General features: G+C 35.8%; 3 protein-coding genes across 10 annotated transcripts; 2 read left to right on the plus strand and 1 right to left on the minus strand.

The window, feature by feature from the left end:
* Positions 1–8,254: 8,254 nt before the first annotated feature.
* On the plus strand, positions 8,255–15,472 carry LOC131165277 (uncharacterized). The gene is made up of 4 exons (XM_058122915.1): positions 8,255–8,561; positions 13,690–13,946; positions 14,389–14,834; positions 15,121–15,472. The coding sequence occupies exons 1-4, from the start codon at positions 8,443–8,445 to the stop codon at positions 15,376–15,378; spliced, it is 1,080 nt and encodes a 359-aa protein (XP_057978898.1). The 5' UTR covers positions 8,255–8,442; the 3' UTR covers positions 15,379–15,472.
* A 4,815-nt stretch (positions 15,473–20,287) lies between these two features.
* On the plus strand, positions 20,288–44,442 carry LOC131165278 (vacuolar protein sorting-associated protein 60.1). Its single transcript, XM_058122916.1, has 7 exons — positions 20,288–20,577; positions 23,575–23,726; positions 40,997–41,090; positions 41,882–41,953; positions 42,117–42,228; positions 42,670–42,830; positions 44,057–44,442. The coding sequence occupies exons 1-7, from the start codon at positions 20,509–20,511 to the stop codon at positions 44,108–44,110; spliced, it is 714 nt and encodes a 237-aa protein (XP_057978899.1). The 5' UTR covers positions 20,288–20,508; the 3' UTR covers positions 44,111–44,442.
* A 997-nt stretch (positions 44,443–45,439) lies between these two features.
* Positions 45,440–54,308, minus strand: LOC131165279 (basic leucine zipper 2). 8 transcript variants are annotated; one of them, XM_058122917.1, is made up of 6 exons: positions 53,833–54,308; positions 52,326–53,023; positions 49,953–50,028; positions 49,076–49,202; positions 47,429–47,575; positions 45,440–45,602 (listed from the first exon to the last, which is right to left on the minus strand). In XM_058122917.1, the coding sequence occupies exons 2-6, from the start codon at positions 52,877–52,879 to the stop codon at positions 45,508–45,510; spliced, it is 999 nt and encodes a 332-aa protein (XP_057978900.1). In that variant the 5' UTR covers positions 52,880–53,023; positions 53,833–54,308; the 3' UTR covers positions 45,440–45,507. The 8 variants fall into 8 exon arrangements, with proteins under 8 accessions (XP_057978900.1, XP_057978907.1, XP_057978904.1 ...); XM_058122924.1 differs by having other exon boundaries at positions 45,492–45,595; positions 52,326–53,038; positions 53,833–54,256; XM_058122921.1 differs by lacking the exon at positions 45,440–45,602 and adding an exon at positions 45,694–45,938 and having other exon boundaries at positions 52,326–53,038; positions 53,833–54,263.
* Between the last annotated feature and the right edge of the window lie 11,977 nt (positions 54,309–66,285).

Raw genomic sequence — 66,285 nt, forward strand, 5'->3', positions numbered from 1 at the left:
AAGGTGCGAGATTTTTACAGACCACAAGAGTCTTAAGTACATTTTCACTCAGAAAGACCTGAACATGAGATAGCGTAGGTGGCTTGAATTGATAAAAGACTACGACTGTACTATTAGCTATCACCTAGGGAAGGTGAATGTGGTAGCTGATGCTCTGAGTCAGAAGTCAGTTGATGCGTCAATCTTAGCAGTGGGGCTACAACATCAGATCTATATGGACCTGGAAAGGTTGGGCTTGGAGGTAATGGAAGGAAATCATCAGACTGTTCTTACTAGCTTGGTGGTACAGCCGACCTTACAGAAGAGGATCTGAACAACTCAGAAAGAAGATCCAGAGCTAGTTGAGGTTATGGAAGGAGTCCAGAGTGGGTTAAAGCCGGATTTTAGTATCTTTGGTGATGGGATATTGAGATTTCACAACAGGGTTTGCGTACTGAATGACATCGAGATTAAACGTTTGCGTACAACAACAGTTACCAAGCTAGCATAGATATGACACCTTACGAGGCATTGTATGCTCATCGATGTTGATCTCTGTTGTACTAGGATCAGGTAGGTGAGTGGCAAATACTTGGGCAAGAACTAATTTAGCAGGCCTCTACAAAGGTCGAGTTGATTAGGGAGTGCATTAAGTCAGCTCAGAGTCGGCAGAAGAGTTATGCTGATACTCGCCGACGAGAGATAGAGTTCGAGGTAGGAAGTATGGTATTCCTGAGGATTGCTCCAATGAAAGGGGTGATGAGGTTTAGGAAAAAGGGGAAGCTAAGTCCTCAGTATATCGGGCCTTTCAAGATCCTGGAAAGGATAGGTTCAGTTGCGTATCGAATGACTTTCCCCCCAGCACTATCTAGAGTCCATGATGTGTTCCTCGTATCAGTGCTAAGGAAGTACATGTCAGATCCATCACATGTGCTGAGTTACAAACCTCTAGAGATTAGTGACGCCTTATCATATGAGGAGATACTAGTACAGGTATTCGATCAGAAAGTTCGGTATTTACGGACTAAGGAAATACCGCTAGTGAAGGTATTATGGCGTAACCATGTAGTGGAGGAAGCTTCGTGAGAACTAGAGTCAGAGATTCACCACAAGTACCTACAATTATTTTATGGTACTTAAGTATGTATAGTAGTATAGGTGGTTCAGATTAAATAGTACGGTCTTCGAGAGAGTTTTGTATGTGTATGTAATCTTCCAAAACATCATGTTGTAATCACGGTATTCCTCCGACATATGTGACGGTAGGTAATAAACTTGGGCCGGAGCTGCTACGTGGGTGGCTGCCGATTCTTCGATAAGACTGAGCCGTAAATGTAGAATATGCGTATTATTGATTAGCAAATTTTGAGGATGAAATTTTTATAAGGAGGGGAGATTGTAGAGACCTAAACTCGTAAATAAGGAAAATAAATAAGAAAAGGGTAAAAAGGGAATAACAGCAGGATTCGTCGACGAGGACAGTATGTTCGTCGACAAAGTCCCTTCAGTTCTTTGTTGCCGAAATTCAGAGAGTCTTCGACGAAGAGATACCGAGTGAACCAAAGAAAATATTCGGATGGGGTTTTCGTCGACGAATTTGACTTGGGCAAAGGCTCTATAAATATCATTTTTGGTTGCTTAAGGGTTAAGAAAACCCAAAATCTCTCTCTCTCTCTAGAACCAGCGAGTTCTCTCTCTCTCTCTCTCTCTCTACGATTCTTGGCCATTCGTCATTTGTTTCCACGATCGGAGGTTCCTGCGTGGATGAGAAGGAGAAACTCTACAATTATAGCGGATTAGATTGCTGTTTTGAAGATTTTTGGGTTTTTTCCTAAAATCGAGGTAAGGATCTGAATTCGTTTTTGTTTCAGTAGATCTGTAGTAAATTCAATAATACTGAAGTATTGTTCTTTGATCTTTAAGTTTTGAGGATTCCATGTCGTAGTTTTGGATCAACAAGCTCGTGTTTCGATTTTAACGTTAAAGGTAAGGGGATTTGTTTACATCAATATTTTTAGAAAAAGAAACCACATGATATGTAGCTTATGTTTATATGTACTTATTGACTGCTTATTTGTAAAATTTGACTAGGTAAAATGCCGATTCTTACGATTTTTACGTTTTTACGGTTTTGGCAAAAATGAGGTTTTTAGTATATGATCTCCAAATTTCTTAAACTACTTTATTTGCACTAAAACTAAAGTAGGAGAATGCTTGAAACTCTTAATAACAGCAGAACTAATATTTTACGAACCAGTTTATATGAAATGTATATATGTGATCAAATAAGTGTAACGTATGATATGAATTGAATCTATATTGATTTGAGGTGTATGTCTATGAACTATGGGGACTAAGGTTCCAAGTGATTATCAGACTTTGCAGAAAACAGGTGACGGTTAGATATCGTGCCAAGTATGAGAAAAAGGGTAAAACTGAGAGGTTACGAGCCTATTTTTACCACAGTATGAATGAAAGTATGTATGAAAAAGATTGTGAAAATATTGGAAATTGCACAGGTTATTATGTTTTAATGTAAATTTTATATATGATATTGGGACCGTAGCTTGTTTCAATAGTACATGAAGCCTTAAAAAGCTTATTTTATGTAGGCTCAGTACCGTTTCCAAAACAAAGGTACAGTACAACCACACGTAGTTATTGTTCAGTGTGGGCACCTAGTAGTAGGCTTGGTAAAAAGGGTCACTGGTCAAAAGAGATCAGGGTGGTGATGGCCAAGTTGGACTGTAGTATGTTATGAAGCCCGATGATGCCTGTACGTACAACGCTCGATCAGTGTTTTCTTATCGCACAATCCTTGCTATAGGGAGTTACTGGCATAATTATGATAGTTTCGAGCTGGACAGTGTTCTAAATATACATATACATGATTTAAACGCTTTACTGGGTAGAGTCACAGGTCTGAGTATCGGGCAGAGGAATCGTACAGTGTATGGGCCTCTACCCTACCCTAACCTTGGGAACTTTCACTTGTAATGATGTTGGGTTTTATATTATCTGGGAGTTATATATGTACTATGTATATACATTACAATATTGAGAATATGCAATCTATGTAACCATTTTTAAACAGGAATATAACTATACAGTCACACAGTGATGTAATATTTTCCTCCTTACTGAGAAGTGTCTCACCCCAATCTTACAACATTGTTTTCAGGAGTTACAGGAAATCGGTTATAGTCCTCTAGAGAGGCTGTGGAGCGTAGGGTGCTATTAGTTAGCGTAAGTTTTTGTATAAGTACTGGGTTTTTAGCCTAGTTGTTTTTGGGAATGTAATACAGTTTATGTTTTACGTACAGTTGAATATATGTAAGGAACATTTAGATACACTGGTATGTCTAATAGAATCCATATGAATGTTTATGTTTTCCGCAATATATGTGAGTACAGATCATTATGAAATACCCGTATGTCCCTATTTAGGGCGGGTAGTTATGTATGTTATTAGGATTTGTACAGGATATGTATGTATAGTAGCACTCAAGGTCATATTAAGGCCTGAGGTGTTACAACATATTTGTATGATACTCCCGTATGTCCCTATTTAGGGCGGGTAGTTTATGTATGTTATTAGATATGTGCAGACTATGTATGAATGGTAGCACTTCAGGCCCACCTATTGGGTCGGGGCGTTACAGGTATCGTGCTTAGCAGCGTTAGGGGGTGAAAGTTAGAATAGTTTTTTAGGAAGATATGTATGATCTTAGGTGTATGTAAGTAATGTTGTAAGTTAATAGATATGTATTATGGTTGTATGGACCAAACTAGTTGTCTAGTTTTGGGTTAGATTGTAATATGGATGGTTGGAAACTTATATGTATGAAAGGACTTAGAACTTTGGTAATGTATGTTTGGTGAATGTTTCATCATTTTTGCTACATCTATGTTTAATGATTATGGTATCAAGTACACAGACGTCACTAAAGTAACACCTCGGACCCACGAGAGGTTCAGGGCATTACATACCAACTCTAAACCCTAGTTTAACACTTTTATACAACTTTTGCACAACCTCTGCACATCTTTTGCTAAGTTTTGCCTACTTTCAATGTATTCACATCAAGTTTAGGCATTTGTCAATATCATCTTCAAGATCCAAGTGCTTACACTCGTATCATCTTACGAAAAACTGGTTTGATCTTGTGGTTTGGTTAAGTTTATTATTGAGCATTCAATCTTATTTTTATAAGCTCATTTATTCTCATATTCTTCCATTTAAAATACTTATTGGGAGCAAGAACTCGAATTTCACACATATATATTTGTTTGAAAAATCTTTTGTAATATTCCAAGGTATATTTTTATTCAAAAGATTTCATATTATTTCTATAAAAGGTATTTGAAACCAAGAGCTTAAATCTTTGTGATATTCAAAGCTATATTCTGATTCAAAGATTTTATATTTTATTATTCTTGCAAAAGTTATTTGAAAGCAAACCCTAGGATTTCCAAAACATATTTTTAAGATATAATTTATGGGAGATATTGAATAAAGTTAAGGTCTTTGAAACATCTCATACACATATATTTTTCATATGAAGATCATATTTTTTACATACATCATTGAAAAAAAAATATTCTCTCTCGAGCTTCATATTATACCTTGTAAGAGTGCTTTGGGTTGATTATACCCATTAGCTTATTGAGAATTGTCTAAGTGTTCAGGAATATTATTCATTATTTGTATTAACGGTTTGGTTTGTGAATCGTGAGTAGGAAGGTACGCTTTTTGTAAGCAGCGGATTAGGAGATAACTACATCTCTTGCAACCAGCGAATTGTAATGGGAAGCTCCGTTCCAAGTTAAGGAGCAATATAGTGGAATCTGCGAGGACGTAGGCTGGGTTGGCCGAACCTCGTAAAAATCGTATTTGCATCTCTCTTCCCTTAATTTATTTAATTTCTGCTTGCACTTAATTATTTGTACGTTGTGTATGTATTAAATATCTATCACACTTGTGAGTGATTGAGTGATATTGATTGATTGATAAAGTCATACTTTAAAATTGCTAGGTTGTCTAATACTGAACTACTTGTCACCTAACTTGTACGTGTGTGGTTGTAAGTTTTCAAAATTATGACTTAAAGACCAATATTTTTTAAAATACCCAATTCACCTCCCTCTTGGGATTATACATAAATTCACATATACAAAATACTTAATATAAATGCATAAATCCATGACATTAAATAAATAAATAAATAAATATATATATATATATATATATTAATTATAGATGTGTAAATGTATGCACACATACATCTTCATCTATCATCATGCATTCACATGTATGCATACACTCATGCATGTCTACATATATATGCATGCGCGCGCACCTACGTGCATCATTATGCATACACACACATCCACATACATCACCATGCATGCATGCATACATCATCACCTGCATGCATCTAACATACAAATATGCATTATGTCATTCATGCATCCATGCTCCCACACATGCATACATGCATCTCCACATCTATCCACATACATAACCACTCACATATGCATTCATGCATATGCACACATACCATCACCATGCTACATGCACATACATTTACGTATTTTTTTTCATGCATACATACATCCATGCACGCATCGAACACACACCTGCATCGATCCCTCCATGTGTACATTCATGCATGCATACAATACACACATATGCATTCATACGCATGCACACACACACACACACACACACACACACTCGTACATAGGGGTGGGGAAAACAGAGCAAAGAAAAGGAAAAAAAATGGCAAGAAAATAAAAAAAAATAAGAAGAAGATAATGAGGAAGAGGAAGAGTGAGTGAGTGTGTGTGTGTGTGTGTGAGAGAGAGAGAGAGAGAGAGCACTTGAAGAAAGGAGGAGGGCCTTGAGTCCTCCTATGTAGAGAGGGAGAAAGAAGAAGAAAAAGGAAAAGAGGAGGAAGAAGAAAGAGAAATAAGGGTGAGAGGGAGAAAGCATCCCGAGGAAGAGAGATAAGAGCTAGCCCCCCTTTAGGGTTTAAATAGAGTGGAGAGGGAGAGGAGAGAAATAAGAAGAAGAAGAAGAAGAAGAAGAAGAAAAGAGAGAGAGAGAGAGAGAGAGAGAGAGAGAGAGAGAGAGAGAGAGAAAGAGAAGAGAGAGAGAGAGAGAATGATTTTAAAAAATAAAAAAAAAGGGGAAGGGTAATGTAGCTCCGGCGTAGCCGCACTGCCATAGCATTGTGGCTAAGGGCAAAGGGAGCAGTGAGGGGACGAGAGAGCGTGAGGGAAAATGGAGAAGGAAGAAGATGGAGAAGGCTTGCAAAATGGCGCCGTTTTGGTGCAAATGGAACAACTAAAACGACTCCGTTCAATTTTTTTTAAATTTTCCTTTTAACCAAATGGCTTGTTTTCCTCTGGATAGCGCATGCTCGGCATGTGTGGGTGCGTGCCAACCCAAAAATTTCTAAAAATGTTAGAAAATTACAAATAAGTCAAAATTTTGCCTCGATTTTTATGCAAATCCAAAAATTACAAATGGATCCTTCGTACCATTTCGGACTGCACTAGATCATCCGGTGTAGTTAGATTTGACAAAAAATGAGCTTAAAAGTCCAAAATGATAGAGATTTTGTCTTGATTTTCATGTTAGAGGGTGAAATTATTGAGAAACACTATTTTATCATTTTGAACTGCTATAGATCTGCTGATGCAATTAGAATTGATGGAAAAAAGACTAACAAATTTAAAAATGACAAGATTTTACCTCGATTTGTGAATCCAAAGTTAAATTGCTGTCAGATCTTTTCTTACCATTTCAGGCTGTTCCAGATCATTTGGTGCAGTTAGATTTGGCAGAAAAAAATAAAAAAAATTTAAATAATGGAGGTTGTGCATTAATTTGCATGCCCATAGTCAAAATCAGACCTTTTTATATCACTTTAGAATATTCCGAATCACTTGGTCCAATCAAATTTGGCAAAAAAAGAAGAAGAAGAAAAGTTCGAAACAACAACGATTTTGCCTCGATTTGCTTGCTTGAAGTCAAAATCACTATTAGACTTTTTTTTTTATTTTTTTCCCATTTCAGATTGTTGAGAATCACCTATGACAATCAAATTGGGTAAAAAGAGACTAGAAAAACTCATAACGATAGATGTTTTGCCTTGATTTGTTTGTCTGAAGTTAAAATTACTATCAAACCCGTGCTTACCATTTTTGCATTACTTCAAATCATTCGGTGCAGTTAGATTTAACAGAAAGTGAGCAAAAAAGTACAAAATAATAAGGGTTTTGTCTTGGTTTATGTGCACAAATTCAGAATCTTTATCGGACTTCACCTTAAATTTTTGGACCATTCGGAATCACCCAGGACAATAAAAAACGGCAAAACACAATGAAATAGGCAAAACAAATAGTAAAAAGGAATAAATAAGCAAAAAAGCTTGCCAACCTCCATTTTGGGCATTTAGTAAAAATAACTATTGACAGTGTTTTTGCCAATATAAAAAATAATTTTTTTTTCACAAACAATTAGCGTCAAAATAGTTTATTGTTATTCATTTATTTCGTATAAATGTCATAAAAATAAAAAATTTGCTCATTTTTAAATATTTTTAAAAAACTAAAATAAAAAATATTTCTTAAAAGTTAACAAATCCTTAAATAATATTTAGAAGGATGAATTTGAAGTCTTGATTTTGATAATGTAAAAGAAATTTAATGTAATCTTATATTGTATTTCTTTTCAAAAATTTAAAATTTATGCTTCTAAATGTAAAGTAAAGTTATTTTATGAATTTAAATTAGATATTTTAAATTAAAAGTTTTGAATTATTGTGATATCTTTAGAAAAGCATGACGAATGAAAAATTGCTATCTTCGATTGCAAAACACACTAATGAACGAAATAGAAGGTTCTAGATGGGAAAGTGTATCAACCAACTTGATCAAATGGGAAAAATCTAATTCATGATTTTGTGTAAGAAAGTAAATAAAGTGAAGGTGACTTGATGTCGTCGTCTAATATATATGTAAGTATAGTATTTTTTTAAGAGAAATTGTGTTGCGTTGAAAAATTTTACCTTTTTTTAAAATATAAAATAGTAATATAATTAGTAAATATTTTTAATAATGATAAATTTATAAATGATTTGTGTCCAAATTTTGCAGACAAAGGAGTTAGGGCTACATAAGTGAATAAATAAATAAATAAATAAGTTGACTCGTGAATCGTGATGAGTCATGATCCATAAAATAAAAAATAAAAAATTATTAATTTGTTGCCGAAAGCACAAGAAAGAATGAAAAAGAAAGAATAATAGAAAACACCTTTCTCGTCTTCTATTTGTATCAGCCGATAGAGGGGCCAGGAACAATAGAGAAGGACCTTTCTTGTCTTCTACCTGTACCAGCCGATAGAAAGGCCAGGAAGGTGTGTCTTCACATTCAATCTCTATCTCGTGGGCTATGGCGGCGGAAGAGGCTGGAGTGCATAAGAAAAGGGTGGTGGTCATCGGAGGTGGAGTTGCCGGCGCCTTCATTGCCAAGTCTCTCCAGTCTCTCACTGATGTTGTCCTCATAGACCCGTAAGTTTCAATGCTCATTCCTGATTTCAATTGCTTGTGCTTCGGAATTAATTGGCACAAGAGAGACCGAAGCTGTTAATTTATATGTGGTTTCGCATTTTATGTCTGCCTTATTAATGAATTATGAAAGTTATGTTCGTCTTTTCGCGAAATAAAAAATTATAAGCTCTTGCTTACTTCCCATTTAAATTTTATTTTGAAATTTAGCAGAAAGGATTTGGGTGGGAGGGGGGGTTTAAAGATAGTTTCCGGATGATGAATTTTTTTTTTTACGGTATTTTAAAAAACTGATGGCGATGAATTTGGAAATTGGAAATGAAAAAAAGAAAAGGGAATATTTGTGTGGTTTGAAGATGAATGATCCGAACGAGTATGACACAAAGGTGTTATGGTAAAATTTCGCCAAGGAAGATACCCTGCAAGAAACTGGTTAGGATTGTGAATCGCGAACTGGGTTGAGGTCGCACCCTTTAGAACAAGGAACAAAGGCTAGATATGGGGTGAGAAAAGAATAAGAAAAAGAATAGTGCAGAGAATGAGAAAGTAAGATTGGAGAGAGAGAGAGAGAGAGAGAGAGAGAGTAGAGCAGATGAAGAAAGCTATAACTTCTTGCTAAAGCTAAGAAAAGCTAAAATGTATTATTGGTCGAGTGAATTTGGCAATAGGCCTTTAAAATCATCTCTACTAGCCTATTTGTAGATATTATAAATAGCTTGATTGTCACTAAACTACATTAGTTAATTAAGAACTCTTTGAAAATAAAGATGAACGAGAAGATGAGGATTTCAACAAGATTATTCTAAGCATCATGATTGTGAGCAAGTCTTGGGAACACCCTTGGCTGATCTTGTGGGAAGCTCTCAAGAAGTGATGACCATTGCTTTCCACTACTACATTATTGAGAAAAGTAGAGGAATGCCAGGAGGAGCAAATTGTGGATTAGTGCTGCATGTTGTTGTTCCCTATATGTCAGTTTTGACTTTGCTTATTTGGAAAGATAAGCCCTTGATTTACAAGAAAGCTAGAGGAGTCTCTTGCTTCTTTGGAGTTTGAAATGCATACTATAAGGAGTAGATAGCTGCCCTATATTGATTTGGTTTCCAATATGTTGTACAGATTCAATTTTCAGTCTTAGCTTTTGTATATATATATTAGGAGAAGACATCTTGTAATTTTCAATTCAATCAATATGAATTCATTGGTAACCAAATTGGTAGCCAACACCAAATAGTCTCTCTTTTAACGTGGTATCAGAGCAAGTGCTTTGAATCTCTCTGTTCTATTGATCCTAACATCCCACCTTCACCTCAAAATATTCTTTCGTACCAACCCTCATTATGGCCGAACCTCACCAACCTAAAGTTGAATTTTTCAATCCCTATTTCCTACATCATGGGGAGAGCCTTGAACTTGTTTTAGTCTCACAACTGTTAACCCCTCATAATTATCATGCTTGGAGTAGAGCTATGTATGTAGCTCTCTCAACCAAAAACAAATTAGGCTTCATCAATTGCACCATCACAAAGCCTACTGATATAGATGCCAAATACCCACAATGGCAGAGATGCAACCATATGATCCTATCTTGGATCACCAATAGTCTCTCACCTGAGATTGGTGGATGCATCATGTGGTCGGACTCTGCATCAGTAGTGTGGGATGAGCTCAAGAAAAGGTTTGCAATATAACGCCTCAAACCCAAAACTGGGGTCCGGAGTGTTATTTAAAATAAAGCTCTGATTCCATATAACAAAACATCAGAAGATCTCCATAACAATTACCAGAACACTAAAAATTAACCTTTATTACCAAAAAAAAATCCCAATACAACAATAAGGTTATGAGGTCATCAAAAACATAAATAAAATACTAACAATTCTAACCAAGGACCTTCTATCCTACTCACGCTTCCACTGCGCACTCTGATTACTGTCATACTCCACATGGTATCTGAAAAATGTTAGATATGGATAGGGCGAGACACCTCTCAGTAAGGATGGAATAAATTATTATCAGTGTGTGTTAACATGAATTTTAGTGTATCATATATATAACATTCAATAAGTGCTTCATATAAATAACATTCTATACTATATAATAAACCATAAAACAATCACATAAATCAATATTTCTATCTCCTCACTTCCTGAATCATGTGCACGTATCAAGTAATCTATTTATCATTCGGAGGCCACATCTGGTACATATCCAGGCACTCGCTGTGAGGCATTACGTATCGCCGTCCCCCAACCAGCAAGCCCCCAGGCTAAGTCCCGAGGATCAGGGTCCCATAATCAAGATTGCATCCCCCTCTGCCTTAATATCATCAAGCATATCCTTTAGATATGTAATTGCACAATAGAGTATGATCATCAATAAAAGTAACAAACCATTTCATGTGAGTGTGATTAAGAGAGCGTGAGGGCCCCCATAAATCACTATGAATCATAGTAAAAGGTCTGGATGGTTTGTATGTGGATTTTGGAAATGAATTACGTTAGTGTTTTGCAAGTTCACAAATCTCACACTGAATTCAGAAGACGTTTTATTTGAACAAATGGAAGGAAATAAACGTCTTAAGTATTGAAAATTTGGATGACCCATACTAGAATGCCATAACAAAATTTCACTATCCCTAAAAACAGATGCCGAATCACAAATAGTAGTTTTACATTGTTCACTCGTATTTGCCTCTTCAAAGTAGTAGAGTCCCTCACACGCCTTAGCACTGCCAATCGTCTTTCCCGATGATAGGTCCTTTAAAAAACACAGTGAGAGGAAATGAATTTTGCAGAGCAATAGGAATCTTTTGTCAACTAGCTAATGGATAACAAATTGCAAGACGCTTTAGGGACATGTAGGATAGATTTTAGAATTATAGAATCAGAGATTCGAATACTCTCTTTGCCCGCAGCAAATGAGAGTGATCCATCTGCAATTTTAACTTTCAAATTTCCAGCACATGGTGAATAGGATGAGAACAGATGATAAGAATCAGTCTTGCGATCAGAGGCACCAGAATCAATTATCCATGGTGATTTGTAATTAGATATGGTATATAAGGCTGTCAAAAAATTACCTCGGTGAGCTAAAGAACCAAAGGGAATACTTGTGGAAGATTGACCCGATGCTTGAATGGTAGAGAACATTTTATAGAGTTGCTCCGACTGCTCAAGACTAAATGCGCCACTTGGAGTGGAATTGTTATTTTTCTCACCTTGTGATTTCTCAGCTGGATTATCAATAGCAGCCTAGTAGACACGATTTTTTTGATTCTGTCTCAGCTTCCAATCTGTAGGTTTCCCATGTATTTCCCAGCAATTATCTTTTGAATGACCCGATTTAGGGCACTGCTCACACTAGGGTCTCCCTTTATGTGTCTTTTGGCCTGTACTTGCAGGAGTTCTCGAGATTAGGGCCGACATCTTAGGCCCATTATTCTCGGTCGGTGCTTTTAGCATAACCTTGTGACAACTTTCCTCACGCCTCACCTTTGCAAATACTTCCCGAGTCAAAGGTAGAGGGCGTCGGCCAAGAATCCTCCCTCGCACATCGTCTAGGTCGCAGTTGAGTCCAGCCAAGAACTCAAAGACTTGTTCATTCTCGAGTCTCTTCTTGTAGCGGGTACTATCTCCAGGGTATTCTCACTCTTCCTCAACGCTCAAGTCGAGCTTTTGCTAGAGATTTGTCAACTCCATGTAGTAGTCGGTGACGTCTCTCTCTCCTTGCCGCATCTGCCATAGTCAAGTCTTTATCTCAAAGATCTAGGAGTGGCTTTCCACATTGGAGTATATCTCGCGGACAGCATCCCAGACATCCTTAGCTGTCGGTAAGAACAGGTAGGTCTTGCCGATTGAAGGTTTCATGGAGTTTGCGAGCCATGCAGTCACCATGGAATTCTCGTACTTCCACTTCTGCAAAGTTGTAGCGTCGGTTGAGGCGGGCTTCTTCCTCTCGCCGGTAAGGCATCCTAACCTTCCTTTGCCTTCAATCACAAGTTTGATGGACTGAGCCCATTCACTTAAATTTTTTCCGTTCAATCTCTCCACTAAGAGTGGAAAGGACGAGTTGTCTAGCCCATTCGAACCCACGATGGAGGTGGCTTTAGTCTCGCCATCGAGAGCTTCAGAGTTGCTCGACCCTCTGCTGTTGACGGCGCCATATGCCATTGCTAACTAAGGTTTAGAAACCCAAGCTCTGATACCATGAAATCAGAATAGGTTTTCTGTATTTCTTGAATAATTTTTTACAAGCCAATACACAATATTTATAATACAATCGTGAATTCTAAATATGGAAACAATCTCCTAAAAGAATCTCTCTCAATAATATACAATCCTCTACATATATGCCTCCCTAAATTACTCCAAGATACTCGGGATTTCTACAAGTAGTAGTATTAATAATCATCAATCATAATCATCATTAAATCCTCTTTGTAATACATGCTTAAGTTTGTGTAACTGTGTGTGTGCGCGTCTATATATATATATATATATTATCCCAACATCTTTGGTTTGATGGTAGAACTCATGGTCTAAGTGACCTTTATCAGGTTGGCACTAGTCATCAGTACAGGTTCTGGAAAAATGCCCCATGCTACCTGTATTCCTAGCAAGTGGCTTGCCGAAAAAATAAAAAAAAAGAGGGAGGTGGGTTAAAAAAAGTCAATGATGCTAGAAGGGCTTAAAAAAAGTCAATAATGCTACCCAGTTCGATATCATTTGAAGAATTCTATTAAAGTTCTTTTAGTTTTGCATTTCGGGTTCCCCAACAACCATAAGCCTTTTTTTTTAAAAAATAGCCTGAGTTTTTAGGAATTATTTTACTTACTATGCCTTAAAACTCAATGCTGCTGGACTTTAAACAGCTGCAGGTATGTTAATTTGATCAAACTTAAAATTTTCTATAAATTCGCTTTAGAAATTAACTGTAAATTACATCGTGACTAAATATAGAAGTACGCAGTTCATATATACAGTAAGACCCTTTGCATGATTTTGGTCTGTTTAGATCAGGTTGTACTCGGTTGAATACTGTTACTGTAATTCTTGCTTCTCATTTCCATTTTTAATGTTCAAAATATAGACTTAAGATTGATTGAACTTATATGTATGAATGATTTCAGTAAGGAGTATTTTGAGATCCCATGGGCGAGTTTGAGATGTATGGTGGAACCATCTTTTGCAGAGAGAACATTGATTAATCACAGTAATTACCTCAACAAGGGCTGTATTGTTACATCTACTGCTATCAATATAACAGAGCATGAAGTCAGGACTGCAGAGGGCTCTCTTATTCCATATGATTACTTGGTTATTGCCACTGGACACATGGATTCTGTTCCCATAACTAGAAAGGAGAGGCTCAGTCAGTACCAGGAAGGTGAAAATATGTATATATATGCAGGTTTTTTTATCACTTGAAAAAAAAATAATGGCCTGTATAAATGCCACATTGCCAAATTAAACATGTTAATTCTCACATAGAAGTTATGTTTCAAACTTGGCTCACCTGTGGCTTAGATCATGATTTAAAATGTGATCTGTTAATGATCTTAGCTGTTTTAGGTATGAAAGTCCACAACATGGATTTAACACCAACTGATCTGACAAATGTTTTGAATACAGTAAATATCTTATGCATTTTTTTTAGCTATTTTTTGTTAACCAATAAGAAAGAGTAGAAGTCACCATTTTATGTTATACATCGGCTGTTTGATTTTTCCCTGCTGAATTATTTTCCATTTGAATAAACTGGCCGAGGCAGTTTTAAATTTGCATCATGTGTCAAATTTAATTTATTTTTTTTTTTCATTATTTTGCAGTGTTCCAAAAGATACAATCTGCTAGTTCAATTCTGATTGTTGGAGGGGGTCCCACAGGCGTGGAACTTGCGGGTGAAATTGCTGTTGACTTTCCTGATAAGAAGTTGACTCTAGTGCACCGTGGTTCAAGGTTGCTAGAATTTATTGGTCCTAAGGCCTCAAAAAAGACACTCAATTGGTTGACAGCAAAGAAAGTTGAAGTGATTTTAGGGCAATCTGTTGATTTAGGCTCTGCATCTGATGGTGTTTATAGAACATCTGGTGGAGAAACTATTACAGCAGATTGCCATTTTGTGTGTATAGGAAAGCCTATAGGTTCATCATGGCTTAAAGACACCTTCTTGAATGATAGTTTGGATGATAAAGGAAGGTTGATGGTTGATGAGCACTTACGGGTCAAGGGTTGCAACAATGTTTTTGCCATTGGAGATATTACTGATATTCCAGTACGTAAAATTTCTTGTTCCTTTCATTTTGTTGAAATGATATTCTTCTGTTAGCTAATATCAGCTGTGAATACGAAACCATCTGTCAGTACCAAGTAAGCGTTCACTCTGTTTTTAGCTATTGTTGTGACCCAACTGCGCTCACTAGAGGGTCAAGAGTCGGGGGTTGCGAGTTGTGACTTTATTCTATGGCTATTTTTTGTTCACTCCTCTGTTTCAGTGCTTAGGAGTTTCCATGTTGTATCAAAAAGAGAAACTTGTTTGAATGAAACTACTTGTTTTTCAGGAATTGAAACAGGGTTATTTGGCAGAAAGCCATGCTGCAGTAGCTGCTAGGAACTTGAAGTTGTTGGTGTCGGGGGGTGGAGAGAGCAAAATGGCTAATTATCGACCTGGTTCAGCAATCGCAATCGTTTCACTCGGGAGGAAGGAAGGCGTGGCACAGTTCCCCTTCATCACATTAATCGGATGCACTCCTGGCTTTATTAAATCCGGAGACTTGTTTGTGGGGAAGACAAGAAAGAAACTTGGCTTCAAACCTTGAATTCTGGGTAGTTTAGAATTGAGCCTTTATGAATAAATATAAACATATAACGTTATTTTCACCTTTATAAATAATACTACACAAAATTGAGACATCCCTTTCTAATAGTACTAATCACCAAACACCCACAATGGTTATTATTAGTTGCTTGATGGTAGTTTCATGAGTTAAATTATTAAATAAATTCATATGTGCATTTGTATGAATGTTTGTTAGTTGACTTGTTTGTGAGCTTATTTAAATGTTCATTGAAAATTGTGGGTTACAACTCGTTTAAATTGATTTTATTTAACATATTTTATTTTTAAATTTGTTTCTCTCAAATTATCACTCCCTTATTCTCTATTCAAATTTTAGATTTTTTTCATAACAAAAAAATCGCAATTTTGTTTGTAAAATGATAAAATGTAGCAAATTTACATTTATAGTTTAAATCAAGTTTTCAAGTTAATAATCAAGCAAGACTTGTTTATTTATGTAAAACAAGCTCCAATCAAGTTGAGTTCAAGTTATAGATAAATGTCAAATGAACTTAAAAAATATATTTAAAGCTTGATTTGAACTTAATTTAAGCTTAGCTTCCTTGAAAGAATTTGAGATGATCTCAAGCCAATCAAAACTTACCTCCACTTATTTTGTTTACATCCTAGTTACAACATTCACGAGTGAAGTGCATAGAGTTTTCGAGGGAAACTAGGATCCGGTCAAAAGTAGCCTAGGGAAATAGGTTTTGGCATGGTTTAAGGCTAATAGGGAGTAAATTATTGTTAAAATGTTTGAAAGATGATTTGCAAAGCCCTTCAAAATGATATGCTTGAAAGTGTAAAAAAAAATACTAAAAATAAAAAAAAATTAAAAATTAAAATTAATTAATTAAAAAATAATAAATAAATAATTATTAATTATTAATTAAATAATATAATATAATAAAATATAATATTATATATTATATATATAGATTATTTGAAGGTTACCTTCAGAAATCAAAATCACCCCCCTAATTCACGCCTCTCTCTCTCTCTCTCTCTCTCTCTCTCTCTCTCTCTCTCTCTCACGCCACTCACTTTCTCTCTCCTCGATTTTTTGGCGAAATGTGAGCCGATTGAAGAACGGAAAATATCCCTAAATTCCAAATTCAGTCACTAACATTTTAGTCAGAGTGGATTCGTTATTTGAGCGTCGTAAGCACCACTCCTGGGGTAAGATAAGGAGAATAGATTATGTCGGGTTTATATTAAAAATATTCCCGATTAAATTTGAGTACGTGAATTTAATTAGATTTGTATTATTTAAAATATGTCCGATTTAAATTGAGTATGTGAAATTAATTATATTTATGTTTATATTTTATTTTAAAAATATGCATGAATCAGATTAAACTGCAGGGATTTAATTAAATTTGATTATATGGTTTTTGGAAATATATTTGGGATTAAATTAAATTGAAAGAATTTGAACAGATTGGGTTTTGGATAATATTTTGGAATTAGATTAAACTGTGGAGATTTGATCATATTGATGTTTTTAAATATGTTAAAAATTAAATTTAAATATGGGAAGTAGATCATACCCGCGTTTTTTTAGAATTTAACTGGTTAATAGGAGCGTGTGAACCTAGGGATGTTAGGATAGTAATTATCCCAGGGTTGGGCTGATTAAACTAAAGTATGTGAATACAGGGATTTGTGCGAACGCCGCAGGCACTGCTTTAGGATCCCTATAGGCATTTCTCCAGGAAACAGGTAAGAGAAATATATTATGTCAGGAAATTTTTAAAATATTATATAAATGTTTTTTTGATTATATATGCATGTGAAAAAAGAGATTTCAGCAAAATCTATATTTTTTTGGAAGATAAAATGTTATAATTTATTAGATAAAATTTGTGTGGTATGAGAATAATTTTTATGGTTTGGTTGTATATGATGATTTTACTAGTGATGATATGATGGCTATAATGTCGAGTATCATATATTGATTTGTACTGGAATTGAAAATGATGGTTTTATACTGAGATATGTTTTAATTGATTGTTGATTTATATTGAACCTGAGAATTATGGTTTTATACGAGATGTGATTTGACTAGCTATTTACAGATTTATGAAAATGAGATTTTGATTATGTTGTTATGAAAACTACAATATAACGTTGGTAGGATATGAGGAGTTCGTTATATTGTTGGATATGAAAATGACAATATAACGTTGGCAGGATATGAGGAATTCATTATTTTGTTGGATATGAAAATAACAATATAACGTTACAGGATATGAGGAGTTCATTATATTGTCTAATTTTATAAATATTATGGAAACTGCAATATAACGTTGACAGGATATGAGGAGTTCATTATATTGTATGTTTTATGAATTTTATGGAAACCACAATATAACGCTGGTAGGATATGAGGAGTTCGTTATATCGTTGGTCATGAATTTGCAATATAACGTTGGCAGATAATGAGGAGTTCGTTATATTGTTCGTTATATATATACCAATATAACGTTGGTAAGATATGAGGAGTTCGTTATATTGATATTATAAAACACTATGTAAATTGTAATATATATATATATATATGTTAAGAATCCTAAGTGGACTATTGATGTATAGAGCACGATACCGTAGCTACAGAATTAAAGGACTGAGTGCAACCACATCGATCTGGTATGGTAATGTTGGTGATTGACAGTCGATTGGGCTTGCGGAGAGATGTTGACCGCCTTGAGTCCGGACCAGTTGTGGTAGGCCAATCGTACTGCATACATATATTGAAGTTGACTTAACCTAGTGATAGCAAGCCTCGGTTAAGTCTAGCCTTCGGGCCGCACAATCTTATCATGGGGAGAAACATGATGTTAGCCAAGAAAATCCTATTGGGAAAGTTCTTTATGAAAATATGTTGGTTTATTTACATGAAGACATTTTATTGAAATTGAACATGTTTTGAGAAAAGTGTCATCAATATATATATATATATATATATATATATATATATATATATGCGTGAGTATAATTTTATACATTTTCTCAGTTGAAATTAATGATTAAATGGATGCATTTTATTATATCAAAACTCATGTTGCAGATTGATAATAACATATCCTGTTTTACTGAGAAGTGTCTCACCTCATTATGATCTAATATTTTTCAGATGCTATAAGGAGTATAACAGAAATCAAAATGTGCAGTGGAAGCGTGGGTAAAACAGAAGATTTTATTTAGACTTGTTATCAATTTAATTGTGTTGTAATGAATTTAGAATTTTAAGGATGTTAATTGTGACATATGGGAATATTATTTTTATAAGGTGATAGTTTAATACTCTAGTAATTTTGCAATTGAGGTCTTCCGTTGTCTATATCAGTAAGTATTATAATATGAAATAGTCAGGTTGTTACAGGTGATATCAGATAAATTAGAAGAAATTTTACAGATCGTTACAGTTGGTATCAGAGATTTATTTAGAATAATACTCTGGACCTCACTTTCGAGTTCGGGGCGTCACACAGTCCCTCATAATTTCTATTCCAAGCTAGGTCAAAGGCCAATTAACCAAAAATCAATCAGCCAACAATGATTCTACAATTGACCCTCCAAATACAAGAAGACCTTAAAATGAATTTATATTAAGCAATAAGCATGTTTTAAGTTGAATCTATAATCAAGTTGTATTTACAAGCTGGGTAAATCCTAAAATGAATATGAATTTATAAGTTCTTCTATATGCTTATCAGAACTTGAAATTGATGATTCCATTTAATTCAAAGTTTTACTTTTCAAATTTTAGAATTGAATATTACAAGAAAAATAAAAATTCTTGAAATGTACTAGTGGGAAACATGTGACAAACTAGACCCATGCTCATAACGTAACCTTAATTAATATTATAAGTAAAATAAGTTATTCATGAGTAAAGAAATACTTATTTTTTTAAAAAATAATTAAATAATAATAATTTTTAAAATAAGTATTTATTTAAGTATAAACCAAACACAACTTAATGATACAAATATTTAATTTAAGTACTTGTCATGATAAAATTATTTTTTAAGATATTTCAACTGAAAATTTAAGGAAAAAATAATTAATTTACAAATAGGAGAGGTATAAAATTTTGTTTGAGAAATGAGAATGTAAAATTGTTAAATCTACAAAAACTCAAATTTAAGGTAGAAATTTAGGGGTCGTTTGGTATCATTATAAAAAATTAGAGAAATAAAAATTAGAAAAGAAACCTAAAAACTAGAAACAGAAATTAAACACTAAAAACTAACAACCTGCTTCGTTAACATTTATAAAACTAATACAAACTAAAAACTTAATTAAGAAATGTTCTTTTTCATCTTTAAATCAAATAATATTATAAAATATGATTAAAATAATAAAATTACAAATAGTACACATTTAAAAATTATTATAATAAAAATAAAATTTATTATAATTATTTTACCTGTTTTCAAATTTGACTTATAATCAAAATTTTACTAGACATGATAATTGAAAAATAGTGAAAATATTTTGTAATTGGCTTTATAATTATTTTTTAAAATTTATGTATATTTTTTTTAATTATATTTAAATTCATATAATTATTTAATTTTTATTTTAATTTAAAATTATATAAAATGAGTAATTTAATCCAAAAAAATATTTTTTGATATTAAAATTTCTAATAACAGATTATAAAAATAACTGAAAATCACAAAATATGATTTTCAATTTTTTGAAAAATAATTAAAAATAGATAATAAAAATAAAAAACTGACAATATAAATAAATATGTCCTATAATCCATTTCTTCACTAAAATAGAAACAAAAAATAAAAAAGCATACCAAACACGTCCTAAGGTGCCCAAATGGAGGGTAAGGGTTTATAAATTATAATAGAGCTTGAGCTTTGACTACTGGAGGGACGCAAGTGTAATTTCACTTTAAAATAAAATTTTGTGAAGAAAAATCTCAATGGTTACTCCGAACCTTCTTCATTTGTTCCTTGGGAGAGACAACCTCCGTGCGCTCGCTCCCTCGCTCGATCAACATCTTTGCTTCTTCATTCAGCAGATCCATTGAAACCCCAATTCCAAATCAAGAACAAGAGATTAAGCGAGCAAGAGGAAGAAGAAGATGAGGAGAGTCTTCGGCGCTAAGAAAGAGAAAGAGCCCCCTCCCTCCATCCAGGACGCCTCCGAACGGGTGATTTTCTTTATTTTAATTCTTTTCCCACTCGTAATCTGATCCGTGACTCTTTCTATAGTGTTATGTTTCAGATTGCGTTGATTGTTTCTTTACATGTTTTGTTGGATTATGCTGGGTTAGAAAATGCGCAATAAGAAAATAAGTTTAAATGGTTGAATTTGATTCTTCTTCGTTTGGAATTGACAGGGTTAATGCTACTGTTGTTAGCTTAGTTGAGTTTTTGGTTTCTTAGAAATCAAAACGGCGTTAGACATGAGTCAAAAATCCCATTTTTCCCCTCATTCCTTATCTGCTGTTTCCTAATTAACTAAACAGTCAAGAGAATGTTCTGTTGGTTTTTGTTGGATTTTGTGTGGGCGCGGGATTATTCATCCGTGATTGGTCTTATTCGCTTTTGGAAATGCTTTATTTGGGAATTTGCCAACTTTAACCCTATTTCTGATGATGTTGCAATGCTACATGCGAGATGACTTTCAGTGAGAGTCATTTTGTTTTGAAATGAGAAAGAAAAAAAGTGATGCCTGGGAAAGTGTATTCATGATGTAAGCCTTATGAGGTTTCCACTCGTGGTTTTTTTGTTTTGTTTTTTTGTTTTTGTTTTGTTTTTGTGGGGTGTGGCTAAGCAAGGAAAACACAAACCAACCATAAAGCCAGAAACTGAGAACTAAGAAAAAGCATAACACCTCCCACACTCCCCCCCCCCCCCCCCCCGGGTGCCCCGCGCCGGGCGGCTGATCTTCTGACCTACTGTGCCATGGAATGAGCAAGTTGGTTTCCTTCTCAAGCAATGTCCGGAGACCAGATAAGAGCCCAGCCTTGCCATAGCTGAAATACAATCTTCCAGAATGTAATGGAAGCACCAACGAGAGACCATTCCCCAGATAATGCTTTTATGACCACACCAGAGCATACCCTTCGACAACTACTTTCACCCAGTTCTAGGAAATAGCTCAATTTTGACTGCTGAGAGGGCAGCAAGAGCTTCACCATGAGCCAGATCATGATCAGCCTGACTCAGCCACCTTCTTGCCGTTAGCTGCCATAAACCTGACAAATTAATCTTGAGCTTCACAAGCAGAAAATTTATCTAGATCATTGAAAGCAATGTCGAAGTTAATCTTGACTCACCCCTGAGGAGGGGGGAACCCTGAGCTAACTGCTGAGGCTAGAGAAGCAGGCATCAAGGGAATACCATCTTTAGGAATTGTGTTGTCTATCCTTATCTCATCCCCAGCCATATATTATATATATTTGCGTCATCATCATTGCTGGTAAGATGGAAAACTGATCCTGATCAGGATGCTGGGACCTCTGTAGCAAATTATGCTAAGTTAAACACTAAGTCATATTAATGAAATTGAATTGGCAATTTTTATGTCAAACACTTTTCAAGATGACATGCATGGTCCCGGTTGTTTCATCCCAGTTTGGACATGTGCAGTCATGTCTGCATCCAGTTAATAGTTTCTAAAAAAGGAACATAAATATTTTGTCTTAAAGTAATTATTATGTACTGGGTACTTTTATTCTTTATTGGGTATTTTCTGACACATGTACTGGCAAACACGCACTTAACTATGTAATCCCATCTTTAAATATTTGCGTAATTATTAAGGGTATGCAGCATCATTGTCTTGTTGGTGTGGCAAACTGTAGGATTGTTGCACATTGAATGTATTTAAACAGTCAAGTTTGTTGTCAATGAAAACTTGGACATCCTTCAGGATTGCTGAAATTCACAGTGTCATTTTTTGATTACTAGATTAAGTGCACATGCAGTGCCTCGGGATGTATACATTATATGTATCCTATGGTAAACTTGATAGGGAGTGCTGTAGAACTTGGAAACATGGTAGTCAAAGAAACATCTTGGGAGATAAATTTTAGCTACCAATTTACCCTTCAATACATTATGGTTTACTTCATATATAATAGCCTTTAAAATTTCTAGAGGGATAGTTCTGGAAAGGAAAAATAGGAGACCAAAAAAGAAATCCATTTTCTGTAGTAGCGTAGATCATAGGCAAAGCTATTAACATAGTTTTGTGGAGTATGATAATGAGCTAACCTACCTCTGTTGAACTGCTTGGAAAACTAAACAAACAGAACTAAAGAATATAGGCAGCTCTTAAATTGGCTTGAAGGATGTCATTTTTGAAATATGCATCTTAGTTATTTCTTCCTGCCGTTTAGCAAGGAAAATTGAGCCTAGATGGGCAAGGGTCTAACATGCTCTGCCCAGGCTGGCCCATATATACTTAATCAATATATAAATTATATTTACAGATAGAAAATATATGCAATATCTATGTGACATAAAAATGAAAAAAAAAAAAAAAGAATGTTATTCACAGCTGTGTGGATAACAATTTTACTTTTTTTTATTAAGAAATGATATCCAATGAAGAGAAGCATAATCGGACAAGAAGACTGTGATGAGCTGAAAGAAAAAGAATATAAGAAACAAAATAAGACCAAAAAAAAAAGCAGCAGCTAGCATGGATGTGCTTATGTGTTTGGGTTTCAGATTCAACTAATCCCTTAATCCAGTTGGATTGTGACGTGGAACAGTTTGATTTTTGTCTCCGCCTCCAGTTGAAAGCAACATGTCAGAAGCTTTCTGTTTGCTGTAATTTTCATTATTATTTTCTGTTTTCTGCTTAGATCTCAAATTATTCCTTCTTTAAGGAAACCTGCTGAAATTAATTTTCTTTTTGCATTTTGTTTAGAGATAATTTTATTTGCTTCTGATGTTTCCTAACATTAATGAATGGAATACAATTGTGTCAGCCATATGACACATATTTAACTCTAGTTTGAGATTGAAGATATGCTAATTTTTTGTATCTATGTTAACCTTTTAGCTTTCTGTGTGCACTTGTTCAGATGCCTGAAAGAATTTTCATATTGTAATTTGTAAACTGGATCTTTTGATCTCGCTTTGTATTCGTAGATATTATATCTCTAAATTGATGGACAATTTGTTCTCTCTAGATTAATAAAAGAGGTGACACCGTGGATGACAAGATAAAAAAACTTGATGCTGAACTTAGCAGATATAAAGAACAGATCAAGAAGACACGACCTGGTCCTGCTCAAGAAGCTGTCAAAGCTCGAGCTATGAGGGTTCTAAAGCAAAAGCGAATGTAAGTGCCTTTTGTTCATGTCATTGCTTTGTTGTTACTGTGGACTAAGTTATGCTGTGTGGCCAATGCCAACTGTCTACCACCAGTATATGTTAATTCCTCCTGAAACTAGTATCAATTCTAAAATGAATTACTAACTATTGCTATATCTTGGGAATTGGCTTGCTGTGTGATATGGATCCTCGAGGCAGGTGAAATTGAAGAGTTTTAAGAAATAAATGAGAAGGGTTTAAATTTGCGGGGAATCAACACAATGAAGAAATTAGATAAAAGTGGTTGATTGAAGATTTTGGCACAAAAAAATAAGAATTTCCGTGAAAATATGGCTTAGGCTCAAACATGGTAATTTAATCTGGATTTCTCTTTATAGTTAAAATTTTATAGGCCATACACCTAGTAAATTGGCATCCTAACTTGTGCACAATGAATATTCTGACATTTTCTGCATGACATGAGGTGCAGCTGTAAGTGCTCTTTAACTGGATGCAATGGCACAGGTTGACAATTGGGATCACCCTCCTAGAAAATAGGGTTAATGCTACTGGTCATCTTCCCTGGTCCTTACTTTAATCAGGAGGCTTGCGTATTTGATGATAATAGGAAACATATCTAAGAATATGAGAATTAGACAGTACGTATGATTTTTTATGTAGTCTTTACACTTTCATGCATGTGCATTTAAATATTAAATTTAGGGGTTTTTTTTTGTTCAGTAGTTCAGAACACTTGTTATGATTGCTTTTGGCCATGTTATTGCCATAGGGAGGATCATTGGGGCCTCAATGGCTGCAGGGCGCATGCAGCCATTTGTCAGACACAGGATGTTATGGCCCTGACAATCCTTTGTTGGCAATAAAATTACCGTTGTCTGTGACTGGCAGACTGCATAAGATTTGATTTTGAACATTTATTTTTATTTTAAAGTGCCCTAGAGTAAATTCAAGAACTCCCTATGAATCATAGTTATCATAAGATCTGCACTATTTATTGGCTTCAGTAGAATGTTTTGATCTGCAGAAAGAGAGATTATGCTTAACTAGACTGCTATTTGCCGCTCTTCATATTTTGGTAAGTATTTTAGTAAAATACGAGGGCATTTTAATCCAAGTGAGACCCATTGCAGTATGGCCTACAAGTCCTGACCCCAGGGCATAGGAGAAGCTTTGGGTTGTTCATAATGGGATTTTGTTCAGGACTGATTGGTTGCTCTTTGTCTAGTTGGAACCCTGCTGTCTGGTTAAACATTCTCATGGAAACGAGCTTTGCTGCTTCGTAAGTAGCCCAATGTGTTTCAGCAAGATAACAATAAAGTGCTTCTTGCTTGCTAAACTTTATTAGAATATGTTCAGCTTTGAGAAAATCAACATTTTCTTTTTTGAGAAGTTTTATTGACAAGAATTAAGATAAATGCACAGTGCAAAGGAGGGGGAAAGGAGACATCTGGAAGGAAAGAAAAATTGCAGGAGAATAGCCCTCCAATCTCTTTGTATATGATTCAAGGAAATATCCTTATGAACACATGAAGCTAAAGCCCATGAAGAGGCAACCAAGCTAACTCTATCCTTAGGTAAAGTCATTGTCATGAAGGCCTGAGCAAATCTTGAAACTCCTCTTGTTTTTTTTCCCCACCTTTTGTATCAGCTGGAGAATAGTAAATCAAGCACAATGCTGCAAGATCTTCCGTAGCTTACCCCTAACAAAACCCTAGAAGTTCACTTTCGTAAAATTCCCTACAGTTGGACACACCCATGTTCCACCAAAAATGACAAACAAGTTATTGTTTGATGAAAAGATTATGCCTGACTCAGATATCTTGATTAACTACCTTGTGAGGCCAGTTCACCCTCGACAAGTCATTTGTATTAATCCTTTTAAGATCCTAGGTCAAAATGCAAGTGTTTCAAAGAGGAAAGGATTGTGCAAGACTAATTACTCCCGACAAGTGGAAATGTTGTAAGGCATAAGTTCTAAGTTAGGCCACCCTAGAATAGCTAATAAAAAATTGAATTAAACTAAGAGATATTCATGGGAGACAAAACATGTATCATGCTAAATGATTAAATGAAAGCATGTTAATAAAATTTGGTTATAGTTTAACAACAAAAGAAACGTGGCTAGTCAAAAAATTAAGGAATTAGAAATAAAGCAAGAGTCACTGGAGGCTCATGCCTCACAATTTGAACGGTAAAACATAAGCCTAAGTAACCAACTGCTTACATCTCAAAGCTTTGAAGAACTTTGTAATCCCACCCTCAAACCCAGATGTTGGAGTGAGTTAATTTGATACATTGTTATTATTCAATAATGGGCACATATTTTTGTATCATGATCTATATTAATAATCACATAGTCCCTTCATCTTTTTATTGATGCTCCTATCTCTACAATATGTTTGCTTGCTTTCAATTCAGAAGAGTCATAAATGTCCAATCATGAGCCTTCCAACTTTTCAAGCATGCAAAATTTAGTTTTCAAGAAACGGTTGATTGTGGATCTTTTTTCTCTCTATTAAAAAATGGGATTAACAAGTCTCAAATTAAAGAGGGGATCTGTGATTTGAATGGGTAAAACCTGCTTTGGCCAGGTTGGACAAAGGAAACATGTCTTACTTGCTGGATTGGCCTTTTATATCTCTGTTGTCCAACCAGAACCTACTATTTTCTTCCTGGAATCTTGCTTGAAAAAATACTTCTGTTAGAATGGGGTTCACCATTGATTACCCTTTTTAATTTTTATTTTTCCACTCTGGAAAGGAGTTGTTGTTGGACTATATTTTTGACTGAAAATTAATGTAATTCCTCTTTGTGAAAGTAGATTCTATATGTTTGCAAAAGAAGACTGATTAAAAAAAGTAAAAAAGGAATAGAAAAAGAAAGCTCGAAAGCATTAATACACATGCTTGTGTGTTTTACATTTTCTTGGGTGCTTCCATTGAATCTCCTATTCTCCTATGAATGAGCAATCCTGTGCTTTAACTGCCGAAAGCATGCTCCAGTGACTGGAGCCTCATAGATGGTCAGGTCTTGAAACAACACATTCTAAAGCTAAAGCACACCCTAGAAAGTGCTTAAAAGGCATCAACACCTCTCTTACTGACAGCCAAGGTCTTAAATTTTGATTTCGACTCAAATTTCGAAGCTCTAAAAGTACGGAAATTTTGATGGAAATTTCGATTTCGATGTCAATTTTGATTTCGATTTCGATTTGAAAAAATAATGGAAATAAGTAGTAATGTAACGACCTGCTTAATTTCCACATATATTTTTTTCCTTTTAAATAATAAAATCCAATATCAACAGATCAAATCCAGTAGGTTATAATCAAGCTGAACCCGTGGGTACCAAGGACATGCCAGAAACACAATACAGAAGCCTAAGCAGCAGGAAACATAAAATCTTAATATCATAAACATAACACCATTCATATTAGCACCAGAGTTACTACATCCATTGTGTTTATATATATATTCCAAAAAAAATTCTAGAGTCACTTCTCACCAAAACCATCTGGCCCTAACAAAATATTTACCCTTCAAAAAGGGCAGGTCAACTGAATCTATCCCAGCGGGGCTTTATCCGCCCTCCTATCAGGGGCTCCTGAAATGTTTATATAATTCGATGTGAGACACCTCTCAGTAAGGGAAATAAACTAATACTAGAGTGTGACAACATGAGTTCATCCATATTATACATAAAAGCATATCAAGTAAATATGTTTGTATCATTTCTAGGAAAAACATGTATAGTCATAACAAGGCAGAACATAATGGATTTTCATAAATATAATTCATCTCATATAATAATAATACGAAAACAACCCTGATAGGTTAGCTGACTATTGTCATGTATTACCCCCACATGACTGGGTTGTGTGACCTAAAGGCGGGACCTGACAATGGTTGGCCGACCATTGCTAAGTCAATAGTACAGTCTGTAAGTCCGATAGGTCTGCCAGACCTGGTCCGTATACCAGAGGCGCTCACACTTCTTAAAACTACATCGACTATCCGTCCTCATGCTATTCCGAACAGTAGCGTTAACACAATATCGTGATAATCACGAACACATAGCAGCGGTACCGTGTAAGTGTTAGCTTAAACCAAGTCAACTAGGTTCTGATAACATATAACATCTAATGAAACTGTGATACATGAATATTTCATACCATTAATTACCAAATCAATATCATCATATCATTTTACATATATACGTATATCATGAAAGTCATCGGCCCGTACGCCGGCAAATAGCTCATCCCACACGCTGATTTTTCATTATAAAAATTCATATCTTTATCATATTCTCAGAAAACAGTATTTCATTATAAATTATACTCATGCCACACGAAATAGGTTTCATACATATTTAAACATATTATCTTTTACAGCAGTATTTCCCAAACATAAAGCATGTATAAATAGATTTATTTTCCTAAAATCAGATGCTGTAATAACATACATACATTTTCATAAAATAACTAGTTTAGTTTATCTCCTTACTTGATTCATGAAAAAGTCCCTGAAACAATCCACTCAACACCCACTAGGTTCCCCGGTCAACACCTTGAAAACAACATTTCCCAGAATTAAATTTTAGTATTTTTATGCGTACTATGTTTTCTACAACTACAGAGAAAGCCAAATATCAAGTAAAAGTCTTGCCCTGAATTTGGGATGAATTTCAAACTAACTCCACCAATGATTAGCTCCGGCAGACTTGCAGAGAACTTTATCAGGAGCGTCGTGGTGGCCTCAGATCTTCGATCCGGCAAGAAACGGAGCTGAGATTGAAGAGAGAAGGGGAAGGGAGCATTTTTAGAGAGAGAGAGGGTGACTCTGGGCTGAAATTCTGTCAAAATTCGATTTTAGAAGTACTTATAGACTCAGATTCGTTGACGAGACACGTCATTTCGTCAATGAGTCCTGAAGAAAGTTCGTTGATGAGCCAGCCCCATCGTCGACGAGTTTCAGACTTCCAAAAATCCCCTCTCGATATCTTCTTGTCGATGAGACGTGTCATCATTGACGAGGTCCTTGTGATACTTCGTTGACGAAATCCCTGTGTTCGTCAATGAAGTCTTGATAAATTTCTTGGGTTATTACATTATCCCCTCCTTATAAAATTTCATCCTTGAAATTTACTATTCATGTAATTCGTCATCCCTTAAAACAAAACGGTCTACTTATTTTATTACTTTCCCTCACTTATAGCGGAGGAATACCGTGGTTACATTCCGAGTCCTGGGAGATTACATATACAAAAGAAAATTCTCCTAAAACTAAAATGCTACTTACTAACTAAACTTTTACATGTACTTGCAAAAGAAAAATCACTCATTTTCTTACATTTTACTTGTCAAATCTTTTAGAATAGCTGTGGATACTTCTGTTTCATCTGCTCCTTGGATTTCCAAGAAGCTTCCTCCACTGTATGATTCCTTCACAAAACTTTTACCAAAGGAATCTTCTTGTTACGTAATTCCGGCACTTTCTTATTCAGAATTTGTACTAGCACCTCCTTATACACTAATAAATCACTAAACTCTAATTCACCATAACTTATTACGTGAGAAGGGTCTAGGACGTATTTCCTCAACATAGATACGTGGAATACGTCATGAATTTTGGATAACACAGGTGGCAAAGCTAGTCCGTAGGCCATCGGCCTCGCTTTCTCTAGAATCTCAAATGGACCAATAAACCTAAGGTTAAGTTTACCCTTCCTGCCGAACCTCATAATCCCTTCCAACTGAACTATCTTCAAAAATACATGATCATCAAATTCCAAATTCTTGTGACAATTATCAGCATAACTCTTCTGTCAGTTCTGAGTTGCACTGATTTTCTCTCTGATGAGTTGAACCTTATTACACGCTTGCTAAACAAGCTCTGGTCTCACTACTCGTCACTCACCCACTTCATCCCAAAATAAAGGAGAACGACATCTCCTACCATATAGAGCCTTAAACGGTGCCATGCCAATGTTGGTCTGGTTATTGTACGCAAATTCCACCAGCGGCATGAATTGAGTTCAACTACCCCCAAAATCTAATACGCATGCTCGGAGCATATCTTCCAATATCTGTATCGTCCTCTCAGTCTGTCCGTCCGACTGAGGATGGAATGTCGTGCTAAAAGACAACTGAGACCCTAGTGTTTCCTACAAACTCCTCCAAAATCGTGACGTAAAGCGTGAGTCTCGATCCGACACAATAGATACCGGCACCCCATGAGAACGAATATCTCTTGAATGTAAATTTCTACCAAACAGTTGAGGGAGTAGCTGATCTTGATAAGCAAAAAGTGGGCGGTCTTAGTCAAATGGTCAATAATCACCAAGATGGCATTCTGGCCATGCAACGTCGTTGGCAGTCCTGACACAAAATCCATAGATATATGATTTCACTTCCATTATGGGATAAATAATGGCTGTAACTGTCCTGCCGGCCTTTGGTGCTCAGCTTTTACTTGCTGACACGTCAAACACTGGATTACATATTCAGCAATCTCTTTCTTCATACCACTCCACCAGTACGATTCTCGCAGATCTTTATACATTTTCGTGCTACCGGATGAATTGTATACAAAAATTTGTGAGCCTCCTCTAAGATAGTCTTCTTGATCTTAATATCGGTCGGAACGCATAATCTGGAACGGAACTGCAAAGGTCCATCGTCTGTACCACTGAATTCCTCCCTCTGACCACTCTGCACTTTATCCATCATCTCTGCTAATTCTGGGTCTTCTCTCTAAGCAGCTTTAATCCTCTCCTGTAGAGTAGGCTGCACCACTAAACTAGCAATACAAGCCTGAGAACCACTCTCGACAACTCTATACTGAATCTCTCTAGATCCATCATGATCGGATATTGGATCTCCATAGCCACCAACACTGATTCCCTAGATTTCCTGCTCAACGCATTAGCTATCACGTTTGCTTTTCTCGAGTAATAACTGATGGTACAATCGAAATCCTTAATTAACTCCAACCACCTTCTTTGCATCATATTTAATTCCTTCTGCGTGAAAAAGTATTTCAAACTCTTGTGGTCGGAAAAATCTCACACCGCTCGCCATACAGGTAATGCCTCCAAATCTTCAATACGTGTACTACTGCAGCCAATTCAAGATCATGGGTAGGGTAGTTCTTTTCATATTCTTTCAACTATCTATAAGCATGTGCCACCACCTTGCCATACTGCATCAACACATAGTCAAGCCCTTTCAAGGATGCATCACTGTAAATGACGTAACTCTCACTCCCTGACGAGATAATCAATACTGGTGCTGTGACTAGTCTCTACTTCAATTATTGAAAACTCTGCTCACAGCTATCGTCCCACTCAAATCTAACATTCTTTCTCGTCAGTCATGTTAGAGGTCCTAATAATACTGAGAATCCCTCAACGAAATGACGGTAATACTCAACTAGCCCTAAGAAACTCCTAATCTTGTGGACATTTCTCGGTTTAGCCCAATTCACAATTACCTCAATCTTACTAGGATCCACAAAAATATCATCTCCAGATATAAAATGCCCCAAAAACACAACTTTGTCGAGTCAGAAGTCACATTTACTGAATTTTACATATAACTTCTTCTCTCTGAGCATCTGCAAAACCTGCCTTAAATGTATGTCGTGTTCCTCATAACTCTTCGAATTACCTCATTAATAAAAACAACAAACTGATCTAAATATGGATGAAAAATCCTATTCATCAAATCCATAAATATCGCAGGAACATTCGTCAGACCAAATAGCATAACAAGGAATTCGTAATGCCCGTACTTGGTCCTGAAGGCCGTCTTCAAGAGGTCTTTTGTTTTCACTTTTAACTGATGATAGCCGGATCTGAGATCAATATTCGAATACACCCATGTACCCTGGAGCTGGTCAAACAAATCATATATGCGGGGTAGAAGATATTTGTTCTTAATCGTCACTTTATTAATTTCCCTATAATCTATACACATTCTCATAGACCCATCTTTCTTCTTCACAAATAGAATTGGAACTCCCCACGGAGATACACTAGGTCGTATGAAGCTCTTGTTAAACAGATCTTGCAACTAATCCTTCAATTCTGCCAATTCTGCTGGCGTCATTCGGTAAGGTACTTTGAAAATCGACGCTGTACCTGGAAGTAGATCAATAGAAAAATCTACCTCACGATCGGGTGGCAAGCCTGGTAATTCATCTGGGAAAACGTCTGTAAATTCTTTTACTACTGGCGTACTAGCAAGTTTCCATTCATTCTGTGACATCTCCTTCACAACTGCCACAAACCCTTAACAACCACTCAGCAGTAGTCTTCTGGCCTGGATAGCTAAAACTAGTTAAGGCGGGGATTGCACTCGCGACCCTATGAACTTGAATTCTGCTCTTTCCGGAGGTTTGAATATCACTTCTCGTGAATGGCACTCTATGCTAGCAATATTAGCTGCTAACTAATCCATGCCGACGATCACATCGATTCCATGCATATCCAGCACTATTAAATCGCCAAACAAGATTTTCCCCTTAATATCAACTAAACAACGCCGAAGTACTCTACTACATCTCACTGCTGACCTAGTTGGTGTAGATACCAACAGTTCAATATCTAACAACTATGTTTCTGCCCCACATAGTCTAGTGCACTTTGAAGACACAAACGAGTGTGTAGCACTTGAATCAAATAATGCAATAACTTTAAAAGAAAGCAGACTAACCATACCTGTCACCATGTCGCCGGCTGTTTTAGCATCACCCGACGTCAGAGCAAACATTCTAACTGGAGTCGTATTCCTCTGCTAGCCCCCTCGTGGCGCCTGATAACCTCCCCTATATGGTCTCGGAACAAGAGCTGCATTTGGTGGTGTAAGGCAATCTCGCACTATATGACCCTGCCTACCGCAACGGTAGCAGACAACTCCACCTGCTCGACACTCCCCAGTGTCTCCTCCCACAAGTCTGGCAAATTGGAGGACCTTGCGCTGCCTGTACCTCACTACCTCCAGTCTCCTGCCTCCGTCCTTTACCATGGTTTCTTCTCCTCCACTGATTCTGTCTAGGAACCTGCTAATAGCCCAAAGATGCAGATCTCTTTTTTTGTCCCTACTCCTTTGCATCTAGACGCTCACCAACCTCTGCCAAGGCTGCTCTATCAACTAACTTAGCAAAATCCTGGATCTGTAGCACTACCACCTTCTTGAATATACTCTGCCTCAAATCTCTTTCAAACTGCCTCGCTTTCTTCACCTCATCAAGGACAATATACAGAGCGAAACGTGAAAGTTCAATAAAACGTGCCGCATACTGCTGGACTGATAACTATCCTTGTTTCAGACTCTAGAACTCTTTCACTTTAGCCTCTCTGACAGTAGCTGGAAAATATCTATCGAAGAACAATTCCTTAAATCGATCACAAGTCATGGCTATCGGCGTAGTCCTCTACTGCTCCAAAAGCCTCACAGCAGCCCACCACCTCTTAGCCTCTCCTGTCAGTCTATAGGTGGCGAAGAGAAACCTTTGTTCTTCGGTACACTACAACACGGCCAAAACTTTTTTAATCTCCTACATCCAATTCTCAACGGTTGCAGGATCGGCTCCTCCTGAGAATGCTGGAGGATTCATCTTCGTAAATTTCTCTATAGTGCACCCATGGCCTACAGATGGACCACTCTGTTCCCTGGAGCTCCTAGCGATCTCAACCATAACCTGTTGAGTTACGTTACGTAATACCGCGTTAGAGTCAGTCTCGCCTGCACTTGAGGGCCCTACTCCATCACTGCCGCTCGCATAGGTACTACCTCCTCCTGGATCCATCCTGAAAAACAACAAATGCAACTCAGTAATCCTATCCTTATAATTTACCTACTTAACTTAGCCTCTTATCGTAACACTCTCGGCTTATTTCTAACCTTAGTCCTACATTCTAGGAACATAACCCGACAATAGTTTACTATGGTTTTCCTGAAATTGTCACCCCAGAAAAAACACAGAAATCACCACAGAAGCCCTGCCTCTAGACTGTAGAACAAATCCTTAAATCATTTCCTATACTCTGATATCATTTCCACTGCATTCTAAAGTCTACAAAACCTAGCAACCTAAGCTCTGATACCAAACTGTAACGATCTGCTTAATTTTCATCTTTTTTTTCCCTTTAAATAATAAAATCCAATATCAACATATCAAATCCAGTAGGTCATAATCAACCTGAACCCGTGGGTACCAGGGACATACCAAAAACATAATACGGAAGCCTAAGTAGCAGGAAACATAAAATCTTAATATCATAAACATAACACCATTCATATCAGCACCAGAGTTACTACATCCATTGTGTTTATATATATATCCCAAAAAGAATTCTAGAGTCACTTCTCACCAAAACCATCTAGCCTTAACAAAATATTTACCCTTCAAAAAGGGCAGGTCAGCTGAATCTATCCCAGCGGAGCTTTATCCGCCCTCCTATCAGGTGAGACACCTCTCAGTAAGGGAAATAAACTAATACTAGAGTGTGACAACATGAGTTCATCCATGTTATACATAAAAGCATATAAAAGCATATCAAGTAAATATGTCTATATCATTTCTAGGAAAAACATGTATAGTCATAATAAGGCAGAACATAATGGATTTTTATAAACATAATTTATCTCATATAATAATAATACGAAAACAACCATGATAGGTTAGCTGACTATTGTCATGTATTACCCCCACATGTCTGGGTTGTGTGGCCCGAAAGCGGGACCTGACCATAGTTGGCCGACCACTGCCAAGTCAATAGTACAGTCTGTAAGTCCGATAGGTCTGCCAGACCTGGTCCGTACATGAGGGGCGCTCACACTTCTTAAAACTACATCGACTATACGTCTTCATGCTACTCTGTACAGTAGCATTAACACAATATCGTGATAATCACGAACATATAGCAGCAGTACCGTGCAAGTGTTAGCCTAAATCAAGTCAACCAGGTTATGATAACATATAGCATATAATGAAATAGTGATATATGAATATTTCATACCATTAATTACCAAATCAATATCATCATATCATTTTGCATACATACGTATATCATGAAAATCATCGGCCCGTACGCCGGCAAACATATCCATAGCTTGGCCCGTACGGGGCGAACCAAGACAGCTCAACAAACCTTGCTGCGTACTGCTGCACTGTCATAGACCCCCGTGTCAGATACAGAAATTTTGACGTCTTTGCACTCCTGACTGTAGCGGGTACCGCTTGAAAAAAATCTCCCTAAAGCGACTTCATGTCATCGCTATAGGATCCGGCCTCTGCTCCTCCAATACTCTCATTGACCTCCCCCAACGCTTTGCCTCCCCGGTCAATTTAAATGTGACAAATAACACCCTTTGCTCGTCTGTATATGAGAGGACTGTCAGTATGTCCTCTATGTCCTGAACCTAGTTCTCTGCTACCAGTGGGTCCGCTCCACCAGCGAAATACAGGGGTCGCATACGTGTGAATTGTTCGATCGTGCAACTCCGCTCCCTTGAGCTCCTGGCCATCTCAGCCATCACCTGCTGAGTAACACTACACAACACTGCGTCAAGGTCTGCACCACCCATACTGGAAGGCCCTACTCCATCACCTCCGCATTCGTGTTACTGTTCTCCGAATCCATCCTGCAAAGGAAACAACTAATCTCAGCATATAATCACTATCACACAATCTATACACTACAATAACTCATATATTATTCTTCTATCCATATCCTTAATCTCCATTTAAGATTCAGTCCTACCACTCAGAAACACGACCCAGCGATAGTATCCATGGTTTTCCTGAAATCCTCACCCCAGGAAAAACACAAAAACAACCCTGGTACTCTTATCTCTAGGCTGCAAGATAAAATCCTAAATTCTCACATCATCCTCTAACAACCACTAACTGACATTTCCATCTACCCATCACCTATTTCTCTCGAAATTTACTCCTATACTTTGGTATTGTATTCCACTGTCTACTAAAGTCTACAGAACCTAGCAACCTAGGCTCTGATACCAAACTGTGACGCCCTGATTTTTGTACAATTTTTTTTTTCTCAATAATAAATAAATAATCACTCGTCATCCACAACATCCACAAATCTCACAAATCGGCCACGTCAACAACCCTACTACCATTTATACGACCCGACCCGCATTGGGTACCGGGCAAAAAGTCATTTTATTTATAAAATCTAACAGCGGAAGATAGTGTATTTATATCATTCAAAATACAATACCCAGAGTATCTATATACACACATGTACATTATTATCACAAACTCAAAAACTACTTAACACTAAGAGAATTACACCTCCCCTAGTCCAAACTCACCTTGTATATTAGGGTTCCAGCTCCCTACTATCACGGAGCCCTATCACCCGGTCGGTCTCTGTTCCCTGAAAAATTTAGATAAAATGGGTGAGACACATCTCAGTAAGAAGGAATAAATTATTTACAGTGTGTGACCATATGAGTTTAATTAGAATACAATTTACTTTTCAAATCATCGTTTCATCTTATAAAATACATTGATACACACATTCTCATACTCATATAAATATACAATACAAGCTTTTATAAGCTTTAAAACCATTTCTTAAATTCAATAATTTCAACACATAATTATCCGCGAAGTTCCTGAGAATAGGGAAGGTAGGTGCCCATACAGGTAACTTCCCTCTACCCTAACACGTTATGCAGTCAGGTATGACCACATCTGATACCTATTAGGACACTCACCTTACTCAATAAGCCCTCAGGCGGAGAGTTTCACTTTGCCTTAATTATTTATGTCATTAACTCACACAATTCGTTTCTCATATTTAACATTCTTTATTTCTAAATTTTCATTCTTTCTTTCATTTCTCACTTTAGCCAATTTTATCATTTTTTCACTTTCCATTTTCATTTTACTTTTCGACTCATGAGTATCCTTGATATCAAATACCAACATCGCGTCTGTAACTCATGGCCACCCTGAGGATCTTTTTATCTATGCCATGATTCCCCTCATGATCAAGGTTGTGCGGCTCGAAAGCTGGATCTAACCGCGGTTGGCCGACCTGGTTAGATCAAAATATCATATCACATATCGCGTCTGTAGTACGACTGGTTGACCTATAACCCTGATTCGAACTCAGAGGGCCCAACAACCCTACAAAATGGCTCAGTCGACTGTCACGCCACATGCTCCAAGAGTCTGTGTGGTTGCACTAACACCACTAGCAACGGTACCGTGCTCAATATCATAACCATTCATCAGGGTTCACTATCACGTACCCGCATTCATTATGCGTTATTGGCATTTCATCAATCATATTCCAGTATATCACAATTCAGTTCAATATAAATATTCTCATAATTTTCTGTGCACATTTCATCATCTCGTAATATCATATATCATATTTCACGTATTTTTTCACATTTTTTCAAAATACTCATATCAACAATTTGTACAAACTCATTTCTCATGCAAATAATTTTCACTCACAAATAAATACCACATTTCATTATTTTCCAATATCAGAAATTCACAAAATCTCATATTTCTGGCAAAACATTTCTACTCACATATAAATACCATATTTCATTATTTTTCACTATTCACATCAATAATTCTCATTTCAATATTTTCTCAAAAATTACCCATCGTTAGATTTCACACTCTAAAATATCTCAATTTAAAATTACTCAAATGTCACACAATTTATCTGATATTTATATCATAATAATTTTCAGACAAAATATCATATGCACGTTTTCACATATTAACTCAAATAGTAATTCTAAAAATACTGCTATAATTTATTCTCCTTACCTGACTTACTGAGAGACTCGTTAACACCCAGATTCTATGCCCTTGGCGCCTGAAATTTAAATCCTGAAATTCACATTTTTCCTAAATTAATTAACTCATTTCCCCAAAATACTACTTATCTAGCCTTCCCTAGGTCCCATGTACTCCAAATTAACATTTAAACTATTATTTAACACCCCTACTTAATTTTCTGAATTTTGCCTACGGGTCCCAAAATTACACCAACGGCGCTCACCCGGGTTCTAAATTTCAGAAATTTTACTTTAACCCCAGATGCTCAATATTTTAACATTTCTAAATTAATACTAATTAATTAAAAATAAGCTCCTTAATAACCCCCGTACCCCAAATTTGGGATTTTACCCATGATGACCCCACGAGAATTTCGTCCCTCTAGACTCGTAGAGAATCATCCCTATATTCTCTTGGTGGTATCCATTCGTCAATTGGGCTTATAATTTGCAAAAAATTAAAAAAAAATGAGAAATTGACTTACCCCAGGAGATACGTTTACGCCGCTCCTACCATCGATCCGCTTCGGTAGAAATGACGGCAGCGAAGAATAGAGTCCAGCGGTATCTTTCGCATTTCAATCGGGCGAAAATTCGTCACGAAATCGAGGAGAGAGGGAGAGAGAGAGAGAGAGAGAGAGACTATGGGGGGGTGGCACAGGAATCCTCCTACAAAAGAAGAATCCTTCCTTCAAAAATGATCCCGAAGGAAGTAGGTTATAATAATAATAATATATTTAATTAATATTAATAATAATATATTTTATTAATAAAAAATTTAATTATTATTTTTTTCTTTTTTTTAATCCGATTAATTAATTAATTAAATTTATATATATATATATATATATATATTTTTTGGAAATCACCTCACTAATCTTGTATAGCCCTTTTTGAGGTTATTACATCAGCTGCTGTAATAACATACATACATTTTCATAAAATAACTAGTTTAGTTTATTCCCTTACTTGATTCCTGAAAAAGCCCTTGAAACAATCCACTCAACACCCACTGGGTTCCTCGGTCAACACCCTGAAAACAACATTTCTCAGAATTAAATTTTAGTATTTGTACGCGTACTATGTTTTCTACAACTACAGGGAAAGCCAAATATTAAGTAAAAGTCTTACCCTAAATTTGGGATAAATTTCAAACCAACTCCACCAACGATCAGCTCCAGTAGACTTGTAGAGAGTTTCACCAGGAGCGTCGTGGTGGCTTCAGATGTTCGATCCGGCAAGAAACGGAGCCGGGATTGAAGAGAGAAGGGGAAGGGAGCTTTTTTAGAGAGAGAGAGGGTGACTTTGCGCTGAAATTATGTCAAAATCCGATTTTAGAAGTACTTATAGACCCCGATTCGTTGACGAGACCCGTTATCTCGTCGACGAGTCCTAAAGAAAGTTCGTCGACGAGCCTACCCCATCGTTGACGAGTTTCAGACTTTCAAAAATCCCCTCTCGGTATCTTCTCGTCGACAAGGTCCTCATGATACTTTGTCGACAATACCCCTGTGTTCGTCGACGAAGTCTTGATAAATTTCTTGGGTTATTACAAGTAAAGCATAGAATTCTTTTCTAGGTTGCGTATGTGGTGGAGAAGTTGTAATATAATATGTGCATCAAACATATTTGTAAGATAATATCCATTAAACGTATTTAGTGAATCAGTTAATACAAATGAAATTCATAAATCATTTAAATATTATTTATTACACAAAGACATGAATGGTTAAATAAAATGTTGTTGTAAGTTTATTTTTTAATATAATTTCAAAGCACTTGTAATAATCTCTTGTTTCAATAAAAATTAAAATTAAAATTAAGAGAGAAATTTCACTTCACGCCTAAATCGCTCTTCTGCATTTAAGGGAAATTTCATTGCATTGTTCAAATTTTGACAAGTTTTGCTAAATTTTTTAGATTTTGATAAATTTCTGATTATTCGTTGAGATTTCGACAGAAATTATGCAAGACGGAAATCGACTGCCATTTCGATTTTGAGGGTGACGGAAATTGGAAATTTCGACAATTTCGTGAAAATTTAAGACCATGCTGACAGCACAGCTGCTCAGCTGCTGGCAACTAAATTAATACCACTATCACTTCAGTCAGCTCCTCAACTCACTTCAGTTGCAAAGACTTTCTTCTTATGTGCCTGCCTTTGCAACACAAAACAAGGATTTTGCCCATTAAAGGAGTTCACCAAACATCACACTGCATCCTGCCCTGTTTTTCCACATTAGCCAGTTGTGTTACGACCATTGAACAAACTTGGTTGACAAACACGGGTATGAACCACTAATGCTGCAGCTTGTCTAGCAGTTGACAAGCTCATGCCATCCATTTCAAATGGGACTTTTCCTGTGTACACATGAGCAATCCAACCTGTAGTTCTTTCTTTTCCTCTTCCCATTCTTACTTGTGTAGGCTTCCAGGTCATAAGGAGATCTGCAAGAAGTCTTACCCACATTTTACGATTTCTTCAGATGGTCTGCTCATAGCGTGATGGAATTGTTCAAGTATAGCACAATGCAGGCTGCTTCAATGGATTGACACGAAAGACATGCAAATCATAATGTTTCATGTATTATGCTTCAAGAAAGATTACAAATACTTCGTTCTTGTGGCTCGAAAGTTGGTAATATCAAGGTATCAGCCTCTAGTTATAAGAGGATGCATGTCTCTGGTTACTTCTTGATTAGTCCAAAATTGCTTCCCTCCATCCTTCCTTGCCTTCTTGTCATCAAAGTTATGCCTTATGATTGGGGCTGAAAGGTGTGGGATGTTCCTCCTAAGACTAAGTATTAAGAGTAGGCATTGGCTCATAAGACTGTATAATTAGTGCAGCATAGTGCAATGTGAAACATTTTCTTTTGTTATTCTTATTTTTCTCGTAGTGGTGTTGAAAAATTATACATCCTCTATTGCTTGTAGAATGGAGAAGCTTAGTCCCACTTCAAAAAAAGCCCTTTCTTATGAAATCTGTCTTCCGAAGCATCCTTATTTTCTTAATGGCAGAGAGGGAAGGGGCTTTTGCTTTTTGCATGGTAGTGTCTTGTTAGCCTGTGCAATCTTAACTTATTGCTGAATGCTGAAAATTCTTGTATTATTATTCCATTTAAAAGTTTAAACTTTTAACTATGGGGAGTAATTGAACTGGTTTTCTATGATCTGATTGAATTGCACTTCCCAACCATAAATTTGGCAATTGCTCCTATACCCAAAGTTGAGCTTTTTATTGGCCTGTTTTCATGTTGCGATTGAATTGAATGATGGACTACTGACATGTATTTGAATAACATGTTATTAATTTGATTCTCTGAACTTTGATTTAATATTGACACTATCTTTTGGAAGAAACGAGATGAATTCTTGTATTTCCTTTTAACAATTTCACTCCAAGAAGTTGACTTGATAATCAAGCTTCTGAGCAGGTATGAAGAACAACGTGATATGTTGTATAACCAGACGTTCAACCTTGATCAAGTTTCATTTGCTTCTGAGGGAATTAAAGATGCTCAACAAACTGTATGTGTTAAAAAGTGCATTTACTACTTTTTCTCTTGTAGTTATCAATTTTCTTGATTTTTCTTTAAAACCTTTTTGGTACATCCATGAGTTTGAATGCCTTCCTCATAAATATCAGAATGTGTGGGGATTATTATTTAATGGCAAAATGTTTTGTTCAGTACAATTGCTTTGTGTCAAAAATTTTAACTCCTGAATACGGGAGCTTTCAAGGGCATTGTATCCTATCCATGAGATATTCATCCTGCAGACTTCTACCTTAAAATGGTTTGATTCAAGGTGTCTGTTAGTACCCATTTAATAAACTTGAAAGTCCAATCTAATGATCTTAACCTCCTATGTACTCATGCTTGTTTATAAGGCTTTGGATATAAGTTATCAGATGTCTTTGGCCAATAACAAAACATAGCACTTGTGTAAAATTCATTGCATACTGCATCAAGTTGTTGTATTGGGGTTGTGCTGTATTTATTTTGAAATATTTATTTTTCTTGATAGCGGGCCAAGGGGCAGAGTTCAAGGCAGTTCAGTCAGAGCTTATTGTGTACCCTCTTTGGAACCTGCTGCCTACCTCAGTGAGAGGTAGGGGATGAACCATTTGGCACTAGGGAGTGATCTCTTTATAAATTATATCTTACGGATATTTGCCCTGAATTTCACGTACTTCAAGTGTCCATTAGGTTATAGGGGAATGGGTGCCTGGAACCATTTTCAGTAAACTGTATAACACGAAAATGTGATTTGATTCGTTGATTTCGATAGAAGTTAATTTGTTTCCTTATTTTCTCTAGGTGTCTGCTTTGAAATCAGCAAACAAGGAGTTGAAGGGAATGATGAAAACTGTGAAGATTCAAGACATAGATGTCTAGCCTCTCTCTCTCTCTCTCTCTCTCTCTCTCTCTCTCTCTCTCTCTCTCACACACACAAGCATATACACTCACATGCACACCTGCTTGCATTCTCTCTTGAGTGCACAACTAAGTTATAGATTTTCTGATGTAGCATCGTTGATTATTTGATATGCAGAATTTGCAAGATGAAATGATGGATCTGATGGATGTGAGTAATGAAATTCAAGAGACTCTTGGTCGAAGCTACAGTGTGCCTGATGACATTGATGAAGAAGAACTCATGGGTGGTGAGCTTCTAACCATGTGGGTGACTATTATGCTTCAAGAGTTAATGTGGAGATTGTTTGTGCACATGACTGAATGATTTTTGATATATTTGGTTTATTGATGTTTAGAGGTAAGTAAATCCTGGGAATAGTTGAAAAAAATGCACTCTCTTGACATTCTTGGAGCACATGAATGTAGGTGATTAGGTGGTAATGGCTCTGCATTTAATTGAGTGCACCTTTTACATGTTGATGTGTCATGTTTGAGGAAACCGACTGGAAGCTTTCTTCATCTGATGTTTTATGCTAATTCTTTGACAGTATTGCTTACCAATATTACATGCATGCACTGATTGCAGGCTTGCAGCTCATTCAATACCTTTTGTTCACTTCTTTTCCTGATTATGCTTGGCACTCCAATCGAGTTTCATCCCATGTTCTCTAACAAATTTTATGATGCAGAGCTTGATGCTTTGGAGGCAGACATGGGAATGGAGACTGAAGCTGATGGGGTGCCCTCATATCTCCAACCTGACAAAGAGTCAGATCTTGATTCAGAACTCAACTTGCCTTCAGCTCCAACTGGACATGCAGCAGCGCCACCAGGCAGATCCAATGCGCAGGTATATTTTATATCCTGTTACCCAGGATGTTTTCCCTTTGACTAAATTGATAGGAACTCGTGAAAAAACGTGTGTATGTTGTGTCTTTGGTTTCCAAAATGCTGACACTGTGCAGTGGCATAAATAATTTATTTTTCTTGTGGGGTCATTCAACAACATAAAGCATACCCTTTTGTCAAGAAATACTTCCACACATTAAAAAATTGAAATAAAACTAAGAACAGGAATTCGGAATCTTCAAAATTCTTATGAAGGCAAGGAAGCTCTAGTAAATGATCTCATTACTTTTTTATCTCACTTTAGTATGCTTGCTAGAGTTGTTTTCCTCCATAATTGTCATGGTTTTTTGGGCCGTTGGACTGATTTGAATGGCAATTTTGATGCCTTGGATTTGGTTTTAGATGGGCTCTCTTCTTTCTTTAAGCAACCCACAAAATTGTGCTATTTTCTTGTAGTTTCTTTTAATTTCTGTTGGTACAATTCAAGACTGATCTTTTTATCAGAACTTCACACTTATTCTTTTTTAAGTTTAGTGGGGTCTATTGACCATTTGACCCAATCAACTCAACGTCACTCCATCATTAGCCGGCCATTGCTTTCTGTTTATGCCTTGAAAATTTATTAATGGTGCATGACATGAAATACTTGGTGGGCTCCATTTATGATTTTTTTTTTTTCACATGGTGTGCATTTTGATAGAAAACTTAGAAGAGCCCTCCGAATTTCATTTATCAAAGTGTGTTCATTCCATTCCCTGATAGTTGGCTGTTGAGTTAGCTGAAAGAGGCCTCACACTTCATAGTCATATGAAAATTGGTCGGAATCAGATGGTGAGATCCAAATGTTCTTGCCAGCTACCTGCAAGCATCATTTACTAGGACCAGTGTGCTTAAATAGGTCCAAGGAAAAACTCAGGAAGCTTCCTTAAACGGACTAGTAGGCATTCCACTATCATATGTGGGTTCAGATGGCACCACCGCCTAATGATTCAAAATTTTAAATGTGAAGATTACTCCTATCAATGAATCGCTGATATTGTAATTGAAGTGTTGTGGAAAAAGATGCATTATTCTCTGTCAAATCATTCAATATGTTATTACTCTCCACTTAGCATATCAAGTTTTAATTTTATGGTTTACCAATCTTTTTGCTGCATTGCAACGCAAAATTTATTTCCAGCGACTTATGTACATCTCATGCTGTTTCTGACAACTTCTGCTCTACAGGCCGAGGATGAATTGGGTTTGCCTGCTGTACCACGGGCATCCCTTCGGGGTTAGGGTGGGAGCTGGGAGCGGCCACCGTCGAAGTGGGTTTATGGCATATATGTTTCCATTCATGGGGGCTGAGGCGTGCTGGTGCAAGTTATTGTAAACAATTTGTGCAGAATTTGATTTTGATTGACGCAGTTTGTACCTGATATTTAGGGGAGTGGAGGAGCTTTGATCTTGTCATAATAAGCACTATTGCAGACCGAATTTCCAGAGAAGAAAAAGGTGGGGGCAGGGGGATATAAAAATAGTTTGTCATTAACTCTGAAAGGCCAAGTTTCATTAAAGTGGTATTGATGGCTCTATAAGATCAACAAATAGACAGGTTTGTCGGCTGCAAATTAGTTCGGTTCAGAGGATTAGTTACATTAAGGGTACTCATGCAACATTCTTTTAGGCTCATTTGGAACTCAAAAAATATCACGAAAAGTAAAGGAAATGATAAAGGAATTCTCATTTTTATGTTTGATTATCAAGAAAAATGAGAAAGAAAATAAAATATATATACTAAATTTATAAATAAAAATTTGATTTTATATATTATTAATATTTTATTTTTTAATATTTAGTTATAATAAATTAAATTTTTATTTTTAATAGTATTTAATAGAGAAGAAAAATATAAGAGAAAATAAGTTTCTTCTTTATTTCTTTTTCCTTTTATTTGCTCACGATAAATTCTTGATCCAAATGGATCCTTGGAGAATTTTGATTACAAGTTACCCTCTAATCATGCACTACTTAAACTCTCCTTTGAATTTGGATTGACATTGAATCATATTAGCAATTCGCTTTCATTTCCATGTATGCATTAGTTATTATGTTAGGGTTGAAATTATTAGCACGTATAAAATTTTGTTATTTTTATTATCATAATAAACCAATAACATGAATTTCAGATCTTAAATTTAAATTTGAATAGATTTAAATAAGTTTTGATACAATTTTATACTATATTTTATTCAAATTTAAAGGCCTTTCCAAATATTGGATGTATTTGACCTGTCCAAGACTTTTGGGGGAGGGTATCCTTTTAAGGATATAGCATGTGTTTTTTGTTTCCAATAATATAGGAATGACAAAGCAAGGTGGGTGGCATGGCATGGAAACCTATAATGATTAAGAGGTCGGTGGATCCGCTAGCCACCTCTATTGTTGCAGCAGGGTACAGTCCACACATGTCCATGGGGCCGAGCCAGAGTTATTAAAGCATAAAGCATTGGCCTTTTGCTCCTCCCAATCAAGAGAAAAAAGAAAAAATACATGGAAACCAATAACTTTTGGTGGCCTTGGGATGGAATGGACAAGAGGACACTGAGCCCTTATGGTCCATGCCCCTTTTTGATTCTCCAACTTGCCTTGCCTGCCTACTTAAACTTCAAAAAGATGCCTTGGCCGATAGAAGGCTACCCAGCAAAATTAAGTATAAACAACTGCATATACCCCACTCTGTTCCTCTTGCTCCACTGGCATTTGCCTCTCATCCTCCATCCTCTGCATCCTATCATGATCGCTGTTATCTTCGTTAGATTCCCATTTACTAAGTTTTTTTTTTTTTTTTGTCTCCTACAAATAATTGCATAGTTAATAACTTAATAATTAAAGGTCTACCCATTATAGCATTGAATTTAACAAAATCCTTAAACTTGCCACCAGTTGCAATGTCATCAACTGCTAAAATTGACACACCACAATATTTTATTTGACAAATTTGTGACGCAAACATTGCGTCACAAATTTCTTCTTTTTTTTCTTTTTTTTGAGAAAAAAATTGCATGGTCTTCGAATCTTCTCATTGTCTAAGAGCAGCCTGAGCCTCGCTTCTCCTGCCTCAAACCTAAACAAAAAATTGAGGTCCTCTTACAACTTGAACAGGCAAAAAAAATGGTTAAACATCTTTGTCATCAGTTTAAGTGGACGTCCTCTTTACCCAATTTTGAAGTCAGTTATCACATTACAATTTGGTGCAAATTCAAATGGAATGCCAAAATTAAAATACCAAGTTTTGAAGTATAAAAGTACAAATTCAAGGACTAGTAATAATATAATTCCCGATCTCTCTCTCTCACACACACACACATCTTGATTGTGGCACTTTTCCACTTGCTCCAAAGGCATTTGTTGAAATCCTAAACGCCCCTGCTTAACAAGTTTCAAGGAACAAAAGTGAAATCGTTCAAATGCTTCAAGAAGCAGCAAAACTGACACCTTTTCAAGTTCTACCCATAAAATGCTAGCCTGCCCTTTTATTCACCAGACCACTAGGCGTACAATATCATTCAGAATTCCACATTATGACTGAAATTGAACTGCCCAACCCCACCTGGCATGTGCTATGATATCCCCCATTTACTGCCTGCTCCTACGCTATTTTCACATCACAGATCCATGGATTCTTGAAAGACAACTGGATTTGGGAGTTTGAATTCCAAGCTTTTAATTTTGATATGTATGTTTTTGGCAAATCATAATACAAAACTGTATTGAATTTCATCCAAATTCATACAAATCAAAATCAAAGGGTCAAAATCCATGCTTTGCCAAAGTAGTGCTTCAGAGAAAGAATTTTAAATCTAGGACTTGAATGCGCAAAATTTTATCCAAATCAGCGCAAATCTAAATTCAAGATCCAAAATTCATGTTCTAAGATGTAAAGTCATTGGGTTTGGAATTAGAATTCTCGAATTAGATTCGAGTTAAATTAAGACATTATGCAATATAAAATTATATATAATTTTGCTCAAATCCATACAAATTTAATGTTTAAAAACCATACTTTCAAACACGACCTAAAAATATCTGTAACCGCCTTAATTGAATCGCACAATGCATTTGATCAAGAAAAAAAATAAGACAAACATCGTGCCAAGGCTCTTTCAGGTTTAGTTGATGATCACTAAACAAGGTAGTCAACAGGTGGTGACTAGAGCACAAAATGAAGAAGACCATTTGAATGGGCATTCATGATCAGAAATCCCTCTGTTGCCTTCTCATGAAATGGAAATTTCAAGAACCATTAAACCTAGCTGTATTTGTGTTGGGGAAAATGACTCCCATCCAAGCAGATCTTTTTTAAATAGTCAAATGCAACCTAAGTTGTATTTGTGTTGTGTGGATACAAAAAAAGAAAATAAAGAAAAGATGGTGCCAGCTTCCAGTTGATAATATATGTGAGTTTCTAAGAGCTTGGGCATTTACATGTGAGCTGTGGGAATTGAGTTTGGCTTGATATCTTGTCACAGATAGCGAGGATGGAGTACACCACACCTTTCAAAAACACATCAACACAATTTATGGTTCTTGAGTTTCAATTAAGGTTAAGTTTACCTATGTCTAACATCTGCCAAGTAGCATCCGATCCAACTGTCTCGGCAGCAGAACTTGACCGAAAGTAACTCCTGCCCTCTCTACTGGAGGAATTTGCTAAACCAATCTTCAACCTCTCAACTTCCTTCCTTAGAGAATGATATTCACCTGCCATAATATGCAAGCGCATAAATTTGAGAAGGAGAAGATGATCAGAAAACAACAATAAAGATAAGGAGGTAACACCCGGGACTTCCATTGAATGAAAAATTGAATCACCTTGATGATGATGATGATGACCATTATTTCATATTTCAAATTGAGTCAAAAATAACTCCATATTTACAAGCACAAAAGAAAATTAGGAGGGCTAATCTGTAAACTGCTGTTAATGGAGCCTTTCGCTTGGTAGATTCTTTTTTTGTTTTTAAAATCTTCCGTTGAGGTCTCATAAATTACTACAGTCAATCATTTAGCTCCCATTTGGTACCACTTATATATAACTACTTTATCATTTATCATTATAACTTGAATACTTGTAATAAATAAACAGGGTTTGATCCCTACCAAGCAGGGAAAAAAATAAGTGGTGTTTGATTCATTATAGAAGTACTTATAACCTTAAGTACTAATTAAAATTTTAAGTAATATTTTGGATAGTTGAGACTTGAGAGATGCTTATGGCCTCTTATAAGAGGTTTAAGAGCACATACTTGATAGTTGATACTTGTATTATATTCTAATAAAATAACATACAAATAGTAAATTATAATAATATATTATGTTAAAATATCATATTATATTATCATACAATAATACATAAATGTTATACTTTTAGACTTATAATTTGATATAGTAATTTACTTTACTTCATAATCTAATATTATCACACATTATTAGGATATTTATAATATTAAAAAACCAGTAAGAAATATTAATGAATTGTATTAAAATATATTTTATTATTATAATATCAAAAAATGATATTAGATTTATAAAATAATATAATAATGCATTTCACCTCTAATATATTATTATAAAATACTATTATGATATTTTTAATAATAAACTGTTATATGTTGAATGTATAAAGCAATATATTTGTAATGAGCACGATAATATATTATAAATTTATAATAGTACATTAATTGCAATTAACATCAATTAATATATGATATACAAAAATATATTTTACAACATATATTATTACATGTGTATAATGAATTATTTTATTATTATGAATTTCTTGTGAAAATGTTATTGATCAAATAGATACTTCTTTTTTCTAACATTACTGAACATGACTTCTAATTTCAGTACTTATAGCTACTTCAAGTACTCTTTCTGAATGATTTTCAATAAGTGGTACCCAATGAAGCCTTAGTATTCCACTTCATTAAAGTGATGAGACAGGAAGAAAAAAGTTTGGTATTGAGTGATCAGTTTTTGTCACTCCACCAATACATGAGCGTCAAATGTGATGTGGCTTGTTGATTCTATACAAACAAATGAATAAGGACATACAAAAAAAAACAAAAACAAAAACAAAAACAAAAAACAAAAAACAAAGAAAACAAAACAAAAGATTGTTGGGTCTCTAAATGGCCAAGGTCATCAACGTTGATTTTCTTAGGAATACTTATGAAAACAACAAGGCAAAAGACTCACCATCTATGAGCAATTTCTCCTGCTGCAGTCTTCCTACTCGGTGCTTTAGTTTGCCGTTTTCCATGGACAAAGCAACATGCTGCTGACGGAGAGAAGCAACTCTGGCTACTAACTCTGATTCCAAACCCTGTATAATGGAACAAAGCCCATTGAGTTTACATATGCCTCCAGAAAATTTTCATCAAGACAGGTAACGCTAGATATTCTATGACAATAGGAAAAGCAGAATAAACATACAACCAAAGCAAATTATCCTTCAAGAATAGCAGTCACATGTTACACTGCAACAATTACATCACAGCTAGTTACAGCTACTACTAGAGTGGCCACAATTTGTGTAGCCCATCAGTCAGCTGCCCCTTGGATGTTCTGTGGTTTGAGTCTACCTTATATTATATTCTACAATGGCTGAGGAAGAAAATTTTGGTACTGGGTAGTTTGTAAGTCGTTTTTGAAAATGTAACATTCTATAACACTATCCTTCTTTTTTGTCAATTAGAGATATAAAAAGGGCTAGGTTAACTAGGATGAAATTAAGTTAGAGACCAAGGGATATTCCCTTTATATATGTTTTCGGAAATGTAATGCTCTACAACATTATCCTTCCCTTTTGTCAGTTAGAGATGTAAAAAGGGCTAGTTTAAAGAAGTTAAGAGGATAAAATTAAGTTACAGACCAAGGGATATTCCCCATATATATATAGTATGTACAACTGTGCAATGTTGCATATGTATCCTCAGAAAAGATCAGGTGAAAGAGTGATATATTATGTGGATGATCATGAGGCCCTCTGCTGCTGCCAAGAAACTGACTAAGAATCCACAGTATAAGCAGTAAATCCGCAGAGCATGCTGCATCCCTGTTGAGGATAAATTACCTGAAGAACATTGACAGTTCTTTCCAATTCAGCAATGTACTGGAGTTTGCGAACTCTAGAGCGCTGCCCAGGGTGCCTATAAAGAAATCATCAACACAAATGGGAAAATAACGGCACAGTTATACATCAAAGCTCATAATTCTATGAAAAAATTGACCCAAAAAAAAAATACAACATTAACAATAGAAATTTTAATAAATATTTAATCCTCCATACTACATAAGAACTATCACAGGCATAATACATATATACATATATAAAATCAAGACCAGCAATGAGCCAAGATGCTCCTTTTCTAATGTGGATTCGAAATACAAATGTTCTAAAAATATTTGAGGAAAGCTTTATCAAGTGAGTGCTGGCAGGATTCTGATTCACTATGATCACAATGTAAATGAATTTTTTTCTTTTTGTTTTTCTTTTTCCCACAAAGGCGCATTGCAGATACCCATTTTAGCATAAAATATAAAACCTTCCCGTGCTTGCAAATGTTGGAGTCATAATGTAATATTCCTCAGCTTCCCCTAAAGTAACACAAGAGAGCTTCTGTGAATCCAATAAGAATGTTTTATCTGGAAATGTAGGTCACTATGCAACATAGATGAACAATCTGAGGATATGTCAAAATTGGCAAAAATCCCAAAGCCATCTGAAATGGCTAGGCTCTAGGTGATGACCAGTAACACAAGGACGAATTCTAGACCATGTCTTGCAATAAATTTTAACGGTACAGATTAGGTTTCCTTGAAATCCATGAATTCCAACCCCCTCAGCCTCCAGTCGCTCAAGTGGCAAGAATCCAAGGATGAAACAAAAATCACATAAGATGCTAGTGCAATATTTCAATGCCCAAACTAAATTAATGGAAGTATAAAATTTGGCATCACACTCCAACCTAAAAGTTAAGTTCAACTGTTCAAGTCACAGTAACAGCCTCTCTATATGTGGAGGTAAGGCTGCATACATCAGGCCTTCCCTAGATCCCTAATATGGCATGGTTAACTTATGTGCTGTTATACACTGGAGATTTTGATTGTAACAGTAAAAATTTGCTTTACAAAATTCTCATCGACCTTATCTTCATAATTATACACAATTTATAATAACTTTTATTTCCATACGAATGTTATTGTGTCATAAGTTGTAACATGTCACACAGTTTCACAGGAAATTTTGATGGATGCTTAATCATGGCCTGCATGCCTTCACAGTTTGGCAATTTTGATGACGCATAGAGTCAGTGCCACGCCAGAGAAGGTGGGCTCAATACTGAGGCATGCTTAATTCAAAATGGGCAATTGTAGGAGGCATTTTCTCTCAGCACTTATTTTTTCTTTTTCTTTTTCTTTTTTCTATCTAATAGAAGAGTGGGAGCTTCAGAACCCCACCTCTAGTCCCCTTCTCAACCAAATTTCTCAAAAAGGATCTCTCCTGGTGTTTTTCATCTTTGGATGTATGCCATTTCAAATAAAAGTATCATTTAAAGTTATGAGCAACTAAGAATATGGACAGCGGACTTTATCCACAGAATAATGTTTGCCGCAATGCCAGCCGCTACAATTCTAGAACTATATCATCAAACTAAACAAGGTTATATGTTTCAATTTTAAAACCATCACAGTTTAAATTCTACTTTACAAAAACGATAAGAATGGTTAACGATCACATGTTATGGATTCAAGGGAAAATAGTTTCAATTGAGGATTGTGCAAAACTCCAAGGGTAATGAGATTTAGAAACAATCAAACAAATTTATTCTTTTTTGTATTATTATTTTCAAACTTCCCTTCTGTGGAACAACTAATTACAATAAAAGCTCAAACATGTAGAGAGAAGTAGTTTATACAACCATGTGGCCCCTTTTGGGGTTGGCTAAACACATGGATTCTCAATATTTTTGGGGGTGGAGTGCTTCAAAAACAGGATGTCCTCCTCTGATGCCATGTGCAACACTGGGTTACTTGAAAAGCTCAAGCTAGTAGAGAAGAGGGAATTTATCCCTCTATATATATACATATATACACACATACATATATATATGCATAAATATATTTCTACATTATGATTGGAACAAAGACTAGTATACTCACCACTTAGAAATTGCAGTGCATGTCTCAAAAACAACACTCAAGTACATGAATGCAAACAGATTGCCATCCAGAAGTCAAGGGGTGAAAATCACTGAAATAAAAATTACCTAAATGCAAGACTACTTGAAGTCTCAATATAGGTATAATAGGATATACTATAATAATTGATTTTTGGGGAACTACACAATTGAAGAGCATCATTCAGATAAAAAGCAGCTAGAATAACAGGGAAAAGAAATAGCAATTCAAATTGACGCATAAACAAGGGAGTTTAGATTTTAACCGTTTTACTGTCTTTGTTTCTGCGTTGAGCTCGCCAGCAGGCCTACAACCATCTCCCCTCAAATCAGAGCAGGCAATCCCACTAATGCTGTGACTCTTATCTATATACTGCATAGTATTTTGAGAAACATATTCGGATAATGCTGAAACTATCGCATTCTCTGAGAAGGTTAGGCTGCCTCTTCGCCGAGGGGAATTGGGACCATACATGCAATCTGATTCCAACTTACTACAACTTTCATTACACACTGAACGTTCTTCATTAAGGGGAGTCAGACTTGGGAACTGGTCAACAATGCCATCCAAAAGAGTCAATGAATCGCTAGCTGATCGTCGATGGGATGTTCCTTTTGAATTCAAGTCTGAATCATCCAACAAATCATCAAGCCATGCTGGTTGCTCCTCTAGGATGGAGCTTTGGGATGAAGATTTATGGTGCTGAGGACGCAAATCATAACCTCTTCGCGGTGTTGGAGGGATAGGTTCATGTGTGGAGCGAGGGGCGACTTTCTTTTGAAATGGGCAGCGAGGGGGAAGATGAGCTTGCCTTGACATTGTCAACTAATTTACAGGGCGTGTATCAGCTTCTTCTGATTAACGTTAGTTAGGCTTCTGTATGCATCTTGTGTTGAAGAAAAGAACACAAATGTTCTCTCCAGTAGAGCATAGTCTCATGTTTAGCCAGCATCCTACCCGTACCTTATTGGTACAAGACTTTAAATTTAGAAAAATTTAAAACATTAAAAGGCTAAAATTTTAAAAAAATACTGTAAAGAAACGAAAATAAGGATCTTCAAGAACATAAAATGGTTTAATAATGATCATTTTCGATAGAAATTCCCAAATCCTCCTCCTCTTCATTATTATATATTTTAACAGCATTAATTGTTGCATAAATGAAAACTCCACCCACATTTTATATATTTTGAAAACACAATAATTCAACAATGGTTTCCTAAAAACCGAAAATTCCATAAAAAGTTTTGCAGTATGTTCAGAAGAGGCTGTTGAGCAACTCCACCCACCATTGTTAGTCTTGTAATTATCTTGCCAGTCTGTTTCTTGACTTCGTGGGAGTTACAGGAAAAACAAACAAACAAAATTTTGAAATTTAGATTTGTTATTGTGAAAAGACTTGAGAAAATGTGTGGGGTCTGAAACCTAGAGCAATACATAACACGAGGCTCAAAATTTTCCTTTCTTTTCTTTTCCTCTATTTTCTCAACACCGAAGCTAATGGTTAAAAAAAAAAAAAAATTTCTGCCAAACTTTAGGAATCCGAAACCCCAATCGGCCATTTCTGAACAAACTGCAAGTGGGTAAAAGCTGCATTTCAAGAATCAAAACGCAAAATAGTGAAAAAGGAAAACCAAATGCTAATAAATGCCACAAATAACAACCGACCAGAACCCCTTAAAAATCAAAGAAAAGGAGAAATTTTTCAAAAAAAAACAAACTTGCATAAGCATTAAAATCGTATAAACGAAGCTCAAAATCAAGTTACCCACCTCCACGATAAACAAATAAACTAATAAATGCCAAACGACCCCATATTTTCCACTTTACCGCTCTGATTTTGGTTTCCGAAGCACTTTTTTCCTTCTTTCAAGTTTCTTCAGCAACGCAGAGAGAAAAAGTGAAGAAGCTAAAGATGGGTGGGTGGGGAATGGTTCCGCGCAAAGCCCGTCTTGCACTCACTGCCCGGCAGTCTCACTGAAACCATACGGAAGCTGGTGGATGACTGCAGACTGCAGAGTCTCTGCTTTTTCTCTTTATATTTGTACACGAGAGAGCTGATCCAGAGGAGTGATGAGACGGGAGAGGGTGAAGGAAGGAAGGAAGGAAGGGAGGGAGGGGGGGAGGGAGAGGGCGTGTGCTGCGGGAGCAGAGTAGAGCAGAGGAGAGAGCAGAGCAGGGGATATGAAAAGCGCCAACCCCAAGGAGTACGAGATGCCTCGTGATTTTTATTTTTCCCCTGGCCAAATCCTCGCCACTGTACCTTTTTATTTTTATTATAATAGATTAAAAATCAAATAAAATTAAATACAAATTAATTTTCAAAAAATCTATTAAATCTATAGTTTTAAATACACGTAAAGTGAATTTGTGGGTTTTTTTTTTTTTTTTTTTCTGAATTTATGGAGGGTCGCCTATGAAGCGTGGGCCTAGGTTGAAGGGAGTAGGCATTGGCTAGGCTGGACAAGGTGTACAAAGGGTGGGCTGGCCCCCACTTTGGTGTGAGTTGATTGGCACAAATTTGGCCCTAAATGCATAACGATAAAAGGGGATTCTTTTTTGCCAAGGCAAACTTGAAACCAGTTTCTTCAATTCACCTTTCATAGTTTGAATTGAAAGAGGGTTCCTCTCCATAATCCCAATGGTGAATTTTTTTTTTTATCTTTAATTCAAAGGTTGCAATTTAGGAGAGAAGATATTGAGTATGAGTTAGGTATCACATCACCGCGTAGAGTGGTATTTTAATATTATTTATTTAATGATTATTATTACTATGCGTATTTATCATTTTCAATGATATCTTATTGTTATTGACTAAATATTCTGAGTTTGCATAAATGACGCGATTCGGTTCTTTTTATCTGAGAGGTCACTTGTAATGGTAAATTTGTTTCAGTCAAGAAAATTATTTTTCAGTTTGTGAATGGTGAAAATTTGATTAGGAATCCAAGTTATCAATCTTGATGGATGCCATTGTGGGCACTAACTTGCTGATATATAAATTTGACTATTAATGGAGAAAATATGTCTTGGGAGGCTTTAAGTCGCCTCTAGAGGATCTTTTTGGTAGCTAAGTTTGTAATGATAGTACAAATGTAAGGAGAGTAAGGTAACAAAACGAACTTACTATACTTATAAATATAACATGTTTATATAAACAACTTTGTTAGGGCTTACGGAGAATCCAACAAGTCCTATCGAGTTTACCATTGGGGATCACAATTTTCGCAACCTTGGGAGTGATTGGGGTGATCCATAAACTTCTAATTAATTCTCATGATAGGTTTATAGTTGTGCCAAAGTTGAGGAATCCCCAAATGACTTAAATGAGAGTAGGTTCTAGTGGGGTACATCGAGCAAAAGAGAAGACTGAGAACTTTGAATAGGTCAGGCTTCTTAAGTTAAGCACTTTAATTAAAGGTGACCTACTAAATATGGGTTCAATTTATAGTCCACTAATAGATGTCATTAAGTTTAACTATGTGATGAAGGTAATCTAGTCCATATTCTAAATGCCACTAAACCTCAATTAAAATAAAATTTATTATTGGGGGATTCACTAAATAAATAACATAGTTTTTTGGTTAAACGAATCTTTGGAAATGGAAATGGAGGTCTATATGATATTTTTAACAGATAGGTTTATGCTTTATTTATGCTTCCAAACCAACATATTCAAGCATAGAGAGGATGTACTAAATCATATAACATATTCTTAATCCCAATCTAATAGTTTAAGTTTTATATGACATTGATGATGTATAAAAAAGAATCGCTAAAAACCCCACATCAATTGAAAATTGGGTAAAATCATAAACAATAAAATCAAAGCTCACCTCACTCATTAAAAAACCACTTTAAGAGAATACTTATAAGGTTCACGGGTCAAAACTAATCATATCTTACATGTCCTAAGATAAGTTTCAAAATCAATCAACATTTTTGTAACTCGTATAATATACAACACAAAATGTGACAAAATTGTTACATTGGGTATCATAGCCACACTAACAGTACTATTATGTCAGTGGATATTCTATCAAGGTGTGGGCTACTTTGACAATAAAATCAAAAATTGACCAAGAGTTCATATATAGGGGTGGCAAAATGAGTTAATGGGCCGAGTTCGAGCTAGTCATAAACAGGTCAGGGTTAAACGGGTTTGGGTTCGAGTTGACCTATTTATTAATGGGTGACTATTATGTAAACTTAAACCCGTGTCATTTAATAAACAGGTCATAAATAGGTCACCCGTTTAAAAAATAGAATTTATTTAGTTTAAAATTTTTAAACATTTCATATAAAATAAAATAATTAAAAAAAAACATTCCTTCATTTTATTTTTAAACGGGTCATAAATGTATTAGGATTCTGTGAGCATCCAGAAGAAAATGACACTAAGAAATTTACGTGGTTCGGTCAAAAACGACCTACGTCCACGGAGCACACACCAAAATTTACTTACTCGCCAGAAAATGTTACAATTCTCTCTCTCTCTCTCTCTCTCTCTCTCTCTCTCTCTCTCTCTCTCTCTCTTCCTCCCTTCTGTAGCGACCCAAATAATAGCATGTTAATAATAATAAGAGGGAGAGAAAATAGATACTAAAACAGAAGGAGGCCGTAGACTTCGTCGATGAACACTCCGTGTTCATCGACAACATTACATTTTGGAGATAATATTAAATAATAATAATTTCAAGGAAATTGCTCAGCTTCGTCGACGAACACAAGGTCTCGTCAACGAAGGTCTTCAGAATTTCATCGACAAACACAAGGTTTCGTCGACGAGAAAATACTGAGAGGCGGTTTGTGCTGCTCTGAATTTCGTCAACGAACACAGGGCCTCGTCGACGAATTTTGTGAAGGGCTCGTCGACGAACATAGGGTCTCGTCGACGAACCTGACCCTATAAATAGTGGAAACCCGAGATTTAATCACATTTCTCTCGCCGCTCTCTCTCTCCTCTCTCTCTCTCTCTCTCTCTCTCTCCTACGACTCCCTCTCCCTTCTCTCTTCATTTCCGGCCCCACCGGTCGCCGGATCGACGATCCGAAGCCACCACGACCCTCCTAGTGGAGTTCTCTGTGAATCTACTGGAGCGGGTCGTTGGGAAATCAGAGTTGAAAATCATCCCAAATTCAGGGTAAGCCCTTTTAGCCACTTTTTGGCCTTATGGCAGTTATAGGAAATAATGTAAGTAGGAAAATACTAATGTTTAGTTCTGACAAATATTGGTTTTAGGGTGTTTTGTAGGAAGCCCTGCGAGTATCAGGTTAGAATACAGTAGGGGCTTTTCAGAGTTAAGGTAAAGGAAATATGCTATGCTAAGATATTTCTACATATTATACAGTTTATTTATTTACGAAAATAATGTATTATAGTATGGTGTGGCTTATGAATATGTATGTAGTACGGGGATATGATTTACGAATGCTAGTTTCATGATTTTTATGAATTTCAGTACCATGATTTTATGGATTTTAGTACCATGATTATACGACTCTCAGTACCATGATTATACGAATTCCAATATTATGAATATGCAGTTCCATGTTATGAATATTTAGATTTCAGTACGTTATGCAGCATCATGGTTATTTCAGTACTTCAGAATCATGGTAAATCAGTTAGACATATATATAGAAATATATTATACGATATCAGACCCTGTTGGACTTGCAGCTACAGAGCACGGTACCGTTGCTACAGATATTATGTTACTTTACGAGTGCAACCACCTATTCAAATATACGTGGTACGGTCGACCACCTAGGCCCTAGAAGAGGTTAGGCTCCCCATCCAGATATGGGTTGAGGAGGGTAGGTCGACTAACGGAGTTCAGTGATTTATTCCTAGTTGGCTAGTCAGGTTAAATCCAGCCTACGGGCCACACAACCTCGTCATGAGGGGCATGTCATGACACAAATAGCCATAGGGAACAGTTTCAATTACTATTACATACGTATGGATTTACAGATTTGGGAACCCAACTTATGTACATTAGAAGTATTTTGAATTATAACCATAATACTGATACGTTAAGCAACAGAGAAAAAGGGGTGGTGTACTTCATTATTTGTATTGTACTTTTGTACTCAGTTATCCATGTTTATACGAAACAGATTTCACAATATATATATATATATATATATAGTAGCTCAATTGCCACACACTAATAATAGCATATTTCTTCTTACGGAGCGTTGGCTCATTCCAGTGTTGATACATTTTTCAGGTGATCCAGGTAGGCGAGCAAACCAGGCTTGCAAGTAGAGGGGCGCTTGTAGTGCCCTGTCAACAAAGTGAGTACAAAGTCGGATTTTTGTATTAACCCTAGCTAGTTGAGGGTATTTTTGGGGAAGAGATGTATTTATATTTTGGGAAAACAGTGATATGTATATAACTCTGGTATTATAATGTATGGATATGTTTATTATGATTTACGCTTCTTGCTGCTTAGGTAAATGACGTAGATGGTATCTGAGTATATATAAAAAAAAAAATCATGATTAATTAAGCAAGTCATTACACCTTCTTCCTCTCAACTCTCTCTACACTCTCTGTGCTCTCTCTGCACTATGTTGTTGTTCCTGCACTACTGTGTTGTTGTACTGTATCACTTTCCATAGCCTCTTTATATAGGCTTGGATTTTACATTATAATTAAATGTGAATCAATACAAATTAATCACAAATTGGAAGTTTATAATCAAGAGATAAATGGAGAATAAATTTACACGTTTTCTGACTCAGCTCAACGAGTCTCCAGCTGTGTTTCTGGCTCCATCTCTAACAAAATGGACATAACCCATTTAATAAACAGGTCAGGTATGGGTTAATTCGTTTATAAACAAATCAGCTTGTATTAAATCAAAACCCAATTTAAACGGATGGATGACAGATTACAAATCACAGATCACCCATCAAATTTCGACCCATTTTGTTATCCCTATCTATATAATGACTTTTGCAGGAGCATACATCTAACCATCCAAACCCAAGCCCCCTTACACTCCCCTTATATAACTAAGGAGATTTGAACACTTACCATTCCCACCTATCTATATAATAACTTTTGCAAGGGCATACATCCAACCATCCAAACCCAAGCCCCCTTACACTCCCCTTATATAACTAAGGAGATTTGAACAGTTACCATTCCCATTGGAAAACAGATAGATGACCATTAAACCCACAAGACCAAACTATTCTTATTAATACTAATATTACTATTAAAAACATCTCTATGATCATTAAGGTGGGTTTTAACTTTTTGTCCCTAATATAAACCTACTTGATGGGTTCTAGCCAATAAGCAGGTAGAATTGTGAAGGGGAACAAATTGCAGATTTACAAAATGTAGCACTATGGTTAGCCTACCCACCTATCCATCTATATAATCTAATCTCTGCCTCACTCTAATAATATGCCGCCACAGCAAAAGTGCTACTTCGCACAAGTTGTCAAGTTGAACAATTTTTAAATGCAAGTTGGGATTTTGTTTATGCCCATCCAATTATTTTATTAATTCTTTCATTGATTTTTGTTTTTATTTTTTTTCTAAGCTTGTAATTAGTTTATAATTATAATTAATTAGGGTAATTGTAGGATATTTTAAGTCAATGATGTAATATGCTTGTATTTTTAAAATGACCAATTTATTTTTGTCTATGTTGCAATGAGTTAGAAAATAAAACTAGCAAATAAAATGAAAAAAACTTTCATCCTATAAGTTACTCATATTTTGAATAGTTTAATTTTAGAATATTTTTAAAATTAAAAAGGTAGTCCGGTGTACAAAATTCACATATATGTGAGGTCTAGAGAAGAGATGGATCATGATGGGTTTATAGTACGTAGTTTTATCTTATATTTTTTGTAAAAGGTTGTTTCCATGCCTCAAACTCGTGACTTTTAGATCACAAAACAATTACCATTGTGTCTAAGCTCCCTTACAATACTTTTAAAATTAAGAAATACAAAATAAGTCATAAAAAGAGTGTCACTAGCTTATATTGTGATTATACACACACAATATATATATATATATATATATATATATATATAGAGAGAGAGAGAGAGAGAGAGAGAGAGAGAGAGAGAGAGAGAGGGAGGCGGAGAGAGAATCAAAGGTATTATGTACATTTCATTATTGATCAAACTATTATAAGATGAAAATTTAAAATTAGAAGGAAATAAATGCATATTCAAAATGCTCAAGAAACGTGTAAATTGTCAAAGGTTCTTCTAGTCTTCTACTATGGTCTAGTGCATAATACTGATACTGTATATGTGAAGATTTTGACACATAATATGCAAAGTGTTCTCATTCAGAATAAACTCATATTACTAATGTCTTGTTATTATGTGTTGAAATCTTAAGATAAAAATGTCCATGTCAAAGGAGTTAAGGCCATCGTGAAAATTTTTAAGGGAGAAAGTTTTGCAATTTACCTAAAAATAAATATTAAAAAATTATTTATTTTCACATGAGGTGCGATGTAAACGATGTCACAACTTTTGAGGCCAATTTTGCCTTAACATTTGACTTTTGATCACCATCACCATTAAGTCAACATTGCTAGATTATTTGTTGAATATTTGAGGAGTTCGAAACCTAAATTTTTGGCCAATTAAGATAGCTATCTAATTAAACCATGCATGGTTTTTTGCAAGCTAATGTGTTTAAAAAAAAAACTAATCATAAATTGATCAACTATCTCCATGACACCTAGTATGTATCCACTAAAAAATACATGAGAGAGAGAGAGAGAGAGAGAGAGAGAGAGGTGAGTCCTCTACATCAATGTTCCCCAAAAAAAGATGGGCTTAAACACTACTCTTGACTTAAGTTTCATCAAGTGATGTAAAGAATCCAACCAACCATTAGCAAAGGTGGACATGGGTCATGCTTCTACTCAATAATTGTTGGGTTTTTAATAGGCTAGGTGTTGGCTTGATGCATTTTAAACAAACATCTAAATTACGGTGAGAATGGAGGTCACATTGTATGGACAGGTAATTTTTCATATTCTCGGGTAATAATATTAAAAATAATTATAAATGTGAGTATGAAATCAGAAGCCAGTATTTATGCATATTAGACGTGAGTATGAATTCAGAGATTTATGTTGATTTTAATGGTGTGTTTTCTCAGCAGAAGTTGGTGATGATTGGCAAATGATAGTGTATTTTGTAATATTTAAACACTCTGCCACACACTGCCATGATTTGTTCTTCCTTACTGAGATGTGTCTCATCTTAGTGGATGATATGTTTTCAGGTCCATCAGGATATCGGGCTTAGGGATTTGGCAGGGTAGTATTTTTGGTAAATCAGGGAATTCTAAAAAAAAAAAAAAAAAAAAAAAAATGATTATGTAAGTTTATGTTTTTTTAAAATACAGGTATGTAATATAAACGAATGGTGGCGAATGTTTATAAGGTATATATATGTGTATAGGTTGACTCTGGTATTTGAATTTGAGGTTAATTATATGTTTTTATTCCACTGCATAACTGTGGTATATGGTATCAGAAGTAGGTGAATGTAACACGTGACCTCCGAGCCCCACTTGGCAGGTTCGAGGCGCTACAGTTAGTGTCTTTTATTAATACTAACAATTGAACATGTGCCGCACACATGTCTAACTTAATTTTTTTAAAATTAAAATCATAATGAAATCATAATTTATATAAATAATAATTTAAAAATGGTTACATCCAATCATTCTCAATAATGGTTACATCCTCTTTGTTTTCACCAAAAAAAGAAAAATAAAAATGGAATGCCCCTAATTCAAAGAGGGAAACCCACATCTCCTACGAGTTAAAAAGATAAAGACAAGTAAGTTGTGACACCCCGAAACCCGCCAAGTGGGGCCCGAGTGCCACGTGTTCCAATCATTTATATCTGATACCATAATTAACATACACACAGCGGAACATAAATAAATAACCTCAAATAAATACTAGAGTTCTATATAACAACCCAAAAACGAACACTACAACATCCAGATATCCATATCCACAACCAGTATTTAAAACATAACACAGTATAAATACATCTGTATATATATACCAGTATCTCACAATACCCCAAAAAGAAACCACCAAATACAATCTCAGCCTAGGCCTTCAAACCCGGTCTTTAGAAGAACCTGAAAATTTGTTAATCTACTAGGGTGAGGCACTTCTTAATAAGGGTGGAATAAATTATAACAGTGTGTGACAACTGAGTTTTAATATTTACATATCAAAATAAACTATTTCTCACATAATATCAATAACAACTGAAAAAATGTACCATTAATAACATCCCCGACATCTAATATCATACACACATCCAATATGCACAAGTACATAATTTTTATGCAGGCAAAAGTCCCCGAGGATAAGGAAGATTACCCGCTTATACAAGTAGCTTCTCTCTACTCTGATACTAAAAACTACCTACCAGAGCACTCACCTTACTCAGTAAGCCCTCAGGTGAAGTATTACCTCGTTGTCAGTGCACACATCTTTATTATTTTAAAGACAAAGGTTTCCGGGAATCGGGATGTCTACCCGCCCATACAAGTAGCTTCCCTCTGCTCTAGTACTAAAAACTACCTACCAGAGCACTCACCTTTTTCAGCAAGCCCCCGGTGGTATGTTTACCTTGCTGCATGCACACACATGCATTCACAATATGCTATATTATTATTATCATGTTATAATTAAATTCACACACACACAACACATCCACACAGGAATCATGCAACTTATACTTCATCTTCCAATGTCCTCAGTATATGGCTCACACAGAGCAACTACGTACATGTCAATATGTGGCCCATACAGGCACCTACGTACTTCTTATCTACACATGGCCTACACAGGCACCACTACCCACACAGGGTGCATAACATGGTCCACACAGGCGCCATTATCCACACAGGATATAACGTGACCCACATAGGCACTACTACTCACACAGGGTACATAACATGGCCCACACAGGCATTATTATCTACACAGGATATAACGTGGTCCACACAGGCACCACTCCAACTTCCATAACACGTGGCCCACACAAGCACCACTATTCACCAGTATCTAATCCCCATGACCTACCCGTCATACATCAATAGAATAAGCTTCTCGACCTGCCAATGTCCTACCCCATATAAATGACAATACGACAAGCTCCTCGAGAGTTGTAGAACCCATTTCTCGTCGTTAAACAAAAGTATCTATGCCCCACGAGATAGAAGAAGAAGAAGAAGAAGAAGAAGATGGACCTAATAGAATGACCTCAGGTAAGCGGTGGGAAGCAACAGCGGCGGCAGGAATGGCTGGAGGGGGGATCGACCCAGGAGATTGCGTATCGTGGGAGATTGGGAAAGGAGGTAGGAGGGAGAAATCAGAAGGAAAATGGAGAGGCTGATTGGGAGATCATCGAGGGGTTGCAACGGTCTGCGAACTGCGACGAGCGAGGGGCTACGACAAACGGAGACAACGAGGGGCTACGACGAACAGTGATGGGAAGGGGTTAGGGCTGCGACGGAGAAAGGAGGATTGGGAGGGGAGGAGGGAAATGAGGGAATTTAGGGAAACCCAAGCTATGCGGGTAAATTTACTTATGCGTATTAGTGACGAATCTAAATCGTTACTAATATATTTAACTAAATTATTTTATATTTTTTAAATAAAGAGCTTATCAGTGATTAACAAAAATAGTCACTAATACCATATTATTAGTGACGAATCCTCTCAAACCGTCATTAATATTGTTAACTAAATTATTTTAAAATTTTTTAAATAAAAAGATATTTAGTGAGGAATCTAAACTATCACCAATACCCTGTTATTAGTGACGAATTTTCCCAAACTGTCACTGCTATTGTTTAAAATTTTATTTAATTTTTTAGATAAAAAGACTATTAGTAGCGACTCTAAACTGTCACCAATACATGTTATTAGTGACGGTTTTGAAAATTTATTACTAATAGTGTTAACTATATTATTTTTATATATTAATAAAATAACAGTAGTGATGGCTACCTAATCGTCACTAATAACGACTTTTAGTGACGGATTTTATTCATCGCTAATACCCACAGAATCGTCATTAATATTTTATTGGGATAATTTCTGCGTGGAAAATGGTTTCCCATGATAGTTTAGGTGGGAAAATTGATTTGTAGTGATGAAGTTATAAGTGACGATTTTAAAACCGTTACTAATAAAGTCGTATTAGTGACGGGTGCTAAAACCATCACTAATGCTTACACTATTAGTGATGATTATTAAATTCGTCACTAAAAATCAGTTTTTTTGTAGTATAATTTTTTTTTAATTTCCAAAATGGTATATGAAAACAAATACACCAAACACTTAACAACATAAACCTAAGCTCATTGAGTCTTTTTAAGTCTAATCCACATCGCAGTAAGGTTTATAGATTTTATCTCAATTGATCTTGAAGTGTCTTATACTTGAGTCATTGTTATTCCACACGAAGGCTTTGAACTTTCTCTTCTTTTGGTTAACGACGAGGATGAGAGAGAGCAAAAATAAAATAAAATATATATATTTTTTAAATTTTTAAAAATTATTATCGTATTAGTGACAGGTGCTAAAATCGTCACTAATGCTGTAACGACCTGGCCCCTTATACGGACCCAGGTGTCACTTATTCATACTAAGTACTTGTACCTATTCAAGATATGTAAACGACCCGCCCTAACCAGGGACATACGGGTATAAATCATACATAATATCGATGTAAATGTCGCGGAAAAAACATAAACATCCATTGAGATTTCTATTACTCTTATACCTGAGCTTACTAATACATCCACAATTACATAAATCCAGACATATAATAAATCCTTTTATTACAATCCTCCAGAAAAGAATTTCATCTATGTTTAATACAGGATTCAAATGCTAACGTAAGCTAAACCAAAAATAGTCTCCCCAGGCCCTTTAGCTACTAAGACCGAGGTACTGATGGACTTGAAAATAAAGGTTGTATAATAGGGTGAGACACCTCTCAGTAAGGAAGAAAGTGTTACAACAGTGTATGACTACATATATGCATATTTTCATACAAATTCATACATTTGAAACATTTGTTTATAATACTGTATCATATAACATTTATCTGCACATTAAGTATTTAAATCATGCATATGATTATTAGAACACCTCCAACTTGATATGACAATTTGCATGTTTACCCCGTGGCACGGGTTGTGCACTGATTGCCTCTGACAGTGTCCTGTTCGTGCAGATAAAGCTGAGCATCTTTATAGCCCGACCGCCCCCTGGTTTATTTTTACCAACAGCTTACTAACTCCTCGCAAGTCGATCATCTAATATACCCATACTAGAGTATCTTTCAACCCCTTTTTGTGAAGTTTCTTTCAACCTCTTTTACTGAAGTTTCTTTCAACTTCTTTTGGTCATAAGTTGTGGTTCCAGTATCATATATACAATTTATAGCAAAATAGTAACCTGTGCAATTCCAGTATTTTCACAAATTCAAATAATCACATTGGGTTCAAACCGGTGGCTTTCCAATCAATTTACCCCTTTTTGTTTACTGATACAGTTCGATATATCACCGACCTCTGTTTTCCACATACTCAATATAACAAATTGGAACTTCGTTCCCATATCTATATCAATAGTATAGAAAATTTATACATTTCCATTTCAACATACTCAATATAACAAATTGGAACTCCGTTCCTATAATTTATATTAGTAGTATAGAAAATTCATACATTTCCATTTCAACATATATCACACAAGTTTAATCCAAAACCCGCTAAATGATAAAAATCCAGTAAACATCATTTAAATGGTTAAGTAAAGGATTCGAGCATCTCCTATTATAGTATAAGTACAAATAAATGATTTTATAAAGTTTGGAGATCATACGCCAAAATCCTTGTTTTTACCAAAAATCAAAAAATCTTAAAACCGGTATTTCTATTCGTTAGAATTTAGTAAATAAGCAGTTAAATCATACATATAAGTACAAACTAGCTTTTTAGTGGTTTAGTTTTCCAAAAATACTATTATAATCAATTTTCCCTTACCTTAAACTCGAAACGAAATCACATACAAAATCGATCCAAATCAACAACCTGGGACCTCGAAACCTAAAAACCACAAAACATAACCTTACCATAACTTCGACTACTTTTCAAATATCCAATAAAATTTGAGATCA

The sequence above is a fragment of the Malania oleifera genome, chromosome 10, assembly GCF_029873635.1.
Source record: "Malania oleifera isolate guangnan ecotype guangnan chromosome 10, ASM2987363v1, whole genome shotgun sequence".
Taxonomy (NCBI): domain Eukaryota; kingdom Viridiplantae; phylum Streptophyta; class Magnoliopsida; order Santalales; family Ximeniaceae; genus Malania; species Malania oleifera.

Coding starts and splice junctions, on each gene's coding strand:
- LOC131165277 (XM_058122915.1), top strand. CDS start 8,443: ATGGCGGCGGAAGAGGCTGGAGTGCATAAGAAAAGGGTGGTGGTCATC. Junction 8,562..13,689: donor GATGTTGTCCTCATAGACCC/GTAAGTTTCAAT, acceptor GAATGATTTCAG/TAAGGAGTATTTTGAGATCC. Junction 14,835..15,120: donor GAGATATTACTGATATTCCA/GTACGTAAAATT, acceptor CTTGTTTTTCAG/GAATTGAAACAGGGTTATTT.
- LOC131165278 (XM_058122916.1), top strand. CDS start 20,509: ATGAGGAGAGTCTTCGGCGCTAAGAAAGAGAAAGAGCCCCCTCCCTCC. Junction 20,578..23,574: donor TCCAGGACGCCTCCGAACGG/GTGATTTTCTTT, acceptor TGTTCTCTCTAG/ATTAATAAAAGAGGTGACAC. Junction 42,831..44,056: donor CAGGCAGATCCAATGCGCAG/GTATATTTTATA, acceptor TCTGCTCTACAG/GCCGAGGATGAATTGGGTTT.
- LOC131165279 (XM_058122917.1), bottom strand. CDS start 52,879: ATGTCAAGGCAAGCTCATCTTCCCCCTCGCTGCCCATTTCAAAAGAAA. Junction 50,029..52,325: donor GAAACAAAGACAGTAAAACG/GTTAAAATCTAA, acceptor ATTTCTTTATAG/GCACCCTGGGCAGCGCTCTA. Junction 47,576..49,075: donor GGAGAAATTGCTCATAGATG/GTGAGTCTTTTG, acceptor ATATTATGGCAG/GTGAATATCATTCTCTAAGG.